The sequence below is a fragment of the Mobula birostris genome, chromosome 13 (assembly GCF_030028105.1).
Source record: "Mobula birostris isolate sMobBir1 chromosome 13, sMobBir1.hap1, whole genome shotgun sequence".
Lineage (NCBI taxonomy): Eukaryota > Metazoa > Chordata > Chondrichthyes > Myliobatiformes > Myliobatidae > Mobula > Mobula birostris.
Window position 1 is genome coordinate 30,270,758 of NC_092382.1, and position 71,468 is coordinate 30,342,225.

A 71,468-nucleotide genomic window follows, 5' to 3' on the forward strand; every position below is an offset into this window, starting at 1 on the left:
GGCAGATGGATTTAAATTAGGTTAGGAGGTGAGGTATTGCACTTGGGAGTTCTAATATTAATTGAAGGCCTGCAGTAAACAGTTGTATCATTTACGAACAGGGGCATCTCGTGGTGCAAATGTATCGCTCTCTGAAATGACAATCCAAGTAAATGAGGAGCCAAACAAGGCATAAGGCGTTTTTCTGGTCAGATGTCGAGTTGTTGACCTTAAACGGCGGACTGCAGTTGCAGATGGACATGGAGGCCCTGACGAGGGAGCAGAGGAGTTTCATCAATATGCTGTCCGAGCGGTTTGCTGTATTTTGTTACCTCTGTCAAGCCCTTCGAGGGCTTATTTTACAGATTGTGTCAAGGTGGTATTTCGCTGGTCTAGTGCCCTCACTTTCGAGGTGAGGGTAGCCAGTCGGTGCTCTGCTTCTGATACGTGTTGTAACTAATTTTCAACAGCATGTCCAATAAGGCCGTATCCTTGCTCGTCTCCTGATCAGAAAACCGATTATTATTTAACACAGTGGAGACTATACCCTGATATTGATATTACTGCACTTTAACTCACGGGAAGGCAACTTACGGGCAATATGTTGGCCGGTTCTCCCAATCCATGACTGCTGTCCGTCCACTCCACTACGTTAAACTCAGTCTTCCCTTCGGTTACGTCATGCTATTTCTGGAACATTGTGGTCAACCCTGCCGACTAGACCAATGCGTGACGAAAATATTTTAAAATTCGTCCCTTGTGCATTTTTGTTTCAGCAGCAAAGGTACCGCAAAGCAGGCACGGTACACGTAGTACAGGTTAAAAGATATTGCTTCAGCGGATTCATATTATGAATAAGCTAAAAAATAACGATACATATAAAAAAGAGACAAAACAATATTCCCAACCAATCACTGTGCAAACACGAAAAATCTGCAGATGCTGGAATATCAAGCAACACACATCAAAGTTGCTGGTGAACGCAGCAGGCCAGGCAGCATCTCTAGGAAGAGGTACAGTCGAAACATATGTGTCGCAATCACTGTGCAACTCTATACAACACAGTGCTGCATAGAAACGCAGATGCCAACGGTATTTTTTCCTCTCTCTCCATGTCCTTGTCTCTATCTTCAAATCTTATGTTGTAACCCAGCATAAGAGACCTTGCCCAACTACAGAAGAAAAAAAAATGCCCGATTTATACCTTTCAAGATCTCAGTACTTTTCCAGACAAATATCATCTTCTATTCTCTAGGCTGTAGACTTCTAATTACCCGAAGTTCTTACACATTCCGATAGACCAGTTCCGTTGCAGCTCTCAAAAAATTCCCTTGACAAAACCGTTTTGTCTTACAACTTTCCATTTTCTGTTACGTATTTTCTGTGACCTGATCCAGGTGTGTAAGGTGATGAGAGACATTGATCATATTGATAACCAGAATCTTTTTCTCTGGGCTGAAATGGCTAATACGAGGGGAGGGCATAGTTTTAAGATCCCATCCCCCCCCTCATCCCATCCCCCCTCCCCCCTTATCGCATCCCCCTCTCATCCCATCCCCCCCCTTCATCCCATCCCCCTCCCTCCCCTCTCTCATCCCTCCACCTCTCTCTCCCCCCTCTCAGGTTTTATCCCTCTCTGTCCCTCCTCCCTTCATTCACACTCTCTCATTCCTCTCCATTTTCACCTTTCTCCCCCTCTCCCTTCCAATTTCTCTCTCTCTCTCTCTCTCTCTCTCCCTTGTTCCCATCCGCTCTTCCTTTCGTTTTCCTGCCTTCCTCTCGCCGCTCTCCTCCTTTCCAGTCTCTCTCTCTCTCTCCGTCCATCCCCCCCCCGTCCGTTATCTCTCTCTGTCCCATCACTGTCCCTCCCCACCCCCTTCTCTCTGTCGTTCTCAGTCTATCTCTCTCTCTCTCTCTCTCTCTCTCTCTCTCTCTCTCTCTCTCTCTCTCTGCGACAGACCATCGCCTGCCTGGTCGCGAATGTGATCTGCGCTCTCGCCTGCACTCCCGCCGTCATCCTGTACTCGCTGACCGTCCGGGTCTTCCCCTGCATCGGGTACTGCTACACCGGGTGCCGGATGGTGAGTGTTCCGCACCCCGACACCCCCGCACACCCAACACACTGGCGAACCAGCCCTCAACACCCCCTCAACCCCCGGAGATCTCCACTCGGCCTTCCCCTCTCCCGCGACGCTTTCCTCCCTCCCGGTAGCGCTCCCTCCCTCCACGCCAAGCTCCCTCAGAACCCCCCCTCCCCTCGGTTGTAGCGTCCCCTCCCCCGGCAGCTCCTTCCACAGACGGGCCACCCTCTGGGTGAAACAGTTTCCCCTCGGAGTCCCCTATTAAATCTCTAAAACCTGCGCCCTCTGGTTCTCGATTCCCCGACCCTGGGGAAATGTCTGTGTTCGTTCACCCTGTCTGTGCCCCTGGTGGTTTTACACACCCCTGTCAGGTCACCCCGACACTCCCGGGAATAAATTCCCAACCCGCCCGACCTCTCTCCGTAACTCAGTCCCTCCAGTCCCGGCGACATCCCCGTAAATCCCCAGGATCTCCGGTCTCCTGTTCCCGGTGTCCGATCCGACGATGGCGGGGATGCCGAACGCCGCCTTCACCGCCCCGTCTCCCCGTCACCCCACTTTCAAGGAACCGTCACCCGAAACCTGGTGTGTTCCATCACCACTGTCACCCCCTCTCCGTCACCCAAAACCTGTCACCCCTGTCACCCCCTCTCCGTCTCCCCACTTTCAGGGAACCGTCACCCGAAACCTGATGTGTTCCGTGAAGAGAAAGCTACATTCCCGAGACAGGAGTTACCAGAGATTTCTCTCCACTCCCCCCAACACTTGTAAACACATCTCCCTCTCCCACACTCCCCCTCTCTCCCCACCCAACGCGCTCCTTCCCTCTCCCCCGACTTTACCCCCATACCCAAACAACTCTTCCCCTCCTCCTTCTTACCGGCCATCTCTCCCTCTTCACTCCCCCCCTCACTATCTCTTCCCCTCTCACCCCTCCCTCGGAACTACCCCTCTTCTCTCTCACACTCTCAACTCTCCCACACTCTATCTCTCCTCTCTGCTCAACTTTGTCTTTCACCCCCCTTTCCCCCTTTCCGTCTCTCACCCCCTCTCTCCCCTCTGCCTCGTTCACCCCTCTCTGTCCCTCATCCCCTCTCCGTCTCTCCCCCCTCTGTTCTCCACCTTTCTCTCCCTCCCTGTCCGACCTCTCTCATCTCCAGCCTCTCACATTTCCCTCCCACCTCTCTCTACCCTCTGACTTCCACCACTCTCTCCCCCCCGTCTGACTCTCCCTTTATCAACTATTCTCTGCCGCCTCTCCTCTTTCTCCCCATCTCTCTCCCACCCACCCCCTCTCTTCCTCACCCATCGCCCCCCAGTCTCTTCCTCCCCGTCTGGGTCTCCCACCTCCGCCTACCCCAAACTCCCGCTCCCGACCCTACCCTCTCTCCCCCCTCTTCTGTCTCTCTCTTCCCCGGCCCGAGCCCTTCTCTCTCCCTCTCTCACCCCATGTCTCCCTCTCTCCGTCTGGCAGAGGTCTGTGAGCGGGGTGACGGTGATTTTGCTGGTGAACTGCCTGGTCTCCCTGGTGATGTCCGTCCTCACGGCCATCGTCAACTGCAGGAACCTCGAGTGCTGCGCCGTGCGGCCTCCGGTGGTGAGTGGGATCTTCCTGTGCACCTGGGGGGGGTGGGCGGCGGGGGATGGGACGTGGGTGGGAGAGATGGGGGGAGATGGAAAGAGGGTGGGGAGAGATGGGAGGGAGCAAGAGAGAGAGATGGGGGCAGAAAGGGAATGAAAGGGGTGGGGAGAGGAGGATAGGGAGGGGGAGAGAGAGGTGGGAGGAAGAGATGGAGGGACAGAGGGGGTGGAGAGAGGGACGGAGGGAGAGAGAGGCTGTGGGAGTGGGTAGTGGATCCTGTCTCCTCTCCTCACCTTCTCTTTCTCCCGTCCCCTCCTCAATCTGATCCCTCCCTCTCCCCCACCCACAGAGAATGGTGGTGATCCACGCTAACCAGCTCGCACCGCCGGACCTCGCCTCCATCTTCTCCAGCGAACCGGCGCCCACCCCGGCCTCTGACGGGCCCCAGTGACGACACGTTCCCCGCTCCACGGGACAGCCCAAAGGATTCGGGCCGAGCGGCCTGAAAGGAAAATCAAGGCCGGATTTTGGAGACGGAGTTGGGGGTGGGGGTTGGTGGGTAACATTCCCGTGGTCACATTCCTCCCCGTGGGAACCCCCCAGTTCAAGCTCCCTTGTTACGAGTCGCCCTGTCCCACCCGCGGCATCCGGTCACTCCTGACACACTCCGCTCTCTGTCCCCTCTATCACCGCCCCTCTCACCCTGGCTGGTGGCCATTTTGTGATGGTTATCATTGAAACCGCTCTCCCAGCATCGTAGAAATAGTCACACCCTTTTCCTCACCTCCCACTCACTTCCCTCCCTGTTTATTCAATCTCAACTCCTCATCGCCCTCTCTTTCAGTTACCCTGTGAGTCTCTCCACTACTCACTCCATCACTCCTGACACCCTCCCCTCTCCGTCCCCTTGTCCTTTCTCCTGCCATCCAACACATTCTGGGTGGTGAACGTTGTCCGATGGGAAATTTCGCTCCCTCACCCGATCCCTTCCCTCTCTCGTTGAGTGAGTCTCTCCCCTCTCCCTCCGTTCAGACACTCAACTCTCCGTCCCATCAGCCCAGATCGCGTCTCGACCTCTCGCTCCCCATTTCCCCTGTCCGCGCTCTCCTTCTTGCCGTCCGTCTTATTTGCGAAGGATCGAAATCACCCACCCTTCCCCCACACGCCCCATCCTGTTCCTGCCCACCCTCTCCTTTCAGACCCCTCTTTCCTGGTCCTGCAACTTCCCCTCCCTTCCCGTCCCATCAGATCCCCTCCCACCTCGTCCCATTACTTTCCCTCCTTCCTGGTCAGATCACTCCCGCTCCCTTCCTGTCGTTTCACTCCTCCTCACCCCGACTCTATCTTATCCACGTCACCACCAGTTTGTGACAGGAACTTTCGCCTCCCCTTTTCGTCCCCTATTGAGTCAATGACTTCGCCACGGTCACCGTCTCATCAGTCCACTCCTCGTCCCGTCACTCCTCTTCCTCCCAAACCCCTCACCCCTCCTCCCCAAAACCCACATGTATATGTGTATGTGTGAATATCTGAGATATATACATTAGTTTATTCAATGACAAAATTATTAGAATTAAAACATACATGAAATACCCAAGACTATATAAAACACAAATTAAAATACTGTTATTACAATCAATAACACACTCAATCCCGGGATTGTATCCACGGGCACCGCATGTTCCTTCGCCATAGATTCTGTGTGCGACTGTGACCATTGTAAGTCAGTGTCTCACTCCATCCCTGGCGGCCACATTAACCAAGGAACACACACAAAAATTCTGGTGAACACAGCAGGCCAGGCAGCATCTCTAGGAAGAGGTACAGTCGACGTTTCGGGTCGAGACCCTTCGTCAGGACTAATTTAAAGAAGAGATAGTCAGAGATTGGAAAGTGGGAGGGGGAGGGGGAGGGATGGGGCCAAGAGCTGGACAGTTAATTGGCAAACGGTATACAGAGTTGGAGAAGGGGGGGGGGTCATGGGACAGGAGGCCTAGGGAAAAAGAAAGGGGAGGTGAACCCACTATAGTGAGAGGGACAGAGGGAGAAAAAAGGGAGAGAAAAAATGGGGAAAAATAATAATGATAATAAATAATAAATAAGGGATGGGGTACAAAGCAGAGGTGGGGCATTAACTGAAGTTAGAGAAGTCAATGTTCATGCCATCAGGTTGGAGGCTACCCAGACGGAATATAAGGTGTTGTTCCTCCAATCTGAGTGTGGCTTCATCTTTACAGTAGAGGAGGCCGTGGAAAGACATGTCAGAATGGGAATGGGACGTGGAATTAAAATGTGTGGCCACTGGGAGATCCTGCTTTCTCTGGTGGACAGGGCTTAGTTGTTCAGCAAAGCGGTCTCCCAGTCTGCGTCGGGTCTCGCCAATATATAGAAGGCCACATCGGGAGCACCGGACGCAGTATATCACCCCAGCCGACTCACAGGTGAAGTCTCGCCTCACCTGGAAGGACTGTCTGGGGCCCTGAATGGTGGTGAGGGAGGAAGTGTAAGGGCATGTGTAGCACTTGTTCCGCTTACAAGGATTAGTGCTGGGTGGGAGATAGGTGGGAAGGGATGTGGGGGGGACGAATGGACAAGGGAGTCACTGGGATTGTGTGATGGAACGGCGTGGAGGGAGCTTCACGCTGTGTCTGACCCCGGGAGTGTGTGATGGGATGGTGTGGTGGGAGATTCACGCTGTGTCTGACCCCGGGAGTGTGTGATGGGACGGTGTGGTGGGAGATTCACTCTGTGTCTGACCTCGAGAGTGTGTGATGGGACGGTGTGGTGGGAGATTCACTCTGTGTTTGACCCCGGGAGTGTGTGATGGGATGGTGTGGTGGGAGATTCACTCTGTGTCTGACCCCGGGAGTGTGTGATGGGACGGTGTGGTGGGAGATTCACTCTGTGTTTGACCCCGGGAGTGTGTGATGGGATGGTATAGAGGGAGTTTCATGCTGTGTTTGACCCCGGGAGTGTGTGATGGGACTTTATTTATCATTTCCCTTTTTTGTCCCCTTGCCCATCCTCTGGGTTCCCCCTCCTCACCCTTTTCCTTCTCCCTGGACCTCCTGTCCCATGATCCTCTCATGCCCTTTTGCCAATCACCTGTCCAGCTCTTGGCTCCATCCCTCCCCCTCCTGTCTTCTCCTATCATTTTGGATCTCCCCCTCCAACTTTCAAATCTCTTACTCACTCTTCCCTCAGTTAGTCCTGACGAAGGGTCTCGACTGTACCTCTTCCTAGAGATGCTGCCTGGCCTGCTGCGTTCACCAGCAACTTTGATGCGTGTTGTTTATTATCAAAGTTCTTATTTGTCACCATATACTACCCCGAGATTCATTTTATTGCAGTCATTTACAGGACAATAAATCAATATAGCAGAATTTATGAAAAACTATACAAAAACAAAGACTAACCAACAAGCAACGTGCAAAGGAAGGGAAATTTGTGCAAATAAAATATTAAATAATACTGACACGAGTTGTAAATTATTTGAAAGTGAGTCCGTAGGTTCTGGAATCAGTTCAGAGATGATGTGAGTGAAGTTATCCACGCCGGTGTCTCAGAAAAAACCCGCCATCATCGGGCCCTTCCTGTCTGTGTAATTCCCCGGCATGAAACGTAAAAGTTGCCCGTGGACGCAGCAGGCCAGCCAGCATTACGTACTCCCGGGATAATCCCACCCCGGGACACCGGTGTCCCAGACTGAGCCCCGGCCCCCGGGCTCTTCCTGTCTGTGTCATTCCCCGGGGTCTCGAACCCGCACATCCGGCAGAAGCAGCGCCGCTGGACAGGAGGCGGAAATACGTCACCACGGGAGACCAGCGAACGACGCACAGCGCGAGCCTGAAGCTAGTTCCGTTAAAAACGGTTGGGAATTAAACCTGGCGCGTGGCCATTAAAGGTAAGGGGAAGGTGGGGGGCGGGGCGGGAGTTAAAGGGGAGGGCGTGGAATCGGCCAAACTGTCGGCATCCCGCGGGCGGGGATGTTCACACATTCAGATGTTCACACGGTCACTGTCAGTCCGGGTCTGGGTTCCTGCAGAGATCTCAGTTCCTTCCTCCCGGTCTCACTGAACCGATTGTTCCCCAGCCTGAAATAGATGGGAGAATAAAGACGAAATAAACAGATCACACAACAGTGTCAGTAACAGGGAACAACACTCACAGACAAATATCACCAGAAAACCCGCGGATCCGCTGATATTTTATCACATTGAACATTAACACAAACACTCACCGGATCCGCTCCAGACTCGGGAGGGTCAGTATGAGGCGGCGGAGAGCGGGGACAGATCGGTCTGTCAGCGAGTTTGAGACCAGGTTCAGCACCGTCAGTGATGTGTTTGTACTGAGAGCGGAGACGAGATCCTCGACACCAGAATCTGTGAGACCGACATCCCTCAGCCTGGAGATGAGAGAGAGTGAGGGTGAAGTACACAGAGAGACTGGAGACGGTACAAATCCCCAGTGTTTATCAGTAACACAATTACTGATCACATTAATGTTCAGTGTCAGACACCCAGTGACTGTAAACACAATCTCCCACAGTCTGGTACTTACCGCAGTTTCTGTATTTTACACTCCGGGTTCCTCAGAGCCGCAGACACCAGTTTCACTCCTGAATCTCCCAGTTTATTATAACTCAGGTCCAGCACCGTCAGTGATGGGTTTGTACTGAGAGCGGAGACAAGATCCTCGGCAACAGAATCTGTGAGACCGACATTGAACAGCCTGGAGATGAGAGAGAGTGAGGGTGAAGAACACAGAGAGACAGGAGCCGGTACAAATCCCCAGTGTTTATCAGTAACACAATTACTGATCACATTAATGTTCAGTGTCAGACACCCAGTGACTGTAAACACAATCTCCCACAGTTTGGTACTTACACCAGTTTCTGTATTTTACACTCCGGGTTCCTCAGAGCCGCAGACACCAGTTTCACTCCTGAATCTCCCAGTTTATTACCACTCAGTCTAAACACAAACAGACAAATTGATCAACAAAGTGATTCAAACTGTGGGTCTGAGGGAATTTCTCTCACTCGGATATTTCAGGAAACATTAAACCCTTCAGTAAATCACTGATCGGAGTTCCCATCACTGTCAATGTCCCTCATTGCCCAGCTCCAGGGTATTCACCGAATGTCAGTAATTTAGTCTGTCGGTGTGACCCTGTAAACTCCACATATCCTGTCTCATTCCCCGATGGTCAGAAACGTGTTCCTGACCTGAGAGGGTCGGGAGGGGCAGGGATGAAGGAGGAACGGGGATGGGGAAGAGAGATCCCACAGGAGGAAGGGTGATGGCATTTGTCACAATTCTTCACAATCGTATTTATCACACTTTTACCCAAATCCCTTTACATTGAAACAACACAATGGGACAGTTTCACAGTTCAGAGTGAGAGATAAATCAAGTTACCCCAACTCCTGGCACTTGTGCAGCCCGGGTCCCAGCCGCTGGATTCCTTCACACTGAATGTTGCAGTTCCCCAGGTCGAGGTGTTTTATTGTATCACAGAGTCCGATGACATGAGACAGGACCGTGCAGTCAATCGGGGTCAGTGTCATTCCACTGAATGAAAGTGTTTCCACAGATCCCAGTGCGGCCTGAGCCAGTCCACGATTCTGAGACTCAAACAGGTAGTGCAATGTGTTCAGGCGGCTCCTTTTACCAGATTCACTCCATGTGTTTCCACTCTGGCGTTTAACCTCCTCCTTCACCCAGTCAATCACCTGGCAGGTTGTTTGATGAGGAAATGGACCCAGAAACTCCTCCAGGCCCCGAGCTGTCATTGGGTTGGAGAGACCAGCAACAAAACGGAGAAATATCTCAAATCGACCGTCTGTCGTGTTGTGGGCTTCAGTGAGGAATCTCAGAATATCCCCGGGATGTGGATTCAGGAATTGTGCGACTGCAGCTACAAACTCTTGGATGGTGAGGTGTGGGAATGTGTACACCACGCTCCGGACTGAATCCTCTCTCTCCAAAAGCTCCATCAGGAACCCGGACAGGAACTGGGAAGGCTGCAGATTGTAGTTGATCAAATCTCCATCTGTAAACACAATCTTCTTCTCGAACACTCCTCTGAAGGCCATCTGACCAACCCTGAGAAACACATCACGGGGGTTCTCAATCTCACGGCCGTGGTTTTTCAGGATGTTGTAAATATAGTAGGAATACAGATGGGTGATGGTCTTGGGAACTCGCTGCGGGTCCCTGACTCTTTGTGTGAAGAAGGGGCCCAGTGCCAGAGCGAGGATCCAGCAGTAGGAGGGGTTGTAGCTCATGGTGTACAGGATCTCGTTCTCCTTCACGTGTTTGAAAACAGCTGCTGCCACTGTCTGATCTTCAAAATGCCTGATGAAATATTCCTTCCGTTCCTCACCAACAAATCCCAGGATTTCAGCCCGGACACCGATCTCTGCCTTTTCCAGTAAATGTAACGCAGTGGGACGTGTGGTCACCAGCACTGAACATCCTGGGAGCAGCTTGCCCTGGATTAAACCGTACACAATGTCAGACACTTCACACCACCACTCGGGATCTGGGCACTGGTGCTTGGGTTCTGTATCTCTCCGACTGTCAGCAAAATTGATTCTGTGTTTGAATTCATCCAAACCATCGAATATAAACAGCAATCCCTCTGGGTTCTTCCAGACCTCTCTCAGTAAATTCCCAAAGTAAGGATACTGATCCAGAATGAGTTCCTTTAGGTTTATTCTGCAGTTAATGGAATTTAAATCCCGGAATTTGAAACTGAAGACAAACTGGAATTGTTGGTATATTTTCCCTGTGGCCCAGTCATAAACAATCTTTTGTACCATTGTTGTTTTCCCGATTCCCGGGACTCCGACCACTGCTGCCGAACTCCCAGATTTGGATTTTCTCCGGGAAAAGCTGCTCTGGAACAACTGATCTGTCCGGAGTTTCTCCAGCTCTCTGCGGAGATGTTCCTCTCTCCACTCCTCGTGGTCTCTGCCTCTTGCCAGCAGCTCATGTTCCACCAGTCTCCGATCTCGAACAGTAGAAATGACCGTGAGCTCAGCGTATCGATCAACCAGCTGGAAAACCTTCACCTTCTCCCTCATCAGGATCGTGTTCACTCTCAGTGTTTCAGTTTGTGCCCGCAGAGTCTCCTTGTGTTTCTGTTGAACATCTTCCATGGGAACAGACAGTGAACAAACTGTTAGATGCCTCAACTCAGAACTCAGTATTTAAATACACAAGAGTTAGCTCAAAGCTATTGCATTAATTGGGGTCTCACAGTGTGTCAGGAACCTTTTGGGGCCTGTGGGGTCTCACAGTGTGTCAGGTCCCTCTCAGGGGTGTGTGCGGTCTCACAGTGTGTCAGGACCCTGTCAGGGGTGTGTGGGGTCTCACAGTGTGTCAGGACCCTGTCAGGGGTGTGTGGAGTCTCACAGTGTGTCAGGATCCTGTCAGGGGTGTGTGGGGTCTCACAGTGTGTCAGGACCCTGTCAGGGGTGTGTGGGGTCTCACAGTGTGTCAGGACCCTGTCAGGGGTGTGTGGGGTCTCACAGTCTGTCAGGACGCTGTCACGGGTTTCTGGGGTTTTGCAGTGTGTCAGGACCCTGTTACTGGTTTGCGGGGTTTCACAGTGTGTCAGGACCCTTTTCCGGGGGTGGGGGGTCTCAGAGTGTGTCAGGACCCTGCCAGGGTTGTGTGGGGTCTTGGAGTGTGTCAGGCCCCTGTCAGGGGTGTGTGGTCTCACAGTGTGTCAGGACCCCTCTGGGGTGTGTGGGGTCTCACAGTGTTTCTGAACCCTGTCAGGGGTGTGTGGGGTCTCACAGTGTGTCAGGTCCCTGTCAGGGGTGTGTGGGGTTTCACTGTGTGTCAAGGCACTGTGAGTGGTTTGTGCGGTTTCACAGTGTGTCAGGATCTTGTGGTGGTTGTGGGGGGTCTCACAGTGTGTCAGGATGCTGTTGTGGGGGATCTAACAGTGAGTCAGAACCCTCTCAGGTGTGTATGGGATCGCAATGTGTGTCAGGACCCTGTCAGGGCTGTGTGGCGTCTCACAGTGCGTCAGGTCACTGTCAGGGGTGTGTTGGATCTCACAGTGTTTCTGAACCCTGTCACGGGTGTGTGGGGTCTCACAGTGTGTCAGGTCCCTGTCAGGGGTGTGTGGGGTTTCACTGTGTGTCAAGGCACTGTGAGTGGTTTGTGCGGTTTCACAGTGTGTCAGGATCTTGTGGTGGTTGTGGGGGGTCTCACAGTGTGTCAGGATGCTGTTGTGGAGGATCTAACAGTGAGTCAGAACCCTCTCAGGTGTGTATGGGATCGCAATGTGTGTCAGGACCCTGTTAGGGCTGTGTGGCGTCTCACAGTGCGTCAGGGCCCTGTCAGGGGTGTGTGGGGTCTCACAGTCTGTCAGGACGCTGTCACGGGTTTCTGGGGTTTTGCAGTGTGTCAGGACCCTGTTACTGGTTTGCGGGGTTTCACAGTGTGTCAGGACCCTTTTCCGGGGGTGGGGGGTCTCAGAGTGTGTCAGGACCCTGCCAGGGTTGTGTGGGGTCTTGGAGTGTGTCAGGCCCCTGTCAGGGGTGTGTGGTCTCACAGTGTGTCAGGACCCCTCTGGGGTGTGTGGGGTCTCACAGTGTTTCTGAACCCTGTCACGGGTGTGTGGGGTCTCACAGTGTGTCAGGTCCCTGTCAGGGGTGTGTGGGGTTTCACTGTGTGTCAAGGCACTGTGAGTGGTTTGTGCGGTTTCACAGTGTGTCAGGATCTTGTGGTGGTTGTGGGGGGTCTCACAGTGTGTCAGGATGCTGTTGTGGGGGATCTAACAGTGAGTCAGAACCCTCTCAGGTGTGTATGGGATCGCAATGTGTGTCAGGACCCTGTCAGGGCTGTGTGGCGTCTCACAGTGCGTCAGGTCACTGTCAGGGGTGTGTTGGATCTCACAGTGTGTCAGGAGCCCTTTCAGGTGTGTGTGGGGTCTCACAGTGTGTCAGGTCCCTGTCAGGAGTGTGTGGGGTCTCACAGTGTGACAGGACACTGTCTGTCAGTTGTGTGTGGGGTCTCACAGCGTGTTTGAACCATACCAGGGGTGTGTGGGTTCTCACAGTCTGTCAGGACGCTGTCACGGGTTTGTGGGGTTTCACTGTGTGTCAGGACCCAGTGATTTGTTTGGGGGTCTCACAGTGTGTCGGGACCCTTTTCTGGGGGTGGGAGGGAATCTCACAGTGTGTCAGGATCCTTTTGGGGTGTGTGGGGTCTCACAGTGCTTCTGAACCCTGTCAGGGGTGTGTGGGATCTCACCGTGTGTCAGGACCCTCTCAGGGGTGTGTGGGGTCTTACAGTGTGTCAGGACCCTACCTAGGTTGTGTGAGGTCTCACAGTGTGTCTGGACCCTGCCAGGGGTATGTGAGGTCTCACAGTTTGTCTGGACACTGTCGGGGAGGGTGGGGCGGTCTCACAGTGTATCATGACCATCTCAGATGTGTGTGGGATTTCAATGTGTGTCCGGACCCTGTCATGCGTGTGGTGTCTCACAGTGTGTCAGAACCCTGTCATGCGTGTGGCGTCTCACAGTGCATCAGGATCTTGTTAGGGGTGTCTGGGGTCTCACAGTGTGTCATCACCCTCTCGGGGGTGTGTTAGGACTCACAGTGTGCCAGGACCCTGTCAGGGTTATGTGGGGTTTCACAGTGTGTCAGGACACTGTGAGTGGTTTGTGGGGTCTCACAGTGTGTCAGAACCCTCTCAGATGTGTGTGGGATCACAATGTGTGTCAGGACCCTGTCAGGGGTGTGTGAGGTCTCACAGTTTGTCTGGACACTGTCGGGGAGGGTGGGGCGGTCTCACAGTGTATCATGACTGTCTCAGATGTGTGTGGGATCTCAATGTGTGTCCGGACCCTGTCATGCGTGTGGCGTCTCACAGTGCATCAGGATCTTGTTAGGGGTGTCTGGGGTCTCACAGTGTGTCATCACCCTCTCGGGGGTGTGTTAGGACTCACAGTGTGCCAGGACCCTGTCAGGGTTATGTGGGGTTTCACAGTGTGTCAGGACACTGTGAGTGGTTTGTGGGGTCTCACAGTGTATCAGAACCCTCTCAGATGTGTGTGGGATCACAATGTGTGTCAGGACCCTGTCAGGGGTGTGTGAGGTCTCACAGTTTGTCTGGACACTGTCGGGGAGGGTGGGGCGGTCTCACAGTGTATCATGACTGTCTCAGATGTGTGTGGGATCTCAATGTGTGTCCGGACCCTGTCATGCGTGTGGCGTCTCACAGTGCATCAGGATCTTGTTAGGGGTGTCTGGGGTCTCACAGTGTGTCATCACCCTCTCGGGGGTGTGTTAGGACTCACAGTGTGCCAGGACCCTGTCAGGGTTATGTGGGGTTTCACAGTGTGTCAGGACACTGTCAGGGGTGTGTGGTGTCTCACAGTGTGTCTGAACACTGTCAGGGGTGTGTGGGATCTCACCGTGTGTCAGGACCCTCTCAGGGGTGTGTGGGGTCTTACAGTGTGTCATCACCCTCTCGGGGGTGTGTTAGGACTCACAGTGTGTCAGAACCCTGTCAGGGGTGTGTGGTGTCTCACAGTGCATCAGGATCTTGTTAGGGGTGTGTTAGGACTCACAGTGTGTCATCACCCTCTCGGGGGTGTGTTAGGACTCACAGTGTGCCAGGACCCTGTCAGGGTTATGTGGGGTTTCACAGTGTGTCAGGACACTGTGAGTGGTTTGTGGGGTCTCATACTGTGTCAGAACCCTCTCAGATGTGTGTGGGATCGCAATGTGTGTCAGGACCCTGTCAGGGGTGTGTGGCATCTCACAGTCTGTCAGGACGCTATCCAGGGTGTGTGTGGTCTCACAGTCTGTCAGGACCCTGTCAGGTGAGTGTGGAGTCTCACAGTGCGTCAGGTCCTTGTCAGGGGTGTGTGTGGTCTCACAGTGTGTCAGGAACGTGTCAATAGTGTGTGGGGTCTCCAGAGTGTCAGGACCCTGTTAGGGATGTGTGGGGTCTCACAGAGTGTCAGGACCCTGTCTGTCAGTTGTGTGTGTGGTCTTAAAGTGTGTCAGGTCCCTGTCAGTGGTGTGTGGGGTGTCACAGTGTGTCAGGACCTTTTCAGGTGTGTGTGGGGTCTCACAGAGTGTCAGGACCGTGTGAATAGTGTGTGGGATATCAATGTGTGTCAGGACGTTGTCAGGGGTGTGTGGCGTCTCACAATGTGTCAGGTCCCTGTCAGGGGCGTGTGGGGTCTCACTGTGTGTCAGGTCCCTGTGATGGGTGTGTGGGGTCTCACACTGTGTCAGGACCCTGTCGGGTTGTGTGAGGTCTCACAGTGTGTCAGGGCCCTCTCAGGCGTGTGTGGCATCTCACAGCGTTTCCTGAGCCTGTCAGGGGTGTGTGCGGTCTCACAGTGTGACAGGACCCTGTCATGGGGGTGTGGGGTTTTACAGTTTGACTGGACAGTGCCAGGGGTGTGTGGGGTTTCATAGTATGTCAGGACCCTGTCAGGGGTGTGTGGGGTCGCACAGTGTGTCAGGACCCTGTCAGGGGTGTGTGGGGTCGCACAGTGTGTCAGGACCCTGTCAGGGGTGTGTGGGGTCGCACAGTGTGTCAGGTCACTGCCAGGTGTGTGCAGTTTCTCACAGTATGTCAGGTCGCTGTCAGGGGTGTGTGGGGTCTCACAGTATGTCAGGTCGCTGTCAGGGGTGTGTGGGGTCTTACAGTGCGTCAGGACCCTGCCTGGGTTGTGTGGGGTCTCACAGTTTGTCTGGACCCTGCCAGGTGTGCGTGGGGTCTCAGAGTGTGTCTGGACACTGTCAGGGGGCATCTCACAGTGTGTCAGGACCCTCTCAGGTGTGCGTGTGATCTCAATGTGTGTCAGGTCCCTATCAGTTGTGTGTGGCGTCTCACAGTGTGTCAGCTCGCTGTCAGGGGTTTGTGTGTGGTCTGACAGTGTGTCAGTGTGTCAGGACCCTGACAGGGTTGCTTGAGGTCTCACAGTGCGTCAGGACCCTGTCGGGAGTGTGTGGGGACTCACAGTGTGTCAGGACCCTGTCAGGTGTGTGTGGCGTCCACAGTGTGTCAGGACCCCTCTGGGGTGTGTTGGGTCCCACAGTGTTTCTCAACCCTGTCAGGCATGTGTGCTGTCTCACAATGTGTCAGGACCCTTTTGGGGCCTGTGGGGTCTCACAGTGTGTTTGGACCCTCTCAGGGGTGTGTCGGATCTCATAGTCTGTCAGGACCCTATCCTGGGTGTGTGGGGTCTCACAATGTGTCAGGAACCTTTTGGGGTGTGTGGGGTCTCACAGTTTGTCTGGACCCTGCCAGGTGTGCGTGGGGTCTCAGAGTGTGTCTGGACACTGTCAGGGGGCGTCTCACAGTGTGTCAGGACCCTCTCAGGTGTGCGTGTGATCTCAATGTGTGTCAGGTCCCTACCAGTTGTGTGTGGCGTATCACAGTGTGTCAGCTCGCTGTCAGGGGTTTGTGTGTGGTCTGACAGTGTGTCAGGACCCTGACAGGGTTGTTTGAGGTCTCACAGTGTGTCAGGACCCTGTCGGGAGTGTGTGGGGACTCACAGTGTGTCAGGATCTTGTTGGGGGTGTGTGGGGTCTCCCAGTGTGTTAGGATCCTGTTAGGCGTGCTGGAGTCTCACAGTGCGTCATCACCCTCTCGGGTGTGTGTGAGGTATCACAGTTTGTCAGGACCCTGTCAGGGGTGTGTGGGGTCTCACAGTGTGTCAGATAACTGTCATGGGTGGTCTCACAGTGTGTCAGGAGCCTGTCAGATGTGTGTGGGATCTCAATCTGTGTCAGGACCCTCTTACGTGTGTGTGGCGTCTCACAATGTGTCAGGTTGCTGTCAGGGGTGTGTGGGGTCTCGCAGTGTGTCAAGACCCTGTCAGGGTCTTGTGAGAGGGTTCTGAGAGTTTTACGGGAACCTCTCAGGGGTGTGTGCGGTCTCACAGTGTGTCAGGAATTTGTCAGGGGTGTGTGGTGTCTCACAGTTTGCCAGGTCCCTGCCAGGAGTGTGTGGGGTCTCACAGGGTGTCAGGGCCCTGTCAGTGGTGTGTGGGGTCTCACACTGTGACAGGCCCCTGGCAGGGTTGTGTGGGGTTTCACTGTGTGTCTGGATACTGTGCGTGGTTCGTGGGGTTTCACAGTGTGTCAGGATCTGGCTGTGGGTGTGGGTGGTCTCACAGTGGGTCAGGACGCTGTTGCGGGGTGTCTCACAGTGTGTCAGAACCCTCTCAGATGTATGTGGGATCGCAATGTGTGTCTGGACCCTGTCAGGGGTGTGTGGCGTTTCATAGTGCGTCAGGTCCCTGTCAGGGGTGTGTGGGGTCTCAGTGTGTCAGGAACCTGTGAGGGGTGTGTGCGGTCTCAGTGTGTCAGGACCCGTTTGGGCTGTGTCGGGTCTCACAGTGTGTCAGGACCCTATCCAGGGTGTGTGGGGTCTCACAGTATGTCAGGACTATGTCAGGGGTTTGTGGGGTCTCACAGTGTGTCAGGGTCCTGTCAGGGGTGTGTGGGGTCTCACAGTATGTCAGGACCCTGTCAGGGGTGTGTGGGGTCTCACACTGTGTCAGGTCCCTGTCAGGGGTGTGTGGGGTCTCACAGTGTATCAGGGTCCTGTAAGGGGTGTGTGGGGTATCACAGAGTGTCATCAGTGTGAAAGCAAGCATGCAAGTACAGCAGGCAGTGAAGAAAGCTAATCGCATGCTGGCCTTCATAACAAGGGGAATTGAGTATTAGAGCAAAGAAGTCCTTCTGCAGCTGTACAGGGCCCTGGTGAGACCACACCTGGAGTACTGTGTGCAGTTTTGGTCTCCAAATTTGAGGAAGGACATTCTTGCTATTGAGGGAGTGCAGCGTAGGTTCAAAAGGTTAATTCCCGGGATGGCGGGACTGTCATATGTCGAAAGATTGGAGCGACTGGGCCTGTATACTCTGGAATTTAGAAGCCTGAGAGGGGATCTAATTGAAACATCTATAATTATTAAGGGATTGGACATGCTGGAGGCAGGAAACATGTTCCTGCTGATGGGTGAGTCCAGACCAAAGGCCACAGTTTAAGAATAAGGGGTAGGCCATTTAGAACGGAATTCAGGAAAAACTTTTTCACCCAGAGAGTGGTGGATATATGGAATGCTCTGCACCGGAAGGCTGTGGAGGCAAAGTCTCTGGATGTTTTTTAGAAAGAGATGGATAGAGCTCTTAAAGATAGTGGAATCAAAGGTTACGTGATAAGGCAGGAACTGGATTCTGATTGTGGATGATCAGCCATGATCACAGTGAATGGCGGTTCAGGCTCGAAGGGTCGAATGGCCTACTCCTGCACCTAATGTCTCTTGTCTATTTTCTATAGGACCCTGTCCGGGGTATGTGGGGTCTCACAGTTTGTCAGGACCATGTCAGGAGTGTGTGGGGTCTCACAGTGTGTCCGGACCCTGTCAGGGGTGTGTAGGGTCTCGCTGTGTGTCAGCACCCTGTCAGGGGTGTGTAGGGTCTCACAGTGTGTCAGGTCCCCGTCAGAGGTGTGTGGGGTCTGACAATGTGTCAGGGCCCTGTCAAGGGTGCGTGGGGTCTCACAGTGTGTCAGGACCGTGCCAGGGGTGTGTGGGGTCTCACAGTGTGTCCGGACCCTTTCATGTGTGTGTGGTGTCGCGTGGTGTGTCACGATCCTGTGAGGGGTGTGTGTGGTCTCACAGTGTGTCAGGACTGTGTCAGGGTTGTGTGGGGTCTCACAGTTTTCAGGAGCCTGTCAGGGGTGGGAGGGGTCTCACAGTGTGTCAGGAGCTGTGCCGGGGTGTGTGGGGTCTCACTGGTTGTCTGGACACTGATGTGTGTGGGATCACAATGTGTGTCAGGACCCTGTCAGGGTTGTGTGGGGTCTCACAGTTTTCAGGAGCCTGTCAGGGGTGGGAGGGGTCTCACAGTGTGTCAGGAGCTGTGCCGGGGTGTGTGGGGTCTCACTGGTTGTCTGGACACTGATGTGTGTGGGATCACAATGTGTGTCAGGACCCTGTCAGGGTTATGTGGCGTCTCACAGTGCGTCATGTCCCTGTCAGGGGTGTGTGGCGTCTGACAGTGCGTCATGTCCCTTCTGGGGTGTGGGGGGTCTCACAGCGTTTCTGAACCCTGTCAGGGGTGTGTGCGGTCTCACATGTGTCAGGACCTTTTTGGGGCCTGTGGGGTCTCACAATGTGTCAGGACCCTTTTGGGGCCTGTGGGGTCTCACAGTGTGTCAGGACCCTTTTGGGGTGTGTGGTGTCTCACAGTGTGTCAGGTCGCCGTCAGGTGTGTGTGTGGTCTCACCGTGTGTCAGGACGCTGTCAGGGTTGTTTGAGGTCTCACAGTGTGTCAGGACCCTACCAGGGTTGTGTGGGATCGCAATGTGTATCAGGACCCTGTCAGGTGTGTGTGGCGTCCACCGTGGGTCAGGTCGCTGTCAGGGGTGTGTGGGGTCCCACAGTGTCTCTGAACCCTGTCAGGCATGTGTGCCATCTCACAATGTGTCAGAACACATTTGGGGTCTGTGGGGTCTCACAGTGTGTCAGGACCATGTCAGCGGTGTGTAGGGTCTCGCTGTGTGTCAGCACCCTGTCAGGGGTGTGTAGGGTCTCACAGTGTGTCAGGTCCTCGTCAGAGGTGGTGGGGTCTGACAATGCGTCAGGGCCCTGTCAGGGGTGTGTAGGGTCTCACAGTGTGTCAGGTCCTCGTCAGAGGTGGTGGGGTCTGACAATGCGTCAGGGCCCTGTCAGGGGTGTGTGCAGTCTCACAGTGTGTCAGGACCATGTCAGCGGTGTGTAGGGTCTCGCTGTGTGTCAGCACCCTGTCAGGGGTGTGTAGGGTCTCACAGTGTGTCAGGTCCTCGTCAGAGGTGTGTGGGGTCTGACAATGCGTCAGGGCCCTGTCAGGGGTGTGTGGGGTCTCACAGAGTGTCAGGACCCTTTCATATGTGTGTGGTGTCGTGTGGTGGGTCACGATCCTATCGGAGGTGTGTGGGGTCTCACAGTGTGTCAGGACCGTGTCAATAATGTGTGTGGGGTCTCACAGGGTGTCAGGACCCTGTTAGGGGTGTGTGGGGTCTCACAGTGTCTCTGGACCCTGTCAGGCATGTGTGGCATCTCACAATGTGTCAGGACCCTTTTGGGGCCTGTGGGGTCTCACAGTGTGTCAGGACCATGTCAGGAGTGTGTGGGATCCGACAGAGTGTCCGGACCCTGTCATGTGTGTGTAGGGTGTTGCTGTGTGTCAGGACCCTGTCAGGGGTGTGTGGCATCTCACAGTGTGTCAGGACCCCTCAGGTGTGAGTGGGGTCCCACAGTGTTTCTGAACCCTGTCAGGCGTGTGTGCCATCTCACAATGTGAAGGACCCTTTTGGGGCCTGTGGGGTCTCAGAGTGTGTCAGCACCCTGTCAGGGGTGTGTAGGGTCTCACAGTGTGTCAGGTCACCGTCAGAGGTGTCTGGGTTCTGACAGTGTGTCAGGACCCTGTCAGGCGTGTGTGCCATCTCACAATGTGTCAGGACCCTTTTGGGGGGTGTGGGGTCTCACAGTGTGTCAGGACCATGTCAGGAGTGTGCGGGATCCCACAGTGTGTCCGGACCCTGTCAGGGGTGTGTAGGGTCTCGCTGTGTGTCAGCACCCTGTCATGGGTGTGTAGGGTCTCACAGTGTGTCAGGTCCCCGTCAGAGGTGTGTGGGGTCTGACAGTGTGTCAGGGCCCTGTCAGGGGTGTGTGGGGTCTGACAGTGTGTAAGGGCCCTGTCAGGGGTGTGTGGGGTCTCACAGTGTGTCAGGACCGTTCCATGGATGTGTGGGGTCTCACAGTTTGTCAGGACCCTTTCATGTGTGTGTGGTGTCGTGTGGTGTGTCACGATCCTATCAGGGGTGTGTGTGGTCTCATAGTGTGTCAGGACCCTGTCAGTGGTTTGTGGGGTCTCACAGTGTGACAGGTCCCTGTTAGGGGCCTGTGGGGTCTCACAGTGTGTCAGAACCCTGCCTGGGTTGTTTGGGGTCTCACAGTGTGTCAGGAACCTATCCAGAGTGTGTGGGGTCTCACAGTGCGTCAGGACCCTGCCAGGGGTATGTGGGATTGCAATATGTGTCAGGACCCTGTCAGGTGTGTGTGCGGTCTCGTAGTGTGTCAGGACCCTATCCAGGGTGTGTGGGGTCTCACAGTGCGTCAGGACCCTGCTAGGGTTGTGTGGGATCGCAATGTGTGTCAGGACCCTGTCAGGTGTGTGTGGCGTCCACAGTGGGTCAGGTCGCTGTCAGGGGTGTGTTAGGTCTCACGGTGTGTCTGGACCCTCTCAGGTGTGTGTGGGATCTTAATGCATGCCAGGACACCGTGAGTGGTTTGTGGGGTTTCACAGTGTGTCAGGATCTGATCGTGGGTGTGTGGGGTCTCACTGTGTGTCAGAACACTCTCAGATGTGTGTGGGATCGCAATGTGTGTCAGGACGCTGTCAGGAGTGTGTGGCGTCTCACAGTGCGTCATGTCCCTGTCAGGGTTGTGTGGGGTCTTACAGTGTGTCAGGACCCTTTTGGGGCCTGTGGGGTCTCACAGTGTGTCCGGACCCTGTCTGGTGTGTGTGGAGTCTCACAGTGCGTCAGATCCCTGTGGGGTCTCACAGTGTGTCAGGACCGTGTCAATAGTGTGTGGGGTCTCACAGTGTGTCAGGACCCTGTTAGGGGAGTGCGGGGTCTCACAGTGTGTCTGGACCCTGTCAGGTGTGTGTGGCGTCTCACAATGTGTCAGGACCCTTTTGGGACCTGTGGGGTCTCACAGTGTGTTAGGACCCTCTCAGGGTGTGTCGGATCTCACAGTCTCTCAGGACCCTATCCTGGGTGTGTGAGGTCTCACAATGTGTCAGGATCCTTTTGGGGTGTGGGGCGTCTCACAGTGTGTCAGGACTCTTTTGGGGCCTGTGGGGTCTCACAGTGTGTCAGGACCATGTCAGGAGTGTGTGGGATCCCACAGTGTGTCCGGACCCTGTCAGGGGTGTGTAGGGTCTCGCTGTGTGTCAGCACTCTGTCAGGTGTGTGTAGGGTCTCAGTGTGTCAGGACCGTGCCAGGGGTGTGTGAGGTCTCACAGTTTGTCAGGACCCTTTCATGTGTGTGTGGTGTCGTGTGGTGTGTCACGATCCTATCGGGGGTCTGTGTGGTCTCATAGTGTGTCAGGACCCTGTCAGTGGTTTGTGGGGTCTCACAGTGTGACAGGTCCCTGTTAGTGGTGTGTGGGGTCTCACAGTGTGTCAGCACCCTGCCTGGGTTGTTTCGGGTCTCACAGTGTGTCAGGACTGTGTCAGGGTTGTGTGGGGTCTCACAGTGTGTCAGGACTCTCTCAGTGGTGTGTCGGATCTTACAGTCTGTCAGGACCCTATCCAGGGTGTGTGGGGTCTCACAGTGTGTCAGGACCCCTCAGGTGTGAGTGGGGTCCCACAGTATTTCTGAACCCTGTCAGGCGTGTGTGCCGTTTCACAATGTGTCAGGACCCATTTGGGGCCTGTGGGGTCTCACAGTGTGTCAGGACCATGTCAGGAGTGTGTGGGATCCCACAGTGTGTGCGGACCCTGTCAGGGGTATGTAGGGTCTCACTGTGTGTCAGCACCCTGTCAGGGGTGTGTAGGGCCTGACAGTGTGTCAGGGCCCTGTCAGGGGTGTGTGCAGTCTCAGTGTGTCAGGACCGTTCCAGGGATGTGTGGGGTCTCACAGTGTGTCAGGACCCTTTCATGTGTGTGTGGTGTCGTGTGGTGCGTCACGATCCTATCAGGGGTGTGTGTGGTCTCACAGTGTGTCAGGACCCTGTCAGTGGTTTGTGGGGTCTCACAGTGTGACAGGTCCCTGTTAGGGGTGTGTGGGGTCTCACAGTGTGTCAGAACCCTGCCTGGGTTGTTTGGGGTCTCACAGTGCGTCAGGACCCTGCCAGGGATGTGTGGGATCGCAGTGTGTGTCAGGACCCTGTCAGGTGTGTGTGGCATCCGCAGTGGGTCAGGTCGCTGTCAGGGGTGTGTGGGGTCCGACAGTGTTTCTGAACCCTGTCAGGCATATGTGCCGTCTCACAATGTGTCAGGGCCCTTTTGGGGCCTGTGGGGTTTCACAGTGTTTTAGGACCCTCTCAGGGGTGTGTCGGATCTCACAGTCTCTCAGGACCCTATCCTGGGTGTGTGGGGTCTCACAATGTGTCAGGAACATTCTGGGGTGTGTGGGGTCTCACAATGTGTCAGGACCCTTTTGGGGTGTGTGGGGTCTCGCAGTGTGTCTGGACGCTGCCAGGGGTGTATGGGGTCTCACAGTATGTCAGAACCCTTTCAATGTGTGTGGGATCGCAATGTGTGTCAGGTCGCTGTCAGGGGTGTGTTAGGTCTCACGGTGTGTCTGGACCCTCTCAGGTATGTGTGGGATCCTAATGCGTGTCAGGACCCAGTCAGTGGTGTGTGGGGTCTCACAGTGTGTTAGGACCCTGCCAGGGTTGTGTGGGGTTTCACAGTGTGTCAGGACACCGTGAGTGGTTTGCGGGGTTTTACAGTGTGTCAGGATCTGGTCGTGGGTGTGTGGGGTCTCACTGTGTGTCAGAACACTCTCAGATGTGTGTGGGATCGCAATGTGTGTCAGGACGCTGTCAGGAGTGTGTGTGTCGTCTCACAGTGCATCAAGTCCCTGTCAGGGTTGTGTGGGGTCTTACAGTGTGTCAGGACCCTTTTGGGGCCTGTGGGGTCTCACAGTGTGTCCGGACCCTGTCTGGTGTGTGTGGAGTCTCACAGTGCGTCAGGTCACTGTCAGGTCCCTGTGGGGTCTCACAGTGTGTCAGGACCGTGTCAATAGTGTGTGGGGTCTCACAGTGTGTCAGGACCCTGTTAGGGGAGTGCGGGGTCTCACGGTGTGTCTGGACACTGTCAGGTGCGTGTGGCGTCTCACAATGTGTCAGGACCCTTTTGGGACCTGTGGGGTCTCACAGTGTGTTAGGACCCTCTCAGATGTGTGTGGGATCGCAATGTGTGTCAGAACCCTGCCAGGGGTGTGTGGGCTCTCACAGTGAGTAATGACCCTGCCAGGGGCATGTGGGATCGCAGTGTGTGTCAGGACCCTGTCAGGTGTGTGTGGCGTCCACAGTGGGTCAGGACGCTGTCAGTGGTGTGTGGGTTCTCACAGTGTGTTAGGACCCTGCCAGGGTTGTGTGGGGTTTCACAGTGTGTCAGGACACCGTGAGTGGTTTGTGGGGTTTCACAGTGTGTCAGGATCTGGTCGTGGGTGTGTGGGGTCTGACTGTGTGTCAGAACACTCTCAGATGTGTGTGGGATCGCAATGTGTGTCAGGACGCTGTCAGGAGTGTGTGGCGTCTCACAGTGCGTCATGTCCCTGTCAGGGTTGTGTGGGGTCTTACAGTGTGTCAGGACCCTTTTGGGGCCTGTGGGGTCTCACAGTGTGTCAGGACCCTGTTAGGGGAGTGCGGGGTCTCACAGTGTGTCTGGACCCTGTCAGGTGTGTGTGGCGTCTCACAATGTGTCAGGACCCTTTTGGGACCTGTGGGGTCTCACAGTGTGTTAGGACCCTCTCAGGGTGTGTCGGATCTCACAGTCTCTCAGGACCCTATACTGGGTGTGTGAGGTCTCACAATGTGTCAGGAACCTTTTGGGGTGTGTGGTGTCTCACAATGTGTCAGGACCCTTTTGGGGCCTGGGGGGTCTCACAGTGTGTCCGGACCCTGTCAGGGGTGTGTAGGGTCTCGCTGTGTGTCAGGTCACCGTCAGAAGTGTATGGGGTCTGACAGTGTGTCAGGGCCCTGTCAGGGGTGTGTGCAGTCTCACAGTGTGTCAGGACCGTGCCAGGTGTGTGTGAGGTTTCACAGTTTGTCAGGACCCTTTCATGTGTGTGTGGTGTCGTGTGGTGTGTCACGATCCTATCGGGGCTGTGTGTGGTCTCATAGTGTGTCAGGACCCTGTCAGTGGTTTGTGGGGTCTCACAGTGTGACAGGTCCCTGTTAGTGGTGTGTGGGGTCTCACAGTGTGTCAGCACCCTGCCTGGGTTGTTTGGGGTCTCACAGTGTGTCAGGACTGTGTCAGGGTTGTGTGGTGTCTCACAGTGTGTCAGGACTCTCTCAGTGGTGTGTCGGATCTTACAGTCTGTCAGGACCCTATCCAGGGTGTGTGGGGTCTCACAGTGTGTCTGGACCCCTCAGGTGTGAGTGGGGTCGCACAGTGTTTCTGAACCCTGTCAGGCGTGTGTGCCGTTTCACAATGTGTCAGGACCCATTTGGGGCCTGTGGGGTCTCACAGTGTGTCAGGACCATGTCAGGAGTGTGTGGGATCCCACAGTGTGTGCGGACCCTGTCAGGGGTATGTAGGGTCTCGCTGTGTGTCAGCACCCTGTCAGGGGTGTGTAGGGTCTCACAGTGCGTCAGGACCCTGCCAGGGATGTGTGGGATCGCAGTGTGTGTCAGGACCCTGTCAGGTGTGTGTGGCGTCCACAGTGGGTCAGGTCGCTGTCAGGGGTGTGTGGGGTCCGACAGTGTTTCTGAACCCTGTCAGGCATGTGTGCCGTCTCACAATGTGTCAGGACCCTTTTGGGGCCTGTGGGGTTTCACAGTGTTTTAGGACCCTCTCAGGGGTGTGTCGGATCTCAAAGTCTCTCAGGACCCTATCCTGGGTGTGTGCGGTCTCACAATGTGTCATGAACATTCTGGGGTGTGTGGGGTCTCACAATGTGTCAGGACCCTTTTGGGGTGTGTGGGGTCTCGCAGTGTGTCTGGACGCTGCCAGGGGTGTATGGGGTCTCACAGTATGTCAGAACCCTTTCAATGTGTGTGGGATCGCAATGTGTGTCAGGTCGCTGTCAGGGGTGTGTTAGGTCTCACGGTGTGTCTGGACCCTCTCAGGTATGTGTGGGATCTTAATGCGTGTCAGGACCCAGTCAGTGGTGTGTGGGGTCTCACAGTGTGTTAGGACCCTGCCAGGGTTGTGTGGGGTTTCACAGTGTGCAAGGACACCGAGTGGTTTGTGGGGTTTCACAGTGTGTCAGGATCTGGTCGTGGGTGTGTGGGGTCTCACTGTGTGTCAGAACACTCTCAGATGTGTGTGGGATCGCAATGCGTGTCAGGACGCTGTCAGGAGTGTGTGGCGTCTCACAGTGCGTCAAGTCCCTGTCAGGGGTGTGTGGGGTCTTACAGTGTGTCAGGATCCTTTTGGGTCCTGTGCGGTCTCACAGTGCGTCAGGACTCTCTCAGGGGTGTGTCGGATCTCACAGTCTGTCAGGACACTATGTAGGGTGTGTGGGGTCTCACAGTTGTCCGGACCCTGTCTGGTGTGTGTGGAGTCTCACAGTGCGTCAGGTTCCTGTCAGGTCCCTGTGGGGTCTCACAGTGTGTCAGGACCGTGTCAATAGTGTGTGGGGTCTCACAGAGTGTCACGACCCTGTTAGGGGAGTGCAGGGTCTCACAGTGTGTCTGGACCCTGTCAGGTATGTGTGGGATCTCACAATGTGTCAGGACCCTTTTGGGGCCTGTGGGGTCCCACAGTGTGTTAGGACCCTCTCAGGGGTGTGTCGGATCTCACAGTCTCTCAGGACCCTATCCTGGGTGTGTGGGGTCTCACAATGTGTCAGGATCCTTTTGGGGTGTGTGGCGTCTCACAGTGTGTCAGGACCCTTTTGGGGCCTGTGGGGTCTCACAGTATGTCAGGACCATGTCAGGAGTGTGTGGGATCCCACAGTGTGTCCGGACCCTGTCAGGGGTGTGTAGGGTCTCGCTGTGTGTCAGCACCCTGTCAGGGGTGTGTGGGGTCTCACAGTGTGTCAGGTCACCGTCAGAGGTGTGAGTGGTCTGACAGTGTGTCAGGGCCCAGTCAGGGGTGTGTGCAGTCTCACAGTGTGTCAGGACCGTTCCAGGGGTGTGTGGGGTCTCACAGTGTGTTAGGACCCTGCCAGGGTTGTGTGGGGTTTCACAGTGTGTCAGGACACGGTGAGTGGTTTGTGGGGTTTCACACTGTGTCAGGATCTGGTCGTGGGTGTGTGGGGTCTCACTGTGTGTCAGAACACTCTCAGATGTGTGTGGGATCGCAATGTGTGTCAGGATGCTGTCAGGAGTGTGTGGCGTCTCACAGTGCGTCAAGTCCCTGCCAGGAGTGTGTGGGGTCTTACAGTGTGTCAGGATCCTTTTGGGGCCTGTGGGGTCTCACAGTGCGTCAGGACCCTGCCAGGGATGTGTGGGATCGCAGTGTGTGTCAGGACCCTGTCAGGTGTGTGTGGCGTCCACAGTGGGTCAGGTCGCTGTCAGGTGTGTGTGGGGTCCGACAGTGTTTCTGAACCCTGTCAGGCGTGTGTGCCGTCTCACAATGTGTCAGGACCCTTTTGGGGCCTGTGGGGTTTCAAGTGTTTTAGGACCCTCTCAGGGGTGTGTCGGATCTCACAGTCTCTCAGGACCCTATCCTGGGTGTGTGGGGTCTCACAATGTGTCAGGAACATTCTGGGGTGTGTGGGGTCTCACAATGTGTCAGGACCCTTTTGGGGTGTGTGGGGTCTCGCAGTGTGTCTGGACGCTGCCAGGGGTGTATGGGGTCTCACAGTATGTCAGAACCCTTTCAATGTGTGTGGGATCGCAATGTGTGTCAGGTCGCTGTCAGGGGTGTGTTAGGTCTCACGGTGTGTCTGGACCCTCTCAGGTATGTGTGGGATCTTAATGCGTGTCAGGACCCAGTCAGTGGTGTGTGGGGTCTCACAGTGTGTTAGGACCCTGCCAGGGTTGTGTGGGGTTTCACAGTGTGTCAGGACACCGTGAGTGGTTTGCGGGGTTTTACAGTGTGTCAGGATCTGGTCGTGGGTGTGTGGGGTCTCACTGTGTGTCAGAACACTCTCAGATGTGTGTGGGATCGCAATGTGTGTCAGGACGCAGTCAGGAGTGTGTGGCGTCTCACAGTGCGTCAAGTCCCTGTCAGGGGTGTGTGGGGTCTTACAGCGTGTCAGGATCCTTTTGGGTCCTGTGCGGTCTCACAGTGTGTCAGGACTCTCTCAGGGGTGTGTCGGATCTCACAGTCTGTCAGGACACTATCTAGGGTGTGTGGGGTCTCACAGTTATCCGGACCCTGTCTGGTGTGTGTGGAGTCTCACAGTGCGTCAGGTCCCTGTCAGGTCCCTGTGGGGTCTCACAGTGTGTCAGGACCGTGTCAATAGTGTGTGGGGTATCACAGAGTGTCACGACCCTGTTAGGGGAGTGCGGGGTCTCACAGTGTGTCTGGACCCTGTCAGGTATGTGTGGCATCTCACAATGTGTCAGGACCCTTTTGGGGCCTGTGGGGTCCCACAGTGTGTTAGGACCCTCTCAGGGGTGTGTCGGATCTCACAGTCTCTCAGGACCCTATCCTGGGTGTGTGGGGTCTCACAATGTGTCAGGATCCTTTTGGGGTGTGTGGCGTCTCACAGTGTGTCAGAACCCTTTTGGGGCCTGTGGGGTCTCACAGTGTGTCAGGACCATGTCAGGAGTGTGTGGGATCCCACAGTGTGTCCGGACCCTGGCAGGGTTGTGTAGGGTCTCGCTGTGTGTCAGCACCGTGTCAGGGGTGTGTGGGGTCTCACAGTGTGTCAGGTCACCGTCAGAGGTGTGAGTGGCCTGACAGTGTGTCAGGGCCCAGTCAGGGGTGTGTGCAGTCTCACAGTGTGTCAGGACCGTTCCAGGGGTGTGTGGGGTCTCACAGTGTGTCAGGACCCTTTCATGTGTGTGTGGTGTCGTGTGGTGTGTCACGATCCTATCAGGGGTGTGTGTGGTCTCATAGTGTGTCAGGACCCTGTCAGTGGTTTGTGGGGTCTCACAGTGTGACAGGTCCCTGTTAGTGGTGTGTGGGGTCTCACAGTGAGTCAGCACCCTGCCTGGGTTGTTTGGGGTCTCACAGTGTGTCAGGACCCTGTCATGGTTGTTTGAGGTCTCACAGTGTGTCAGGATCCTGTCGGGGGTGTGTGGGGTCTTACAGTGTGTCAGAACCCTCTCAGATGTGTGTGGGATCACAATGTGTGTCTGGACCCTGTCAGTGGTGTGTGCGGTCTCGTAGTGTGTCAGGACCCTATCCAGGGTGTGTGGGGTCTCACAGTGTGTCAGGACCCTTTTGGGGCCTGTGGGGTCTCACAGTGTGTCAGGACCATGTCAGGAGTGTGTGGGATCCCACAGTGTGTCCGGACCCTGTCAGGGGTATGTAGGGTCTCGCTGTGTGTCAGCAACCTGTCAGGGGTGTGTAGGGTCCGACAGTGTGTCAGGGCCCTGTCAGGGGTGTGTGCAGTCTCAGTGTGTCAGGACCGTTCCAGGGATGTGTGGGGTCTCACAGTGTGTCAGGACCCTTTCATGTGTGTGTGGTGTCGTGTGGTGCGTCACGATCCTATCAGGGGTGTGTGTGGTCTCACAGTGTGTGAGGACCCTGTCAGTGGTTTGTGGGGTCTCACAGTGTGACAGGTCCCTGTTAGGGGTGTGTGGGGTCTCACAGTGTGTCAGAACCCTGCCTGGGTTGTTTGGGGTCTCACAGTGTGTCTGGACCCTGCCAGGTGTGTGTGGGGTCTCACAGTGTGTCAGGACCCTTTTGGGGCCTGTGGGGTCTCACAGTGCGTCAGGACCCTGCCAGGGGTGTGTGGGATCGCAAAGTGCATCAGGACCCTGCCAGGGGTGTGTGGGATCGCAATGTGTGTCAGGACCCTGTCAGGTGTGTGTGTGTGGCGTCCACCGTGGGTCAGGGCGCTGTCAGGAGTGTGTGGGGTCCCACAGTGCTTCAGAACCCTGTAAGGCGTGTATGCCGTCTCACAATCTGTCAGGACCCTTTTGGGGCCTGTGGGGTCTCACAGTGTGTTAGGACCCTCTCAGGGGTGTGTCGGATCTCACAGTCTCTCAGGACCCTATCCTGGGTGTGTGGGTTATCACAATGTGTCAGGAACCTTTTGGGGTGTGTGGTGTCTTACAATGTGTCAGGACCCTGTTGGGATGTGTGGGGTCTCGCAGTGTGTCAGGACCCTGTCAGGGGTGTATGGGGTCTCACAGTGTGTCCGGACCCTGTCAGGGGTGTGTAGGGTCTCGCTGTGTGTCAGCACTCTGTCAGGTGTGTGTAGGGTCTCATAGTGTGTCAGATCACCGTCAGAGGTGTGTGGGGTCTGACAGTGTGTCAGGGCCCAGTCAGGGGTGTGTGCAGTCTCACAGTGTGTCAGGACCGTTCCAGGGGTGTGTGGGGTCTCACAGTGTGTCAGGACCCTGTCAGTGGTTTGTGGGGTCTCACAGTGTGACAGGTCCCTTTTAGTGGTGTGTGGGGTCTCACAGTGTGTCAGGACCCTGTCATGGTTGTTTGAGGTCTCACAGTGTGTCAGGATCCTGTCGGGGGTGTGTGGGGTCTCACAGTGTGTCAGAACCCTCGCAGATGTGTGTGAGATCGCAATGTGTGTCTGGACCCTGTCAGGGGTGTGTGTGGTCTCGTAGTGTGTCAGGACCCTATCCAGGGTGTGTGGGGTCTCACAGTGCGTCAGGAACCTGCTAGGGTTGTGTGGGATCGCAATTTGTATCAGGACCCTGCCAGGTGTGTGTGGGATCGCAATGTGTGTCAGGACCCTGTCAGGTGTGCGTGGCGTCCACAGTGTGTCAGGACCCTGTCAGGGGTGTGTCGAGTCTCACAGTGTGTCATGTCCTCTCAGGTGTGTGTGGGGTCTCACAGTGTGTCATGAATTTGTCAGGGGTGTGTGGTGTCTCACAGTTTGTCAGGTCCCTCCCAGTGGTGTGTGGGGTCTCACAGAGTGTCAGGACCCTGCCAGGGTTGTGTGGGGTCTCACAGTGTGTCACGCCCCGGTCCGGGATGTGTGGGGTCTCACAGTGTGTCAGTGTCCTGTCAGGTGTGTGTGGAGTTTCACAGTGTGTCAGTGTCCTGTCAGGTGTGTGTGGGGCGTCACAGCTTGTCCTGACCCTGTCAGGGGTGTGTGGGGTCTCACAGCGCGTCAGGACTCTGTCACGGGTGCGTGGGGTCTCACAGTTTGTCAGGAACCTGTCAGGTGTGTTTGGGGTCTCACAGTGTGTCACGACACTGTCAGGGGTATGTCAGGTCTCACCGTGTGTCAAGATCCTTTCAAGGGTGTGGGGATCTCACAGAGTGCTTGGACCCTGTCAGGGGTGTGTGGGGTCTCACAGTGTGTTAGGACCCTGTCAGGGGTATGTGGGGTCTCACAGTGTGTCAGGTCCCTGTCAGGGGTGTGTGGGGTCTCACAGTGTGTCAGGACCCTGTCAGGGGTGTGTGGGGTCTCACAGTGCGTCAGGATCCTGTCAGGGGTGTGTGGGGTCTCACAGTGTGTCAGGACCCTGTCAGGGGTGTGCGGGGTCTCACAGTGTGTCAGGTCCCTGTCAGGGGTGTGTGGGGTCTCACAGTGTGTCAGGGTCCTGTAAGGGGTGTGTGGGGTCTCAGAGAGTGTCATCAGTGTGAAAGTAATCATGCAAGTACAGCAGGCAGTGAAGAAAGCTAATGGCATTCTGGCCTTCATAACAAGGGGAATTGAGTACAAGAGCAAAAAGGTCCTTCTGCAGTTGTACAGGGCCCTGGTGAGACCACACCTGGAGTACTGTGTGCAATTTTTGTCTCCAAATTTGAGGAAGGACATTCTTGCTATTGAGGGAGTTCAGCGTAGGTTCACAAGGTTAATTCCCGGGATGGCGGGACTGTCATATGTCGAAAGATTGGAGCGACTGGGCTTGTATGCTCTGGAATTTAGAAGCCTGAGAGGGGATCTTATTGAAACATATAAGATTATTAAGGGATTGAACATGCTGGAGGCAGGAAGCATGTTCCCGCTGATGGGTGAGTCCAGAACCAAAGGCCACAGTTTAAGAATAAGGGGTAGGCCATTTAGAACGGAGTTGAGGAAAAACTTTTTCACTCAGAGAGTGGTGGATATATTGAATGCTCTGCCCCAGAAGGCAGTGGAGGCCAAGTCTCTGGATGTTTTTTAGAAAGAGATGGATAGAGCTCTTAAAGATAGTGGAATCAAAGGTTATGGGGATAAGGCAGGAACTGGATACTGATTGAAGATGATCAGTCATGATCACAGTGAATGGCGGTTCAGGCTCGAAGGGTCGAATGGCCTACACCTGCACCTATTGTCTTTTGTCTATTTTCTATAGGACCCTGTCCGGGGTATGTTGCGTCTCACAGTGTGTCAGGACCATGTCAGGAGTGTGTGGGATCTCGCTGTGTGTCAGCACCCTGTCAGAGGGGTGAAGGGTCTTACAGTGTGTCAGCACCCTGTCAGGGGTGTGTGGGGTCTCACAGTGTGTCAGGAGCTGGCCAGGGGTGTGTGGGGTCTCACAGTGTGTCAGGAGCCGGCCAGGTGTGTGTGCGGTCTCACAGTGTGCCAGGTCTCCCTCAGGGATGTGTGGTGTCTCACAGTGTGTCAGGACCCTCTCAGTGGTGTTTGAGGTACCACAATGTGTCAGGACCCTGTCAGGTGTGTGTGGGATCTCGCTGTGTGTCAGCACCCTGTCAGAGGGGTGTAGGGTCTCACAGTGCGTCAGGACCCTGTCAGGGGTGTGTTGGGTCTTACAGTGTGTCAGCACCCTGTCAGGGGTGTGTGGGGTCTCATACAGTGTGTCAGGAGCCGGCCAGGGGTGTGTGGGGTCTCACAGTGTGCCAGTTCCCTGGCAGGGGTGTGTGGGGTCTCACAGTGTGTCAGGAGCCAGCCAGGGGTGTTTGAGGTATCACAATGTGTCTGGACCCTTTTGGGAGTGTGTGGGGTCTCACAGTGTGTCCGGACCCTGCCAGTGGTGTGTCGGGTCTCACAGTGTGTCAGGACCCTCTCAGGTTTGTGTCCGGTCTCACAGCGTGTCAGGAGCCGGCCAGGGGTGTGTGGGGTCTGACTGCGTGACAGGATGTTGTCAGGGGTGCGTAGGTCTCAGAGTGTCTCAGGACACGATCAGGGGTCTGTGCAGTCTCACAGTGTGTCAAGATCTTGGCGATCTGGAAGGAATCTAGAGCAGCTGGATGACCTTCGACTCATAAGGGAGAATGAGGCAGTCATAGATGAGAGCTACAGGGAGGTAGTCACACCTAGGCTGTCGGAAGCAGGTCGTTGGGTGACGGTCAGAGGGGGGAAAGTGAAGGTGAGCAGACAGGCAGTGCAGAGCACCCCTGTGGCCATTTCCCTCAATAATATGTTCACCATTCTGGATACTGTTTGCGGGGACAACCGACCGGGTGTGAGCCACGGTGGCAGGGCCTCTGGCACTGAGTCTGACCCTGTGGTGCAGAAGGGTGGGACGGAGAAGAGGAGAGCTGTCGTCATTGGAGACTCTATAGTCAGGGGAGCAGACAGGAGATTTTGTGGACGTGAGAAGGACAGCCGCATGGTTTGTTGTTTCCCGGGTGCCAGATCCGGGATGTCTCTGACCGGGTGCACGACATCCTGGTATGAGAGGGAAAGCAACCAGAAGTCGTGGTACATGTTGGCACCAACGACATAGGCAGGAAGAGGGATGAGGTCCTGAAGTGTGAGTTTCGGGAACTAGGCAGAAGGCTGAAGAACAGGACCTCAAGGGTGGCGTTCTCAGGATTGCTGCCAGTGCTACGTGACAGTGATGGTAAGAATTGGAGGAGATGGCAGTTGAATGCGTGGCTGAGGAGTTGGTGCAGGGAGCAGGGGGTTTGGATCATTGGGATCTCTTCTGGGGTATTCTTCACTTATGTGAAGAACAAAAGGATGACAGGAGTGAAGGTAGGTCCATTTAGATAAAGGTGGGAAGAAGTGCCTGGAAGCTGTGGAAGTGAGTGAGGTGCTCAATGAATACTTCTCTGCAGTTTTCACCAATGAGAGAGAACTTGATGATGGTGAGGACAATATGAGTTAGGTTGATGTTCTGGAGCATGTTGATATTAAGGGAGAGGAGGAGTTGGAGTTGTTAAAATACATTAGGATGGATAAGTCCCTTGGGCTAGACAGAATATTCCGCAGGCTTCTCCATTAGGTGGGGGAAGAGATTGCTGAGCCTCTGGCTAGGATCTTTATGTCCTCGTTGTCCACGGGAATGGTACCAGAGGACTGGAGGGAGGCGAATGTTGTCCCTTTGTTCAAAAAAGGTAGTAGGGATAGTCCGGGTAATTATAGACCAATGAGCCTTACGTCTGTGGTGGGAAAGCTGTTGGAAAAGATTCTTAGAGATAGTATTTATGGGCATTTAGAGAATCATGGTCTAATCAGGGACAGTCAGCATGGCTTTGTGAAGGGCAGATCGTGTCTAACAAGCCTGATAGAGTTCTTTGAGGAGGTGACCAGGCACATAGATGAGGGTAGTGCAGTGGATGTGATCTACATGGATTTTAGTAAGGCATTTGACAAGGTTCCACACAGTAGGCTTATTCAGAAAGTCTGAAGGCATGGGATCCAGGGAAGTTTGGCCAGGTGGATTCAGAATTGGATTGCCTGCAGAAGGCAGAGGGTGGTGGTGGAGGGAGTGCATTCAGATTGGAGGGTTGTGATTAGTGGTGTCCCACAAGGATCTGCTCTGGGACCTCTAATTTTCATGATTTTTATTAACGACCTGGAGGTGGGGGTAGAAGGGTGGGTTGGCAAGTTTACAGATGACACAAAGGTTGGTGGTGTTGTAGATAGTGTAGAGGACTGTCGAAGATTGCAGAGAGATATTGATAGGATGCATAAATGGGCTGAGAAGTGGCAGATGGAGTTCAACCCGGAGAAGTGTGAGGTGGTACACTTTGGAAGGACAAACTCCAAGACAGAATACAAAGTAAATGGCAGGATACTTGGTAGTGTGGAGGAGCAGAGGGATCTGGGGTACATGTTCACAGATCCCTGAAAGTTGCCTCACAGGTAGATAGGCTTATGGGTTGTTGGCTTTCATAAGTCGAGGGATAATGTCTAAGAGTCGCAATGTAATGATGCAGCTCTATAAAACTCTGGTTAGGCCACACTTGGAGTACTGTGTCCAGTTCTGGTCGCTTCACTATAGGAAGGATGTGGAAGCATTGGAAAGGGTACAGAGGAGATTTACCAGGATGCTGCCTGGTTTAGAGATTATGGATTATGATTAGAGATTAAGGCAGCTAGGGCTTTACTCTTTGGAGAGGAGGAGGATGAGAAGAGACATGATAGAGGTGTATAAGATATTAAGAGGAATAGATACAGTGGACAGCCAGTGCCTCTAAACATCTGGAGAAGAGTGATGCATATGTGAGAGTGCTGTTCTCGGACTACAGTTCAGTATTCAACACCATCATTCCCTCCAGGCTTGACAAGATGCTCAGAGACCTCGGCCTTGACCCTGCCTTGTGCAGCTGGATCGTGGCGTTCCTGTCAGATTGCCAGCAGACGGTAAGAGTGGGCTCCCTCACCTCTGCCCCTCCGACACTCGATGTAGGTGCCCCTCAGGGCTGTGTCCTAAGCTCCCTCCTTTACTCTCTGTATACACATGACTGTGTCGCCACCCACAGCTCCAATCTGCTAATTAAATTTGCTGACGATACTATATGGATTGGCCAAATCTCAAATAATAACGAGGTAGCCTACATAGAAGTCATCACCCTGACACAGTGGTGTCAGGAGAACAACTTCTCCCTCAATGTCGCAAAAGCAAAGGAGCTGGTCGCAATGTCACAAGAACAAGAGGAATGGAGACAGGCTAACCTCTATTGACATCAATGGATCTGGGGCTGAGAGGGTGAACAGCTTTAATTTCCTTGGCATTCACGTCACTGAGGATCTCACATGGTCTGTGCACACCGGCTGCGTGGTGAGAAAGGCACAACAGCACCTCTTTCACCTCAGATGGTAGAGGAAGTTTGGGATGGGCCCCCAAATGCTGACGATTTTCTACAGGGCCACAGTTGAGAGCATCCTGACTGGCTGCATCATTACATGGGATGGGAACTGTACTTCTCTCAATCGCAGGGCTCTGCAGAGAGTGGTGCGGACAGCCCAGTGCATCTGTAGACGTGAACTTCCCACTATTCAGGGCTTTTCAGAGACGGGGTAAAAAGGACCCAAAGGATCATTCTGAACCCAAGTCTCACCAACCACAACCTGTTCCAGCTGCTACTATCCGGGAAACGGTACCACAGCATAAAAGCCAGGACCAACAGGCTCCGGGACAGCTTCTTCCACCAGGACATCAGACTGATTAATTCACGCTGATACAAATCTATTTCTACAATTGTACACATATATACACGCTCACCGCACACACTTTACTGTAATTGTGCTGCTGGTGCAGAAAAACAGTTTACACGACATGTGTCTGTGATATTAACCCTGATTCTGAGAATTTTTATCTGGCTGTTGTCTCATTTTTTTAGATCTGTTATTCATCATACTCATACTGTCCTCATTCATATCAATCTAAGTGTGCTCCAGTACACATGGCGTTTTCTAGAAACTGTCATTTAAGTTCTTATTTTTCTTTGCATATTTTCCAGATCTGTTTCAGACCAGGATATTATACCAAAATTATACGTCAATATGGGCATAGTGAGTGTTTAGTACCTTTGTTATATTTTTACTGTTCAGCTCTGTTTGGCAGATTTTCTTGATCCTTGATGTAAATTCAGATTTTCTTCAGCCTTGAAGTAAATTTTGTTGGAAAGTTTTCCTTTATCACACGATTATCTATTTTCTTTGCTTATTGATATCCTAACTATATGTTTCATATTCTGTTGCATTGTATCCTGATGTTCTGTTTGATATTCTACTGGCTCTATTGCACCTTTCTTTATGTTTCATGTTCTGTACTTTTCTAGTCTAAAGTTCATGCTTATATCTTTGGAAATTAGTTCCATTATTTGAATTATTTGTTTCAGCTTTGCTGATGCAAGAGCAAGTAATTTCAAATCATCAATGTATAGCTGTGCAAACATATAATTCGTATTTTTACCTGATTTGATACCTGATTTTTGTCCGTTTCAGTAAATTATGAGCAGGTTTAAAGCCAAACAGAACCATACTGGCCTTAGTGAGTCGCTCTGGAAAATCCCTCAATTTTGATAATGGTGGTTGTCCCTTTGTGGTTGTTAATAGGACGATTATTTTATGCCAATGATTCATCAGATGTTGTAGAAATTTCACAAGTATTGGATGAATTTTATATCTATTTGGAACTTCTCTTAACCATGTGAGGGAGAGAATCAAATGTTTTTTGATAGACAATATTACACTGAAAGATTTCTGCTTTCCACAGGTTTTGAAATAGAATTGCATAATCTGTTATCTGTTGTTCATAACCGAACGGTATTTTTTCTGCTGCCCTGTGAGTATATTGTGGTTATCTAAGTGAGTTGTTATTAGTTACCGGATGCACGATGCTACAATTATATAATTGTCTTAATATTATTAAGAGCCAATAATAACATAGTAGGTGACCATTCAGTAGTCTTATAAATGCAGTATTGAAGCTGTCCCTGAGGCTGGTGGTACACACCTTCAGTCTTTATATCTTCCGCCCCATGGCAGTATGAAAGAGAGAATGTTTGAGGTGGTTTGGGGTTCAGCACAGCCAAGAAGGGCCAAAAGACCTGTTTCTGTGCTGTAGTTTTTTTTATGGTTTCTATGGTTTCTAGACAACATCCATGTGTAACTTCATCCATCACCTTTGTCACATCCTGCAGGAACTCAATCAAGTTGTCAAGACGCAAATCCCATCCAAAGCTTTTAATGATTATGGACCTGTATTCCCAGATCACTTTGCTCTACCACACTCCTCAGTGCCCTACTGGTAACTGTATAAGACCGACCCCGCTTGGTCTTTCCAAAGTGCAACACGTCATGCTTGTCTGCAATCTGCCCAATTTATTCTTAAATGTTAAAAAAGAACCCGCATTTACCACCTCATCTGGCAGCTCATTCCACACTCCCACCACTCTGTGTGAAGAAGCCCCCACTAATGTTCCCTTTAAACTTTTCCCCCCTCACCCTTAACCCATCTCCTTTGGTTTTGTTCTCTCCTTGCCTTGGTGGAAAAAGCCTGCTTGCACTCACTCTGTCTATACCCATCATAATTTTATATACCTCTATCAAATCTCCCCTCATTTTTCTATGCTCCAGGGAATAAAGTCCTAACCTATTCAACCTTTCTTTGTAACTGAGTTTCTCAAGGCCCGGCAACATCCTTGTAAACCTTCTCTGCACTCTTTCGACCTTATTAATATCCTTCCTGTAATTTGTTGACCAAAACTGGACACAATGCTCGAGATTCGGCCTCACCAATGCCTTGTACAACCTCATCATAAAATTCCAGCTCTTATATTCAATACTTTGATTAATAAAGGCCAATATACCAAAAGCTCTCTTTGCGACCCTATCTACCAGTGACGCCACTTTTAGAGAATTTTGTATCTGTATTCCCAGATACCTGTTCTACTGCACTCCTCAGTGCCTTACCATTTACCCTGTATGTTCTATCTTGGTTTGTCCTTCCAAAGTGCAATACCTCACACTTGTCTGTATTAAACTCCATCTGCCATTTTTCAGCCCATTTTTCCAGCTGGTCCAAGTCCCTCTGCAAGCTTTGAAAACCTTCCTCACTGTCCACTACACCTCCAATATTTGTATCGCCAGCAAATTTGCTGATCCAATTTACGACATTATCATCCAGATCATTGATAGAGATGACAAATAACAATGGACCCAGCACTGATCCCTGTGGCACACCACTAGTCACAGGTCTACTTGTATATTGGTAGAGTCTTTGACCAGGTCCCACATGGGAGGCTCATACAGAAAATTAATATGCTTGGGAACTGTGGTGAATTATCCTCGCTGGCAGGGACCCACACTGGGAGAAACATCTTAGCTGGCGGGCGGTGAATCTGTGAAATTATTGTCATAGACTGCTGAGGAAGACACGTCATTGGATATAGTTAAAATGCAGGTCGATATGTTCCTGATTAGGAAGAGCGTCAACATTTACAGAAGGCGGGATAATGGGGTTGAGAGGATTTGCGTAGCAAAATCACTGAGCCGATTGGCTTAATTCTGCTCCTAAGTCTTATGGTTTTAGGGAGCATCTGGAGTATTGTATTCACTTCTGATTGTCCAGCTTTTAGAAGGATTGGAGAGGGTACAGAACAGGTTTATCAGGGTGTTGCCTGGATTCGGTGGCATGTGCTACAAGTAGAGGTTTGATAAACTTGGTTTGTTTACTCTGGAGTTAGAATAGAGATCTGACAGAGGTACACAAGTTTGAGAGATAAGATTTGGGTCGACAGCTTGTATTTTGTTTGTTATTTTTTTACATAAGACTGGTGTCTAATATCAGAGGGCATTTGGTTAAGATGAGATGTGGGAAATTTACAGCAATTGTGGGTGTTTTTTTTTTCATAGAGTTCTGGTACCTGGAATTTACTACCTGAGTCATGTTGAAGGCAACTATGTTAGATATACATGAATGTACAGCAAATGCAAGCATATGGTCAATAATATAAGAAAGGATACCAAAGTATTTTTTTTAAAACTTTCCCAGATATTAAAGAGTAAAAAAAAGGGAGAGGGTCGATATCGGACCGCTGAAAAATGTTGTTGTAGTTGTAGTAACAGGTGAAAAGGAAATGGCAGACAAACTCTGTGGAAGTCACTAGCGGAATTACAAAAAGTAATGAACACCAGTGAACAGAATTGTGTGTTGTGCGATTACAAAGGAAAAGGGGCTTGGAAGATGAAAGGTCTGAAGATAGAAAACTCACCTGGACTGATCCAGAGATCAGCGAATGGCTAATGGCGAATTTTGATTCCCAGGTTTTGCCAAGTCACAGACTAACATTTGAGATGTGGTTTGAACTGAGCATTTCATCACTCACCTATCAGTTGAGTGGGTAATTCAGATAACCCTTGGGCGATGTTCATGTATTCCTGTGGATCAGGACCTGTTTAAATATAAAAAGAATCCATGGAAACAGAGCTAAAATAATTAAAATAACTAAAATGTTTATTTCAATGTGCCTTTGTGTTCAGTGCATGTTTTTAACGTACCGAGCTCCTGTATTTCCCTCAGTATTCTGTCCAACTTCGGTAACTCAGCCCTCCATGCCAGAAAGGATTCCCACATCGCCCTCCGGGCCCGGGAGCCTTTACCCATCACCAAACTGAGGAAGAGTCTGGAACTCTCGGTCCGGTTTCCCTTCTCTGTCAGTTCAGTGACTTTCTAGAAAAGGAAAGTAATAAATTTACCGCGGAGCAGACAGACAGACATGGAGAATGTGCAGGAAAATATCTGTTCATGGCCCCAGTAGCTTCAAAATTGATGCAGTCACTGGGCTGCTGCCTGATCCTCTCTGGGTTCAGTCGTTAACACAGAAACAGTAACTGAGGGAAATTCTAAATCAATATTGTGAAAGAATAAGGATTTACTGACACCCTGCAGTATATTCAACGTGATTAATTTACTTATCCATCAATGTGTAACATTACATCAAAAAGATGTGACAACAAGAACGGAAGGGAGGGGAGAGCGAGAGAACAAAAAAATGGATGGTGGGCATCACTGAATCGTGGCTGAAAGAAGATCATATTTGGGTGCTCACATCCAAGGATAAATATTTAATCGAAAGGAGAGGCAGGTGGGTGAAAGGGTTGGGTTGACTCTGTTGTCATAAAAAAATAAAAGTTCTTCTAAAGAAGTGATAGCAGATTGGACGGTGTAGCTGTTAAGATACTGCGTAGGGAAAAATGACCCTGATGGAACAGTAACCAGGATGTGGGCTACAAATTTCAGTGGGAGAGAGGAGAGGCATGTAAAGAGGTCAATGTTAAAATAGTCATGGGAAATTTCAATATGCAGGTAGTTTTGGAAAATCAGGTCAGTGCTGAATCCCAAGTGAGGGAATTTATAGAATGCCTATGAGATGGCTTTTGAGAGAAGCCTGTGGTTGAGCCCACTATAGGAAAGGCAAATCTGGATTCGATGTGTGTTGTGTATTGCACCAGATTTGATTGGGGAGCTTAAGGTAAATAAACCCTTCAGAGGCAGTGATCAGAAAATAGCAGAACTCACACTGCAGTTTGAGAGGGAGAAGGTAACGTTAGATGTATCAGTTTACACTGGAATAAATGAATTACAGAGGCATGAGAGAGGAGCTGGGCAAAATTAATTGGAAGAGGACACTAGCAGAGGCAACAGCAAAGCAGGAATAGATGAAGATTCTGAAAGCGATTCAGAGGGCGCAGGTAGAGGTAGATAATCCCAAATATGAAGGATTATTCCAGAGGGAGGATGATCAACCGTGGCTGACGAGGAAGTCAATGCAGCAGAAAAGCAAAGGAGAGGGTATAGAATATAGCAAAATATAGTGGAAAGCTGGAGGACTGGGAAGCTTTTACTAACCAGCAAAAAGCAACTAAAAAGCTGTAAGTAGAGAGAATATGAAATATGAAGGGGTGCTGGCTAATAATGTAAAGTGCTTACCAAAAGGTTCTTGTGATATATATGTCCTTTCAGGACAACCTATTGATTTTTGGTGTCATGCGATATCAGCTTTGTGCGTGGTAGTTCCTGTCTAACCAATCTGAATGTTGGACCAGGAAGTTACCGGGAAAGTTGATGAATGGAAGGAAGTGGGTGTTGTCTGAATGGACTTTAGCAAGGCACCGCAGAGGAGGGTGGGCAAGAAAGTTCAGTTGCTCAGCACTCAAGGTAAACTGGTAATTTGGATTAGACAATGGCTTTTTGGAAGAAGGCAGAGAGTGGTTAGAGACTGTTGAATCTCTGACTGGGAATTTGTAATATGTGCTGTGCCACAGGGATCGGTGCTGGATCCGATGTTTGTCATCTATATCAATGATCTGGGTGAAAATGTGGTTAACTGGATCAGCGAATTTGCAGATGACACCAAGAGTGGAGAGTGAGGAAGACTACCAAACCTTGCAGTGGTGTCTAAACCAGCTGAGAAATGGGCTGAAAATGGCGGATGCAATTTACTACAGACAAGTGCGACATGTTGCACTTTGGAAGGACCAAGCAGGGTCAGTCTTATACAGTGACCGGTAGGGCACTGAGGAGTGCGGTAGAGCGAAGTGATCTGAGAGAATAGGTCCATAATCATTAAAAGTGGCAGCAAAGGTTGATAGATTGGACAGAAAGTATTTGTCACACTAGCCTTCATAAATGAAAATATTGAGTACAGGACGTGAAATATGGTGTTGAACGTGTATAAAACGTTGGTCAGGCCTAGTTTTCAGTACTGTGTGCAGATCCGATCACCTACTTCGAGGACAGAGGTAAAGCAGGTTGTAAAGTATGCTGCTGGGACTGGAGGACCTGAGGTATAAGGAAAGATTGAACAGGCTAGGACTTTATGCCTTGGAACGCAGAAGATTGAAGGGTGGTTTGATAGAGGTACACAAAAATATAAGGTGCATAGATAGGGTAAATGAGGGGAAACTTCACTCAGCAGGTGGTGAGATTGTGGAACGAGCTAGCAGTGCGAGTGGTACAAGCGGTGAAGAGAAGTCTGGATAGATACATGAATGGTAAGGGTATAGAGCGCCATGGTCCAGTGCAGGTCAGTGGGAATAGGCAGCTTCAGTAGTCTGGCATGGAACAGATGGGCCAAAGGGCCTGTTTCTGTACTGTACTTTTCTATGAATATGACAAGTCAGCTATTCTGTTAGGGAACTCAGATGGAGACCAGACCAGCTGTGGTGAGCAGGATTCCCTCCCTCAAGTACCGCAGTGAAGCCAGTTGCCCCAGTTTACAATCTGACAATATTCATCCTGGATCAATGAGCTGAGGTGAATTTGACTGACGGTCCCGATAAGACGTGAAATTAGTTTTAGACTGAATGTCTGTTCAACAGTCCAGATATGCAGCCACTGCTCGTATATCACACTGATAAATACAGCAGGTGTGAGAGGAAAAGGTGACGCTGAACCTGTAGCTCCCAGTGCTCCCCACCTTAACAGCTGAAACCAGATCTGCTGGAGACAGTCAGAGATCAAAGTCTCCATTGCCATGTGGAACTCCTAGAACGTGCAGGAGATGAATATTGATCACTATTCCCTCTGATACCAGCAGTTCAGTGACAATATACTAAATACACTCACCTCATTTTCTTCTGTACTGAAATGTCCCTCCTTTGTCAACATCCAACCGAGTCTTTCAACCTTTTCTTCAATCGCCTGTTTGAGTCTGTCCCTGTAGAACTTTGTCAGCTGGTACAGTCGATATTCACCCCCCTCTGCCAGGAGGTCAGAGATTGTAAACTCTGGCTCTGCAAATATAAAAAGTGAATGTAGTCACAAACTCAAATATCACCTGTCTCCACCGCTCTCACCCAACCCAACAAACCAGTCATGTCAACAACCTCAGTGTTCACCTGCCTTCATCTGGAAACATGGATTTTATCCTAATCTCCAACACTGGCCTTAAAACTGACCCATCAATGCGCTGGGCATGACATTACCAGAAGGATCACATTTACTAGAAACCTGTCTCTCTCACCATCGCACCCACTCACCTATTTTAGTTTAAGATGGGCAATAAATGTTGGGACTGTCAATGATAGTTGCTTCCCAGAGATACTCTTTCCATCCTGGCGAATACATTTCCGTTAGATCATATCGCGGAAATACTTTCTTATCTGGACAGCTGCATTTCCTCCGATACACATACTGGAAATCATCAGAGCAGGTGGTACATTTCCTGTAGTGGGGTTAATGGGTGCCCCACTACACCACATGCACCACACCTACACATTTCCCCCTTCTGACCAACCCTCCAACAAGGAATCACATTTACCCACTTCCTGCCTCATTCTGCGAACACATTACCCTCATATTTCACTCACCTGCTCCTTGTTGGACACTTGACAATTCCGTGTTTAATGAGCTTCCGAGATGACAGACAGTCGCCTCACTTGTACCGGTTCCAGGGTCCTGCTCAGTGTCTCTGACGTCACTGTCTCTGGGCTGAATTTGCTCCACTTCCTCTGCGGCCGGACCGCATTCCATTGGGACATTGCTCTCAATCTGACCCTGCTTTGGTACCTTGCTTCCCGTGTCCCGATCATCTTCCCTCGATGAGTTGCCTAGTAAAAACCTCTGGAGTACTTTCTGTACCCAATTTAATTTCCCACCTGAAGTAAATGAGGAATAGCAGGTTTAGAGTGATTTATACTCGAACAAGGATTCACAATGCGTGTCTGCAATGGAGCCGAGACTCTGGCTGACCAGTTTTGGAGTGGGACTGTGCTGGTGAATGTGAACCACACTTCCTGCTAGGTGACCATCCCGATAAGCCGGTGTCTGGACACATCCACTCCCAGAAAAAGAAATGGATAGACACAGTGATACTGATATCTGACTACGCATTAGTTGAACACACTGATAACCAGCGGTTATTAATGGAACAGCATCAGGTGATACCGGGAATTACCACTGGGATTATCTTTCATAAACATAAATCTCCCTGGGTCACAAACTGCCCAGTCACCTGTGTCACTCACAAACAATCCACTGGATTACTCATGGTCCGATCCCCTAGATCACACGTTCTCCGTTTGCTTTGTCACACATTGCCTTGTCCCCTGGGTCACAGACTGACCATTGCCTCGCTGCCTGGTCCCCTGGGTCCCATCCCGTCACCTGGAGGATGATCGTCACGTTACAACTATAGAAGTCATTGGCAAAGGGAGCGCCTTGGCGTGCAGTTCTCGTAGCTAAACTCAAAGTCTCACCGAGAGAGCTTTGCGTTCATTTGCCGTTGCTAATCTATAGGATGGATGAGATTCAGCTGGAAAGAGTGTCGAGGAGATTGACAAGTACGTTACTGGATGGAGCTATTTGGTTTTTGTGTGATATGTTTCGGCTGGGACAGTTTGCCCTGGATCATGGGAGCTTGAAGGGTGACCTTACACACGTACATAAAGTAATCAGGGGTGCAGATAGGGTAGATAGTCATAATATTTTTCCCAGGTTAGGGGAGTCTGAGACTCGAGGGCAGAAATTTAAAAGGGACTGAAGGGGCATTTTTTCACGTGGCGGGTGATGAGTATAAATTGCACGCAGTCAGAGGAGGCTGTAAACACAAATAAAAGGATTCATTTCCAGGCTGTAATCTCTGTTTTATTCCACCTGGAATCACAGAGTTGAGCACAATCACAATGCCCACCGGAGACAGAGACAGTTGGTCACTGGTTATACCGGGTCTCCCATCAGAGATACTGGGAATTTAAATTCAGGTAGCAGATCATCTCAAGAGGGAAATATTGAGAACTCACTTTCACCATTTGGCCACAGACCAGACATGGACTGGGGTATTAAAACAGAGTCAGAATCAGGTTTAATATCACCGGCACGTGACGTGAAATTTGTTAACTTAGCAGCAGCAGCTCAATACAATACATAATCTAGCAGGGAAAAATAATAATGAATAAAAAAAATAAACAAGTAAACCAATTACAAATATTAAATAGATTTTTTAAAAACTTGCAAAAACTGTAAGACTGTATATTAAAAAAAACTAAGGTAGTGTCCAGAGATTCAATGTCCATTTAGGAATCGGATGGTAGAGGGGAAGAAGCTGTTCCTGAATCGCTGAGTGTGTGCCTTCAGGCTTCTGTACCTGCTTTCTGATGGTAACAGTGAGAAAATGGCATGCCCTGGGTGCTGGAGGTCCTTCATAATGGACGCTGCCTTTCTAAGACACTCTCCCTGAAGTTGTCCTGGGTACCTTGTAGGCTCGTACCCAAGATGGAGCTGACCAGATTTACGACTTCCTGCAGCTTCTTTTGGTCCTGTGCAGTAGCCCCTCCATACCAGACAGTGATACACCAAACCAGACCACAAGTTTATCTAAAATGAAGTGTCTGCTGATCCTCAGCCATTTCCAAGGCTGGCAATGTTCTCGGCTCGGTTACAGAAAACAGAGTTTGGAAAATTTCCCTCATCTACTTTGCCGAAATCACAGCATTGGACTTCTCTGAAATCCTGGAAATGCTCTTATCACCTGTTTCTAAATTTTATAAATAAAAGTTGGAGATGTCTTTCACCCCTAAACAGGCCGATGTGCAACAAACCCTGAACCTGGACGTTTACGTAACGAACAACACCGCCGTCACATTCCTGTTTGTGTTTCACTCTCAACCTGCTGATTCAGGGTCTCCAGCTCCTTTCACTCAGTTGGAGCTTTGTCTGGTGAACAAAGTCATTCGACCATTACTGGTGTCAGGTCCCTGCACTGGGACTGTTGGACTGATCGATTACACAAAGCTGCTTTACCAGTGGGATCAATGACACTTTTCTCTGCCCTGTTAGCACCTGTGTAAGTTTCTTCATCTGAACTATTAACCATATAACAATTACAGCATGGAAACAGGCCATCTCGGCCCTTCTAGTCCATGCCGAACTCTTACTCTCATCTAGTCCCACCAACCTGCACTCAGCCCATAACCCTCCATTCCTTTCCTGTCCATATATCTATCCAATTTATTTTAAACGACAACACTAAACCTGCCTCAACCACTTCTGCTGGAAGCTCGTTCCACACAGCTACCACTCTCTGAATAAAGAAGTTCCCCCTCATGTTACCCCTAAACTTTTGCTCTTTCACTCTCAACTCATGTCCTCTTGTTTGAATCTCCCCCACTCTCAATGGAAAAAGCCTATCCACATCAACTCTATAAATCCCCCTCATAATTGTAAACACCTCCATCAAGTCCCCCCTCAACCTTCTACGCTCCAAAGACTAAAGACCTAACTTGTTCAACCTTTCTCTGTAACTTAGGAGATGAAACCCAGGCGACATTTTAGTAAATCTCCTCTATACTCTCTGAACTTTTATTGACATCTTTCCTATAATTCGGTGACCAGAACTGTGCACAATACTCCAAAATTGGCCTTACCTATGCCTTATACAATTTCAACATTACATCCCAACTCCTATACTCAATGCTGTGATTAATAAAGGCCAGCATACCAAAAGCTTTCTTCACCACCCTATCCACATGAGATTCCACCTTCAGGGAACTATGCACCATTATTCCTAGATCCCTCTGTTCTACTGCATTCTTCAATGCCCTACCATTTACCATGTATGTCCTATTTTGATTAGTCCCACCAAAATGTAGCACCTCACATTTATCAGCATTAAACTCCATCTGCCATCTTTCAGCCCACTCTTCTAAGTGGTCTAAATCTCTCTGCAAGCTTTGAAAACCTTCTTCATGATCCACAACTCCACCTATCTTAGTATCATCTGCATACTTACTAATCCAATTTACCACCCCATCATCCAGATCATTAATATATATGACAAACAACACTTGATCCACTACAGATCCCTGAGACACACCGCTACATACCGTCCTCCAATCTGACACACAGTTATCCACCACTACTCTCTGGCGTCTCCCATCTAGCCACTGCTGAATCCATTTTACTATTTCGATATTAATGCCTAACGATTGAACCTTCGATGTGCAGCTACAGGGCAGAAGTTTAATTATAAAGATCCCAGTGAACATACCTGTAGCCATTCTGATTCTGACTGACGATTGTCGATTGTTGTCGTCTTGTTTACACTTTGGTCGCGGTTCAGGACAGCTCCAGCTGCTGGTGATGCCCTGAATTACACACAACAAGCAGACAGTGAGTCAGAGAGAGTACGATTCTTTGCAAAATGTGACAGTATCACCACCCTGTGTATCAGAGCAGCAGTTTGCTTAGGGAACAAACATTCCCTGTTAACATCAACTCCCACACCATGTCTGTATGTCTGTCCAGTGATATCTGGCGAATCTTACTGATAGAGTCACAGAGCAACAGAGCACAGACACAGACCCTTCAGCCCAATGAGACAATGCTGACCACAGTGCCCACAGAGATGGTCCCAATTTCCTGTGTCAGGCCCATTTCACTCCTGGCCTCTTCACTCCATCTACACATCCCAACTGCTATCGTCACAATCACTGTCTATCTCATTGGTAACTCTGAAGCAAAGCATTCATTAAGCACCTCGCCTATCACCGCATCCTCCAGGCACATTTCCACCCTTGCTCCTGTGTAGTCCTACGCTCAGTCTATTCATCCTCCTCTTCTTTTCCCACATGCAGAACACCTTTGGCTTTCCTTCGTCCTGCTTCTCAAGGACTTCTCAAGTTCCTTCGACCTCTAAGTCACTTCTTAACCTCCTTCCAGGCTACGTTATAATTCTCTGGAGCCTTGCTTGGATGTTGCTTCCTAAACCTAAATAATGCTTCCTTTTCCCTCTTGCTTAAATGTTCTCATCTCTTGTGATCACAGTTTGTTTATATAAACATTGTTTCACTGTGGGTGGAACAAATCTACCCCGAACTGCATATAAGTGTTCTTGAAACAACCTTCACATTTCCATTGTGTGTTTCCCGTTGAAAATGTTTTCCCAATTTACACTCCAAAGTTGTTCCAAATACCATTGTAACTATCCGTCCACTAATTAAATACTGTCTCGTAGGGTCTGCTACTATCCTTGTCCATGACCATGATAAAAGTTGGGGTGTTGTGGTTACTATCTCAAAAGGGCCACCCATTGTGACATCAGTCACCTGACCAGCATCATTGCCTCATACGAGATATAGTACGGCAACTCCTCCAGTGAGCCCATCCACATACTGTGTCAAGAATCCTTCCTGGACACACAACACATTCTGCCTCATTGACACATTTTGGAACAAGGAGGTGGAATCAGCATCAGGAAAGTTGAGATCAACAGTGATAACAACCTTGTTGCTTTTGCACCTTTCCCAACGCTGCCAAGTTATCTGCTCTCATTATCCCTGTGGCTTTGGGGGAGGCCTATAGAATACTCCCAGAATGATAGCCCCCTTCCCGTTTCTGACTTTCACCCACATTGATGTCCTCTGTGTATGTCGCTGTGATACCATCCCTAATTAGTACAGAGAATTCCCCCCCATTCACCACCCCCCGCCCATATGTATTATGAAACAACTAAAACCTGGAGCATCAAACACCAATCCTGCCCTTGTAACAGTCAGGTCTGTGTAATGGTGATAACATGCCATCCATTGCTCGGATTTCCAGAAACTGCAGATTTTCTCTTCTTTTTGATAAGTCATCATTCAGTCATGGTATAAGATACAAGTCATAATACATAGTAGAATTAGGTAATACAGTCATTCTAGTCTGCTCCATAATCAATCATGAAGCATTATTTTTCCAACACTGTATTGTTGCTTCCCTGCTATAATACTCAACCCATTTAGCAATCCAGAACATAAATATACCTAACGACAGCCTCCACCACCCTCTGTGGCATCAAATTCCACAGATGAACCAACATTTGGCTGAAGTAATTGCTCTCACCTCAGTTTTAAAGTGAAGCTTCTTTATTCTGAGCCAGCACTCTCAGATCCCAGACTCTCCGTCTAATCAAGACACCCTCTCCATTCCCACTGCATCCAGACTTGCTGTTATTCAGTTGGTGTAAATAATCACCCCCGCCCTAACTTCCACCCCCCCCCACACCAAACCCCAACCACCATCCCTCTGAACCCCACTAAACACAGGCCCAGGTCCATCAAATGCTCCACATGCATAATGCTTATTCTTCAGATTATTCTTGTGAACCTTGTTATCAACAGCTGTACTGAATACATTTCCGGGGAAAACAGGACAATTGGTACCAGGATAATGTACTAGGAAAAGCTGTGCCTTCTTTACTCTTCTGTCAACTCTCACAAAATGTTCCAGGGTGAATGTAATACAGATAAACTGGAATCACTAGAAATGCTCAGCAGGTAAGGAACAGCTGTGAGGAGAGGAAAAAAGTTAGCAATTCGGTTTCCTAACCTTTCATCAGAATGGATTCAAACATCATCCAGTTTTTAGTGGAAAATCTTGGGTTGTTCTCCATGGAGTGGTAGGGACTGAGGGAAGATCGGATGGAGGTTTATAAGATTATGAAAGACATAGATAGAGTAGACGGGGAGTATTGTTTCACTGTTTAGAAATGTCTAATACCAGAGGACATGCAATGAAGGTGTGAGGGAGTAGTTGCAAAGGAAATGTTAGGGTAAGTTGTTCTACTCAGAGAGGTGTGGATGCCTGGAATGCATTGTCTGTTATGGTGGTGGAAGCCAACACATTGGAGGCTATTAAGAGATGTTTAGGTAGGCACATGGGTGTGAGGAAGATTGAGAGGATATGGACGTTGTGTACGTAGGCGTCATTATTTTTTTTTGGGGGGGGTTGATTTATTTTTTATCTGGTTTGGCACACCATTGTGGCCGATGTGCCTGTTCCTGTGATGTACTGTTCCACGTTCTGTTCTATCTTCAGCATCTTGAGTTTCCCTTTGACTCCCACTGGCAGATAGACAGTTGACAGTGAGGGGGAATTTCCAAAAGTGAATTGAATTCTGAAACCCCGGTCTATTTCTACTGGGGCAAACACGAAACAGCGTATTAATCACAGCCTCTCCCTGCGAGGGATGGAATGGGAACTCATTCTCTGCTTTGCTTCAGAACTCCAGAACCTCAGAACCAAACATCTGAGCACAGAACAGAAATATTCGCTCAGCATCTCATAAACCCGGACAACCTGATCCCCTGATTCATTTTATCTGGGTGAAAACGTGTGGTATTCCAGGATCCAACCTCAGAGGGTCACAGCCCACACCCAGAGCCTCACACATCTTTTCCACATATCACATTGGGTGTTTCCACATCTCACACTGACAGACTCACGCTACCAATATCCAGCCCCTGGAGACGTCTGCTTCACTGCGGAAGGAGGAACATCCAGCCACATCTGCAAAAGCACCAACGTAGACCGAAGCCCAAACACTACCAGTTCCATATTCCTGGAGCCCCCATCCCAAGATTGTATCTCAAGCACCAACTCTCCCAGGGCTCTTTGCTGCCGGTAATATGCGGCAGTGTCTCAGCTAATCCCAGTTCAATCTTCTTGCTGCGTGGGATCTCGCCCAGTACAGCTGGCTGCCATGTTTCCTGCAGTGTAGCAGGAACAAAATGTAAAATTATAAAGTAGAAAATGCTGGGAACTCAGTTCATCAGACTACATCTCTGAAAGGACAAATGGTGGAAGACCCAGTTTCAGAACTGAGACTGTCCAAGGTGCTGCCGATCTGCTGAGCGTTTCCAGTATTTTCTCCTCCTTACTTTGAATTTCCTGCAACTGTAGTATTCTCTCCCTCCTCGTTTTAATGCACAGATAGTAACTGATTGTAAAATATCAACAACACCCTAAACAGTAAATGCCACCCCACCCCAAACCATTTGTTAGTTCTCAGTTCATTCTGACCCTGGTGCAATACATTCCATACAGTCAATGCTCACAGCATCCTTTCCTCCCACAGTCACTGTTACATTTGCTCCTGAGGCCACTGTCTCTACGTTGAGAAGCGGTGACCACAGAGCGATAGAAAGTGCAGCACTTGCTGCAGCTCTGACGGGCTGTTACCCTGGAAACAGAGGAAGTGGCTCACCGAAAATAACCGAAAAAGGAAATAACAAACTCAACATCAGATGCTGTGAGTTTCATTTTGACAAAGATTAACACTGCAGCCATTTTGTAACGGTGAAACTAAAATTGAAATGGCTGCTTTTACCCTGCCACCTGCTGTGTTCAATTAAACCTCTGGTAGCTCCAGCTATCAAAAACCCAATCCTGGAAAACTTGTAAAACAAATCTTCGCAATGAAGACAAAATTTAGAAGAGAGTTTGCTGAAATATATCATTGTGGCATTGGGACACAGGCTGGACAGAGATTGAACAAAATGGTTGATAGATATCATTGATGTGGTGGGATACAGACTGGACAGAGATTGAACAGTGGGTTGATATATATCATTGAGTTGGTGGGATTCAGACTGGATAGAGGTTGAACCAGATGGGCAGGGAATGAGCAGATGGAACCCGGTGGGAGAAGGAATCAAGTGCACTCTCCGATGGTCGTCCAGTAATACACAGACACTGAAATAATAGTACACACTACTAGATAACAGATTCCAATATAACAAAGCCAGAGCAAACAATAGCCCTGGAGGAACGTTATTTTCTTTTTACTGTGTACTGTCCCAGTAGCTTATGGTCGAAATGACAATAAACTTGACTTGACTAAGAAGTTCGGTATATGTCGTTTTCCACCCTACACGCTTCATCAGTGCTCCGGAGAAAGTATCCCATCCCGATACCGCACAGCTTAATACAACTACTGTCTACTGCTATTTCTTTAACTGAATGAAGTAGCGGAGAACTGTGGACACAGCTGAGCACACCATAGAAACCAACCTCCCCTCCATGGACTCAGTCTACACTTCCCGCTGCCTCAGTAAAGCAGCCAACATAATGAAAGATCCCCACAACCTGAACATTCTCACTTCTCACCCTTCCACAGGGGCGAAGATAAAATAAAACAGAAACATACCACCAGGCTCAGGGATGGTGTCCGTTCTGCTGTGATAAGCGAACTGAATGTTCCCAGCGTGTTGAGTGGACTCCTGACCTCACAGTCTAAATCGATCTGACCTTGCACCACATATCTACCTGCACTGCACTTCCTCTGTCACCAGAATGAGTTGTTATACTCTGGTATTGTTATCTTAATGTACTGCTGTAATGTATTGATCTGTGTGGATGATACCGAAGACACGATTTTCACTCTACCTCTGTACATGTAAAACAAAATAAAGATTCACCATTTTAATCGTGTGGAAATATTAGACGGCCTGGGTTGCTCCTTTGGAATTTCTGGAGGGAGTGTACACAATTCCGAGAAACTCAGATAAATGAAACAACACTTAATTCCCGCATTAATAGGCTCATATATCGGGAAACACTGGCTGCATTTCGGCAAGTCGTTGCAATGGAAAGAAGATGGAAATAAACTTCCCAGTACCCCGAGAGGACGTTAGAGATCTGGATCTCACTGTCCTACGTTAGAGATCTGGATCTCACTGTCCTGTCTGAACGGGGGATAAATGAAACTACTCATACACGTGGATCAGTGTCCCGAGGGTGTGATTACTCTGTTGAACCCTCGCGTCTGCAAGAACACACCAGGCCGAACGGCCGATTCCAGTGTGCTGGACATATGTAAAACAATTAAAGACCCCAGGCACCGATCCAGGTGAAGTTTGGATCCGAGACCGGGCCGGGTGATGGAGGTAAAGGTCCCCAGCTACATCTTAATGGATTTGTTCAGTCTCGGCTTCACCACCTCATCCCGCTCCTGGGACCAGAACAACCGGGGCTGAGCGGCGGCTCATCTCAGGCGGTTCGGTGTGACGGTCCCATAAGCCGGACCGACCCCGGCAGGTTGTGTCCAGGAAGTGGGACGAGGCCGCCAGTTCGAGGAAGTTAACGGGACGCTCTGCCCAACATCAGCACCCCCCCCACCCCACCCCACCCCACCGGGATCGACATCAGTACTCACCGATGGGAAATTGTCGGTCGCGTTCACACCTAGTGACCGGCCTCAACACTGACCGATGAGAACTTGATTAATTTGTCCCGCAGACAGCGATCGGTTCACCGGCTCCCAGCCAACGATCCGCTTCAACAGAGAACGGTAAGAACAGCACCGCCCATCCGGGGACTGTGAGAGCGGGGGCGGAGCCTCGGCAGCGGGGGGCTGAGGCGGAGGCGGGACCTCGATAATAAAACCCCGCAGATGCTGCAGATCTGCGCTTGAAATGGGAGCGAGAAACGGGATCACGTGACGGGTGGAGGGTCTCCCATCTGAACCGGTGACTCTGTTCCTCGCCCCTCACACGCAGCCCGACCCACCGCTGCGTTTTACACGTTATTTCATTTTTTACACCAGCTACATTTTAAAATTTTCCCTCTTTGTCTTCCCCATCCCCATCGCTCCACCTCCCGGTTCTCCGAGTTACGGTTTCGATTCCCATCCCGGTCCGATACACAATTCCCACCCGAACAGGAGTTGTGCAGGTTTCATGGAAATCACTTCTATGCTTGTAAGCACTAATTTCTATTCACATTCCTCCGGAGCCTCGCTGGACAGGAACACTGAAATATCAAGTGAGAAACAGTAGGAGGTGGCCATTCAGCCCCTCAAACCATCAACAAGATGTCGGTTGTTCTCCCATCTCAGCCAAGAGTTTTTGTCCGATCCACAGTTCCTCGATCCCTTCGGTCTCCACACATCTGCCGGCCTCTGTTTTATGCGAAGACGATCACTGAGACTTCATCGTCCTCCAATACTCATTCTGCTGAATCTCTAAAACAAACACTCTCTAACTTCTTCGATAACCCTCCATGGATTTAAATTCCATTTCTGCAGCCCCATGTTGGCCCAAACACTTACTTCGCACCCCTGTCACTAGTTCCACCTTCCCACCTCCCTCCTCAGCTGGATCTACCTCTCACTCCTCAGGTCTTGCCCCATCTCCACCCCTCACCTCTTTTCTCTGACTATTTCCCGTCCACTGTCAGTCCAGAGGGAGGGTCTCAGCCCAAAATATTGAAAATTGATTTCCCTCCACAGATGCTGCCCGACCCATTGAGTTCCTCTGGCGGTTTGTTCTTTGGTCTACAGAACCCATGTTAGTATGGGGAGCATATTCCAGATATAATCTCAACAAAGCCCAAATAATTATTACGGTAATCACTCTGGACAACAACGGCTTTGCTTCCTCAACCTTCAGGTGTATCTTCTGAATTTTGGGCTACTGATCATGAAAACCAACATGAAGTTTCCCTACCACGCTCCATTTTTTTGAAATCACTTATGCTTATTATTTCAATTCATAATTTAAGTCAATTAAAATGTTGCCTACAATGTAAGTTGGCAAGTTTCCTATCTTGTCCAGGCATGCTTAGGCGTCGCGGCTGCTGCACGGAAGGACAGGCTTTTATAAATATTATAGGGTTCAGGATTGTAAGGATGGAATTTTCTATCACCAGGCACAAACATTTCTATGAAGGATTTTGATATTTGAGACAGATGTTTCCCGGAATAACTGATGCCAAGATTAAGGAAAGCACTTTTGTTGGTCCACAAGTCAAACAGGTCATCAATGACAGGCAACTTGAAGAATTTCTAGTGGGACCGGAGAAAATCACATGGAAGGCATTCAAGAAAGTTGTTGAATTTTGTTCTCGGCATCTACAGAGCACCAACCTACATGCAGCTGGTTGAAATCATGCTTCAAACATATAAAACCATGAAATACAACATGTCAGTAAAGATACATTTTCTGCATTCCCGTTTAGACTTCTTCCCTGTAAATCTCGCTGCTGTTAGTGATGAGCAGGTGAAAGGTTTCACCAGGAGATGGCGGTCATGGAGAGAAGACACCGGGGCAACTGGAATTCATCAATGCTGGCGAATTATTGTTGCACACTAAAGCGAGCAGGCTCAGACACTGAGTACAAATGAAAATCATTAACAAAATAATTTAAACTTAGTTGAGCTATTCCAAAGCATCAGCAAAATCATGCAATTAAACACATTATATTCAATAAAAGTTCATTTGTTGTTTCTCCAAATTCCTATGTGATACAAGTAGTCTGAACTTATATTTGTGTTCATCTCCAAGCAGTCTATCATCAACAAAAAAATTCCGAGGGAGCAACACTTTTGAAAAAAAATGTTGTCCATACCTCACTTAAACACGAGAGAACCTGCAAATTCTGGAAATTCAAAGCTACACACACAAAATACTGCAGGAACTCAGCACATCAGGCAGTGTCTGTGGAAAAGTGTAAACAGTCAACATTTTTGGCAAAAAGTCTCCTTCATTACTGAGGAGGGATGGACAAGATACCTGAATAAAACTTTAGGGAGGAGAAAGAGGCGAGCTGGACGGTGCCAGTGAAGTCAAGTGTAGAACAAGTTAACGGCTGGAGAAGAGAGAATCGGACAGTGTCAATAGGAGAAAGGGAAGGAGGGGACTCAGGGGAAAGCAATAGGCTGGTGAGCAGAAATGAAAGTTCAGAGAAGGGCATAGAGGAGTGTGAGGCGTTGGACGTGTTTACTGGAAGGAGAATTCAATACTCATGTAATCGGGTTGGAGACTGCCCAGATGGAATATATGGTGTTGCCCCTTCACTCTGGGGGTGTTCTCATCCCAGCACGAAAGGAGACCATAAATCGAGACGTCAGAATGGAATCATAATTAAAATGTTTGGCCACTGCGAAGTCCCCCTTCTTGCAGATGATACAGAGACGCTCAACAAAACGGTCTCCCAATTTACGGTGGGTCTCACCAATGTAAATCAGGCTCCATCGGGAGCACGGGACACAATAGACGACCCCAACAGATTCGCAGGTGAGGTGTTGCCTCGTCTGGAAGGACTGTTTTGGGCTATGCATGAAGGCGAGGGAGAAGGTGTACGGGTAGGTGTAGAACCAAGGCCATTTGTAGGGATAAGTGACTGGAGGGAAATTAGTGAGGAGGGATGATTGAACAAGGGAATTGAGGAGGGATGATCCCTGTTGAAAGAGGAGGGTGGGGTGGGAGCGAGGAAGGTAAAGATATGTTTAGTTGTAAGACCTCACTGTATATTGTGGAAGTTGCAGAGGCTGGATGGGAGGTAGATAAGGACAAGAGGAACTGTATTATTATCTTCTTCCTGTCATTGATCCCAGTGTGAATCAACCTCGCTAGCTCCCCGTGAATCCCATGTGACCGAAACTTCCAGATCAGCTGCCGTGCGGGATCTTGTTTGAGGCTTTACCAAAGTCCATTTAGACAAAATCACGGCTCAACTTCATCTATCTACATATTTACCTCCTCTAACATCTCCAGAATACTTGACAGATATGATGTCCCGCTGGATGGTGTAGTCGGTGATTTCCCCAAAACCAATGTCCAACCACCCGAGGCTGCAGCTTCACTGCAGACTGAGGAAATTCCAATCCCAGCTGTAGAATTGCCAACCTGGATTGAAATCCATACACTGCCAGTTCCATGTTCTGAGAGAATCCATCCTGATAGTATGACCCAGTCACAGACGCTTCGATGCCGGCGATTTGCCGTGGTGCTGCTGCCACTTTTGATTTACAAACTGAGCTGGAACTGGAACCTGAAGACCCTCTGCCGGGGTCGGGGCTCAGGCTGGTGAACCAGGCTGTAGCTTGAGAGAGGATACCGCTACACTTCAGCATATCTCCAGAAGCTAAACTGAGCACATTTGATCACCATCTTATTGCCGTGAGGGATCCTGCCCAACACGATTGGCTGCCATGTTTCCCTCAGGGTAGCAGAAACAAAATGTAAAATTATAAAACAGAAAATGCTGGGGTCTCAGTACATCCAGCTACATTCCTCAAAGGAGAAATGGTGTGGATTGACCCTTTCAGAACTGGGACTGTCTAAGATGCTGCCGATCTGCTGAGCGTTTCCAGCATTCTCTCTTGTATTACTTTACATTTCCGGTAACAGCATTTTTTGTTCATTTTCAATGCACAGATAGTAGCTGTTTGCAAAATATTTGGGACAGACTAAAATGTTTAAACCATTTGTGTAAATGCCACTCTGACCCCTCCAATTTGCTAGTTCTGAGTTCATTCTGACCCTGGTGTAATATATCCTATACAGTCAATGCTCACAGCATCCTATCCTCCCACTGTCATTCTGTTACATTTGCTCCTGGGGCCACTGTCTCTACGCTGAGAGGCGGTGACCACAGAGCGGCAAAATGTGCAACACTTGCTGCAGCTCTGACAGGCCGTTGCCCTGGAAACGGAGGAAGTGGCTCACCAAAAATAACTGAGAAACGAAATAACAAACTTAATATAAGATGTTATGAGTTTCATAGTGTCAAGGATCAACACTAGGCCACTTTTTAACGGAGAAACTAAAATTGTAATGCCTGCTTTTACCCTGCCTCGTGCTGTATTCAATTAGACCTCTGGTAGTTCTTATTAACAAAGGAAAAAAAAACAACAACAAAAACACAGAAAAAAATAAAAAAATAATAAAACAACAACGAATCCTGGAAAATTAAATGAAGTAAAAGGTGAAAGAGAGCACTTTACAACGATGACATAGGTCAGAAGAAAGTTTGCTGATACTGATCAGTGAGGTATCCTAAAATGACACAGCTAGAACAAACAATAAGAAATTTGGCATATACCGTTTGCCCCTGACCAAACTTTATCAATGAGTCACGGAAAGTATCCGATCTGGATACTTCCCGCCTTCGTACGGCTGCTGCTCTGCCCATGAGAAGTTGAAACATCAGAGAACTGTGGACACAGCTGAGCACAACATAGAAACAGGCCGCCCCCACCCCCCATGAACTGTCTCTATATTCCCCGTTGCCTCAGCAAAACAGGAAACATAATCAAAGTTCTCCACAAACCTGGACATTCTCACCTCTCCCCACCCATCCGGTGGAAGATTAAAAGAAAACAGAAACATACCACTGGGCTGAAGGATGGCCTCCATTTTGCTGTGATATCAAATTGAATGTTCCCAGTATGATAGGACACAGCTTAATAAGATGGACTGTCGACCTCACTATCTAACTCCATGTGACCTTGGACCATATGTCTACCTGCACCGCACTTTCTCTGTAACCATAATGATTTGTTACATTCAGTTATTATTTTACCTTCCATCACCTCAATGTTCTGTTGTAATGTATTGATTACTATGGATGGTTCACAAGACAGGTTTTCACTATACCTCGGTACATGACAATAATAAACGATTCCCCACTTTAATTGTGTGGAAACATCAGAGAGAACGAGTTTTTCCTCTGGAACATCTGTAGAGAGTTTTCACTAAAGTGTACACACTATTGAGGAACCCACATAGAAATATAGAAACATAGAAAATAAGTGCAGGAGTAGGCCATTCGGCCCTTCGAGCCTGCACCGCCATTCAGTACGATCATGGCTGATCATCCAACTCAGAAACCTTCCCTCCATACCCCCTGATCCCTTTAGCCACAAGGGCCATATCTAACTCCCCCTTAAATATAGCCAATGAACTGGCCTCAACTGTTTCCTGTGGCAGAGAATTCCACAGATTCACCACTCTCTGTTTGAAGAAGTTTTTCCTAATCTCGGTCCTAAAAGGCTTCCCCTTTATCCTCAAACTGTGTCCCCTCGTTCTAGACTTCCCCAACATCGGGAACAATCTTCCTGCATCTCGCCTGTCTAATCCCTGTAGGATTTTATACCTTTCAATAAGATACCCCCTCAATCTTCTAACTTCCAACGACTATAAGACTAGGCGAACCAGTCTTTCATCATATGAAAGTCCTGCCATACCAGGAATCAATCTGGTGAACCTTCTTTGTACTCCCTCTATGACAAGGAAACCTTTCCTCAGATTAAGGGAACCAAAACTGCACGCAATACTCCAGGTGTGGTCTCACCAAGGCCTTGTACAACTGCAGTAGTACCTCCCTGCTCCTGTACTCAAATCCTCTCGCTATAAAGGCCAGCATACCATTCGCCTTTTTCACCGCCTGCTGTACTTGCATGCCCACTTTCAATGACTGGTGTATAATGACACCCAGGTCTCGTTGCACCTCCCCTTTTCCTAATCAGCCCCCATTCAGATAATATATATATACACACACACACACATAAATGGAATACGCTTAATTCTCACATTAATATGGTCATATACCCGGAAATATCGGCAGGTCGTAACAGGGGAATGGAATCAAGAACAAAATGCCCAGACAGAAAGAGATGCCGTCACAGATCTGGATGTCACTGCTGGTCTCAACGGGGAAAAGATAAAACTGCTCATACACGTGGGGAAATGCCTCGAACGTGGAGTTACTGCCATTAATCTTCTCTGTCTGCAAAAGCACGACAGGCCGAATGGCCGCTTCCCGTGTACTGGAACTATGTAAAACAATTGTCGACCCCAGGCATCGCCGCAGGTGAAGTTTGGATCCGCTACCGGGCCGGGTGATGGACATAAAGATCCCCGGGTACAACTCCACAGATGGGAGTAGTTCCAGCATCCCGCCTCATCCCGCTCCCAGGACTAGAGCAACAGGGGCTGAGCGGAGGCTCATCTCCGGCGGCTCGGTGTGAAGGTCCCACAACCAGGATCGACCCCGGCAAGTTTTGGCCAGCAACCCGGACCGAAACCGCCTGTCCGTGTGAGTTAACGGGACTCTCTGCCCATCGTCAGATTTCCCGCTCGGGACCGGCCTCAATACTCACCGATGGGAGCTTCCCCCGCAGACAGTCAATCTTCCCCCGGCTCCCCGCCGACGATCCGCATCAACGCTGAACGGAAAGGAAACCACCGACTATCGAGACTGAGCATGCGCAGTATGAGCTCCGCGTCTCCAGCGCTGTGGTGGGCGGAGAGCGGTGGTGGGGGAGCGGACACAAACCTGCAGATGCTGCAGCTCCGCGGTAAACGGGATTGGCGAGTCTCTCATGTCAATATTAGAATCAGGTTCAATATCACCGGTATGTGTCATAAAAATGTGTTGTCTTTACGGCAGCAATACTAAGTAATATATAATAACAGAGAAAAACTGTGTACCACAATAAGGACATGTGTGTGTGTGTGTGTGTGTGTGTGTGTGTGTGTGTGTGTGTATGTGTGTGTGTGGGAGTGTAAAATTTTTTGAGCAGCACAGATGAATGCAAGAGGTCCAAATCTCCCGTAAATAGGGTCATACATCGGGAAACAATGGCTGCACTTCAGCAGGTCATAACTGTGAAATGGGCTGAAAAACAAATGCCCATCCACAGTGGGAGGAGGTGACTGATCTGGACGCCACCGCCTTGTCTGAACGGACGAAAGATGAAAGATGAAAGATGGGTATAGTCCCGGCATCACCGCCTCATTCCTCCCCCGCCCGTCAGAACTAGACAACAGGGACTGAGCAGAGGCTCATTTCAGATGGTTCGCTGTGAAGGTCCCACAACCCGGACCGACGCCGGCAGATTCTGCTCCAGGAAGCGGGGCGAGGCCGCCAATTCGGAGAAGTTAACGGGACTGACTGCCCAACATCAGGCCTCCCCGCTTGGGACCGGCCTCGATACGCACCGATGTGAACTTGATGTCTTCACCCCGCAGTCAGCGATCCCTCCCTCGGCTCAGTAAAGCAGAGCGGAGGGTGGGACTTGGGAAACAAACCGGTGTTACGAACCAGCAGCAATAGATTACAAATGGAGTCTGGTTTAGATGTTAAAACCACTATCTTTATTAGTAACTACTTATAATATCTTAACTTAAGAAGGATAAAGAAAAGTTAACAGTGTTATGTAGGTATATATATGTGTGTGGCTTCCGAGGTAACAAACTTGGAAACAAAGCTAGAGTCTTACGAGGGTGAAATATGCAAGTTCAGTTGTCCACGATGTGAATGATGTGAGAGAGAGAGATATCTGTAATCCCAGACAACCGTAGAGAGAAGGCGATCACGTCGAATTTCACAGATAAACGAAAGAGCCGTCGTCGAAGATCTTATCCATTGAATCGATCCAAAGTCCACTCAAATATCTCATAAAAGTGACCTGTCACAGGAATGTCGTCTTCAAGTGGTTACCACATCATATACCCAGGCAAGGGTTAACTTCGAGTGGTCCCACAGATCATTCCTGAATCCACTCCGGTGGATAATACGAAGTGTGAGACACACACATCTGGAGCAAACCTGCCCCGGCAGTTCTTAGTTCCAACTCTTACTCAGACTGCGAGAGTAGCTGTGCTCTCTCTCTCTCTCTTTCTCTCTCTCTCTCTCTCTCTCTATCTATCTCTCTGTCTGTCTATTTTAATCTGCACAAACTGCGAAAGCTTGTGATTGACGTCATAGTCCCGCCTCACTCAGGCGCTCTTAAAGTAACAGTCCACAGTGCGAAACCGCAGGCCCGTAACAACCGCAACTGCTGCACATCTGCGGTAATGTGTGATCACGTGACCGGTGGGAGGGTCTCCCCTGACAATGTCAGAATCTGGTTTAATATCACCGGCAATGTTCTGGAACGTGTTATCTTTCCGGCAGCAGTACAATGTAATTCATCATAGACGAAAAAGGTAAATTAATACATGTATATATGTGTGTGTGTGTGTGTGTGTGTGTGTGTGTGTGTGTATTAAATTAAATAAGAGTGCAAAATTTAAATTAAAGGGTAATTAACCGATTCTCCCCTTTAGTTGTGTGGAAATATAAGGCAGCCTGGATTGCTCATTTTGAACTTCCGGGGGAGGTTTAATTGTACTGTACACATTTTTGAGAAGCACAAATAAATGGAAAAGTTGTTAAATCTCGGAAAGGTGCGGTCATAGAAACATAGAAAACATACAGCACAATACAGGCCCTTCGGCCCACAAAGCTGTGCTGAACATGTCCCTACATTCGAACTACCTGGGTTTTACACATAGCCCTCTATTTTTCTACTGCTGCATATAGTCATCCAGGAGACCATTCAAAGACCCTATCGTTGCCGGCTCCACCATCGCCACCGGCAGCCCATTCCACGCACTCACCACTCTTTGTGTAAAAGTCTTACCCCTGACATCTCCTCTGTACCTGCTTCCAAGCACCTTAAAACTGTGCCCTCTCGTGCTAGCCATTTCAGTCCTGGGAAAAAGCCTCTGAATATCCACACGGTCAATGCCTCTCATTATCTTGTACACCTCTAATAAAGATGATTGAGGTCGAATCGTTCGGACAGAGGTGGTGCTCGGTACTCGGTGTCGGAGGGCTGATCGGAGCTCAAAGTTTTCTGAAGACTCAGAGTTGACTGTGGTCGGGCATGGCAGGGGGAGTTTTTGTTCCTTCTCCCGTCTGCGTGAGATGCGGACTGTTCCTCATCAAGTTATGGTCTTGTTGCACTGTTGTAACTACACGTTATAATGATGTGGTTTTGTTCGTTTTTTCCGTCTTGGTCTGTCCAGTGTTTTGTGATATCACACCAGAGGAAATATTGTATCAGTTCTTAATGCATGCATTACTAAATGACAATAAAAGAGGACTGCGAGTCTTCATAATATAATTCTATAAATTATCCAGCTGCTGCTGGGTGATCAGATTAAATCGGTTTTTCCCCTCAGCCCTATTTCTCGGAGCACCGTAACTGCAGATTTCAAGTATAGTTGTAAAGTGTACCGAAATTTCGATCCTCCTTGTGGAACACCGCTGCCCGCTGCCTTCCGGTCAGAATTCACTCTAATCATCTGCCTTCTGTGAGTAACCCAATTGTGAACCAATCAGCCAGGCTTCCCTGGTTCACCCGCCTCCTGACTTTCTGAATGAGTCCACAATGGGGAACTGATCAAACGCCTGACCAAAATTAATGCGCCCAGATCGACAGTTCTGATTCTTCTGTTTGTTTTAATTTCACTTTTTCAAATAATTCTGTCTGGCTCAGAAAGGACAACATGCCATGTTGTCTCTCCGTAGCCAAACTACGTTTCTCCAAATTCTCATTAATTTCCTCTTCAATAATCCTCTCCAGTAGTTTACCCACTACTGATGTAAGACTCCCTGGTCTATAATTTCAAGAAGTATAGCTGTTATCTTTCGTCAACAAATGAATAACTTTTTCCAACCTGAAATCGTCTAGTTTTACCTCTGTGGCCAGCGAAGACACAAATATCCTGTCCAAAAGCTCAGCAGTAACTTCGCTCGCCTTCCAAAATTGCCTGGACTATATCCTTTCCTATATCGGGGAAATTATCCATCATAATGTTTTCCAAGTTTCCAGCGCATCCTCTTTTTCAGCGTCGGCATGTTCGAGCATATCTGCTTTTTTTCGCTGTGTTCACATTCATCAATGTATTCGGTGAGGAGATTCACTGCCTCCTTGGACTCCAGACACAAGTTTTCCTCTGATCTGCCCCCACTCTCTCCAGTCTCCTCCTGCTCTTCACAGTGCAACTCGTCAAGGCCTTCTCAACCCCCCTTCTACCTCTTCTAAGTCCACTGTTAAATTCTTTCTTGTCTGCACTGTGACTCGCCATAGCCCTATGTGATCCTTTCTTCCTAAATCTTAAGTATCTTTCTTTCTTCCTCTTGAATCGTTCCAATCTTCTTGTCTCCCAGGGTTACTTTACGCTATCATCCTTTCCCTGCCATAAAGAGACAAGCCTATACTGAACCTCATGTCATTGTTCCTTCAGCAATCACCACATATCTGTTGCGCATTTCCCGGAGTACACCATTTCCCAATTTACCTTCCCAAGTTCCTGTCAGGTAGCCCCATAATTCGCAGAGCCCCAATTAAATACATTCCATGCTCCTGGTCCTATCCCCGTGCAAGGTAAATGTCGGGGAGTTCTGCCCTATCGCTCTGAAATGCTGACCCGCGGAGAGATCTGTCACCTGATCCGTTTCCTTTTCTATTATTAGATCCGGTCTGGACTGTTCGCTAGTCCGAGTGTCTTCTTATAGTGACGTGAATCCTTCCTGGACACAACTGAGAAATTCTGCCATACCGAAACCTTTTACCCTGGGGAGGTGCCAAAGAATATTGTGTAAGTTTCATTTACCCGTGTCAATAGCATGACACGTGTCGAGTTCCCCTCCCAATCTGTTCCTCACTGTTCCCCTTGCAGTTCTTTTTGTTAATCTGGTGGGCGGCTGTAGAGAATACTCCAAATGGGGAGATGGCGCCCTTCATGTTTCTGTGTTCGTCTCACAGTCTATTAACAAACGAACGCTGCACGTTGTCCTCCCTTTCTGCATCTGCCTTACTATCCCTGATCTGCCTTCGCACTCCGTTTACACTCTGTTACCCGACCCAGCCCATTTTTCAACATTCAAAACAGGGAAATTTCTGCAGCCATCCCTGCCCTTGTGACAGTCGAGTGTCTGTGATAGTTTGCAACATACCTCAACCATTGTAACAATCACGCCAGCAGCATTGAACGTTTGTATTGCTACCTACCTGAACTGTATGAAGTCAGCAATCTTCCGTCAATTCTACCATTTCAGGATGAGCAGGCGTATGATTAATTGAGTCTATGACATATTTGCCAACCCTGTTCATTGGAAAACGGCTTTATTTGAAATCTCCGCTGAATTGCCATTGGAGGCGCGCGTTATCTACACAGATGGCCATTTAATGTAAACACATACTTCATTCCATTCCTCAGCTCTTCTCTGAATTTCCTCTGTGTCAGTGTATAGATACAAGTATTGGTGCACACGCTGAGAATTAACAACATTAACCCAAATTGCTGTAGGATGTATACCGGGGAACTCAAATATCTGTCCTGGTAAAAATAGTTTTGCAGTTGCCATTTCAGGGAATGGGCTACATAGGGCATCCAAAATAATATGAAATTAGCTGATACAGAAAACAGCGAAATCATCGACTTTCTGCGTTTTTCCACCTCGGCATCTTTCTGATTGTCGCTGCTGTGCCGAAGCCTTCTGCGGACTCTAATTGCAGCAACGATATGTCTTACGGTTAACCCGTTAAACACCAGGATTAAGCCGATTGGTAGCAATGGTTTTAAAATACTGTCCAGTAATGCGTATCCTCTCCACACGGGTGAAGTGGCGTATTCATATGTGCCGGTGCACCGCCACGGCGTGTTGTCAATGATGACGTAAGGTTCAAGGGCAAAGTAAACCGGGGCACGTCTCCCGCAGCTCACTATAACCACGGTCACGATAACCACCGTTGCTGTTCTCTCGGTGCAGTATCGCTCCCGCAGCTTTCGGCAACATATTGCGATGAAGCGATCGAAGGTAAAACTGACCGTAAACCAAACAGAACAGTCCGTCATTATGACCCGAAATACAAGTGTCAGAGCGCATACAGGAGTGATGAGCAGGGATCTGGAATAAATGTAGATATTGTTGGTCTGTTCTACTAAAGCAACAACGATAACTACCATCAGATCCGCTGTTGCCATTCCAACCAGGTAACGGGTGATGCATTTGGAGAGTCCGCATTTTCCCCGAGAAAGGATCACAATCGCTGTTAAGTTAACTGCAAGAAATTTGGAAACAAAATAGAAATATGGTCAGCTCCCTGAATGCCCCCATTCTACCGATGCGACGCAGGGTATGGTCTGTTTGGAAGTGAAAAGCGGGATTCCAGCGTGTGCGGTCTCCGTCGCTGCACTCCGGCTGGAGGACAATGACGGATGTGAGTGTCGGTGGATTGGCGACCTTCCGACGGTTTAAAGCGAGGCATCCGAGTTCCACGACTCACGTACCGGTGAGCAGTCGATCGCTCCTGTAAACAACATCTTTTCCATTATTAGAGGTGAAATAGCTGAAGGAATTGTTTGTAGCGGTGACAAAGTGGAGTCAAGGAGATATGAAGAATGAGTTCTCATTTACTGACTTACAGAAGAACAGACCTGCATGTCGAAAATACACTAGACAATCATTTATATAAGCTGCCATGTTGTTATAAGGTCGAAGTGTCTGCACTGATAGAGACTCGGACCTAGAAAATCAGAGACCAGCATCACTTCAGAAGGCCTAGCGAGGTGAAATTATGAAACAGTGACAATATCGACACCAGCTTAATTGACAAAGGAAGAAGGCATTGCGATCGAAGCATAGAAAATGAAAATAATACAATCAGATGCCCGAATCGTCCATTCCGGAAACACGTTTCAGCCGATGGTAGCATCTGTGCGGATACCGCAGCAAAGTAACGACGGCCCCATACATAAAATAACCAGCTCCAGCATCTTACCGGGGACACCAACCGCTACAAGTGTGGGATAGTAAATGGCCGCGATGTAGTAAATCGCCGGATATCCCATATTCCGTCAGGAGCAGCGTTCAGTTGTACGGAACGTTTCAGCTGCTCAGATAGACTGGGGATCGGATTAGCAGACTTTTATTGAGTTGAGAGCAAGTCTACTGAGGCAATTAGCGTGGCTATCACGTCAGGGACATTAGTGACAACCAACTGCACAAACACTTACGTTAAGTTATTTTGACTCACTCTGTCCCCGTGTCATGAATTTGACTCCTCAAGGGATATTGCAATCTATTTACTTCAAAACAAAACATGATGTGCTTTTTTCCATGTTATTTTCCATGATACCTGGCTTCAGCTATTTTAATAGTATATATATATTTAATATCTGTGTTGCTTTTAAAGTAGGCATTCATCTTGAAGTGGATTTATTTTGTAACATTTGAAGGAACACATTCGCTTCTGAAATTGAGGGATGGAGTTTGTTCTGACAGGTGGAATGGAGAACACTTCTTTGTTAAAGGGGAACATTCGCTCATTCTTTTCTTTCGCTCGTTCCCGTCATTCCGGGCGGTTTGAGTGATGGAAACCACAGTGACAATTGACAAGTGTTACAATAAAATACACTGCACTTATATTCCTCAAAACACTTTAATGTATCCACAGCGATATTCCAGAGACCTGTGGTCAAAGAGGGCACGTATCTTCGGGAAATTAGTGAGGGCTGTGGGCAGTTTGAAGAACAATGTTTTCCAGCGCACGCATGGGCCGTTCGGCAGGAACCTGACCTCTGCCAGTGAATGACTTGACCACCCCATACCCGTGACCTGCGATGCAGTCTAATTAACTTTAAAGATATTTCATTCAAACCTGCCTCAATTCCACCACTATGTCTCCATCCATTCTCTGAACAAATAGCAAATAAAATCTGTGAACTATCCGCAGCTGTTCTATTATTAGGCACGAAATTGTATTTTTTCTCTTCTGATTTACTGTCAGGTATATTGCCTTTCGAGCGTCACTATAAGTATGTGCAGAACAGCGGATGGCTTCAAGCTCACCTGTCAATCACACGTCTTCCTGCTCTTGCAGTGCATCGCTCCGTGACTATTGTGGTCTCGTACCGATGAGCGCCCTCGCCTTATTGGAGAGAGTCTCATCACTCTGTTTCCATTGGGGAACTCGTACTTATGTGCGGCCCTCGGTTGACTCGAGAAAGTATCACCTCTACCTTCAAATCCATCCTTCCAATGTGAATCACTTCGTACCGTTTCGGATTGAACTTCACCTGTAACTTCAGAGCGCTGCTCTGCGTCCTGTCACTGTCCTGTTGTAACCTTCTATACCATCCATAATTCCACCAACTTCCACATGATCGGAAACACAGTAACCAATCTTCCATTTCCTCAACCAAATCATTAATAAAACACAAAAATGCCAGGGGTCTCAGAACAGAACTCTGTAGGAGACCACTGGCTGCCGACACCCATGAAGAAAACGCCCCATAACCAACGGTGTAGTGCATTCTGTGGGCGTCGGTTCTGATCCACCAGCTAACTTCAAACTTTTTGAAAGGCCTACCAATTTTAACCGTATCAAATGCCCTATTAAAATCCATTCATACCAATACAAATTCTCTTCCTTTATGAACGCGCTTTGTCACAATCTCACAGAACTCAGCCAGGCTCCGGAGACGTGCCCTGCGCCTCACAAAGCCATGTCGACTCTCCCTAATCACGTTTCTGCAAATCCTGTTTCTAAGATTCTCCTCCAATAGTTTGCCCAGCACTGAAGTAGGACTCATTGGGTTATAATTCACATGGTTATACCTACAGCCTTTCCTGAACAAGACAATAATATTTTCCACGCTCCAATCCGCTGACACTACATCTGTGGTTGGTGATAACGCAAAGCTCAGCACCAGTGGAGCAGCAATCTCTTCCCCCGCTTCCCACAGTAACCTGGGGTTTCTCGCCACCACACCAAGAGGACTTACCAATCCTAATATTTTTCAAAGGTTTCTGCACATCCTCTTTTTTAACCGCGACATGTTGCCGCACATAAGCCCTTTTAACGCTTCCTCGCAAACGTCAGGATCTCTCACTGGTGAAAGTTGAAGTAAACTCCTCATTAAGGACCTGACCTGCCTCCACCAACTCCAGCCGCAAGTTTCATCTCTATCCCTGACCGGTCCGACCCTCAATCTAGTCATCCCTTTCCTCACATACATCTAGGATATCGTGGGGTTTTCCTTAATCCTCATGGAGGCTTTCTGTAGAGGGATCTTGTTCTCCTAATTCCATTCTCCATTTCGTCCCTGGCTGCCGTGTCCGATCCTAGCTTTCTAAACCTGGTCAGCATCTTTCTTCCTCTTGACCAGTTGATCCACATCTCTCTCAAACATGGTTCCTTCACCTATCCAGAGCCCTATGCAGGTGTTGCGTAAAATACCTTCTCATTCGCGGTGTATATTTTCCAGAGCGCACAAGTTCCCTGATTGATCTCTGAGATTCCGGCAAAATGGCATCATAATGCCATTTCGCCAATTAATTACTTTTGGCCTGTGGGGAGAGAGCAGGAAAATGTGATTAGTTAGGGGACTGAGAAAGGTTCGAGGGGAGAGATCGCGGTAATGGGATTCGTTTGGAGACTGACACGGGGGTTTTGTGGAGATAGCGGGGCAGCTTGATTAATTTGGTGACTGATGCAGGGCTGTGGGAAGAAAGCGGCAGCGAGATTAGTTCAGGAACTGGTACAGGGATATGGGGAATAAACTGGGATTTAACGAGGCAGTGGAATTAATTTGGGGTGACATGAGGCTGTGGAGACATAACGAGTTTGTGGCATTATTTTCTGACTGGCACGGGTCTCTGGGATTACTGAAAGCCCCCGTTTACGAAATTTGGGTGCCAGTACAGAGTGAAGCACACAAAAATGTGAATTTTACTGTATTTTTCACAAGTCTTGTGTTTGTGCTGTTACATAAATAATTGAAATGACAAATGGAGCTCCCCCACCCCATCCCTCCATCCAGTAGCTGCCCCTACCGGTCCAACCCCGCATTCCCATGCTCTCACTCCACCCTTCCTTTGACCTCCAGACTACGGAATCCCCGAGCCCAGGAACACCGCCAAACCCACGAGTGCCGGGACTTCTGATCACACACCTATAGGGCCGGCTCTCCCCCATGGATCACGGAGGTGAGGTAAACTCTAACCTTCCCTCAGCTTCTCACAGCCTCTTCGGCCTCAGGACCTATCGACCCGAAACGACTCGCAAGCGAAGCCCCTCTGTGCAGAGAGCCAGGGCGCTCCCTTGCCTTCAGCGCCCTTACCTCCTGGGACAGAGGCAGGAGGTCGGGGACGTTTTGTGTCGGGATGAGGGTCGGCACAGGCGAATCACCGTACTGAGTAGGAAGTAGAAGGGAGCGGGAGGGTAGAGGGGGTTCCCGGGTACTTGAAGGTACATGAAGGGCCAGAGTCTCTCTCAGGGAGGGGACGTTTCCTCTTGGACCCTACTCACCTCCAGTCCAGCCCGGCTCTAGGCTGCACTGAGCTCCGGCTGCGACTCTAAATCCGACTGCAGACTGGAACGAGGTCTGCCTGTATCCCGTCCGCGTCCTCCGCGGGACACTCCATCTCTCACCGGCGGGCAGGCACCGTCCCGTTCGGGAAGGACAAGAGGCGTCACAGAGGGCAGGGAAGGCGATTTCTGCGGAGGATCGGACAGAAAGATAGAGTGAGGCTAGGTCGGAGGAGGGGATGAAGGTGGGGGTGTTCGGGAGAGGAAGGGAGGGTGGTCGCGAAAATGGGTTAGAGATGGAGATCGCGAAAAGGGGTGGAGAGTGTGATCAATATGACAAGGAGGGAGGGGTCAGACCTAGACGGAAAAGGCTGGATGGATGTTTCAGAGGGATTTTACAATGGAAGCTGTGCAATCCTAAAATGGCGAGCCGGTATGAAAGCCCTCTAACTACTCACGGTACATAAACGTTTTCTCTGATTCACAATGCCCCATCCTCCCTCATACCAGTCTGTCTCTCAGCCCCTAGTCTGTCATAATGGGGCGCTGGTAGCGGACCCAAATGCAAGACACAGACACTGAAGTATTTGGAACAGGACCGGACAAAACTAAGGGACGGGACAGGTCACAGACTAGGACTAGAGTTAAGAAAGGAAGGGAAGTGGAAAAGAAAGGACGCTGGACATGACACAGGCCCGGGACAAGACAAGGATATAGGACCTGGCTAGGACTTGACTAGGAACAGGGAAACCGGACAAAGGACCATGAACTAGGATCCTGGGCTTGGACTCCGAGCCAGAGACTGGACACCGACCCGAAACCTGGGTCTTGACTCAGACTCGGACACCGAAACTAGACGAGACATGACGAGGCTTGGGTTCTTCGAGGTTAGGGTACTACGAGGCTTGGGTATGGACTCCGAGCCAGAGGCTGGGTAAGGACCCTGAACATGGTAAGGACATGACATGGTCTTGGGAGAGCAGGAACATGGAAGGCAGAGCCTCGGTCTTGGGAGAGCGGGAACGTGGAACACAGAACCTTAGTCTTGGGAGAACAGGAACACGGATACATGGACTTGAGAGACAGGAATATGGAACACCGAGCCGGGACCCCTCCTTAGGAACAGGACGTAGAGCCCGGTCTCATACACAGAACACAGAGCCGGGATCCCTCCTTGGGTACAGGCCATTGGGCCGGGACTCACACACAGACCACAGAATATGACGAGACTGTCAATAACACAAGGTAGCGGCAGACGGCCGGACCTACCTAGCGAAGGCGTGGATAAAAAGCAGTACAACACAACGATAGACGGTTCCTATCCTGCTCCGGCGATAGAACTATACAGTGGTGCAGACGAGACAAGGCTTCAGACGAGGAAACAGAAGTCAGGGGAAGGGAAAGGATACAGACAGGCCGTATGGACAGGAAAACCCAGCAGCCAGAGGCTGAATCCTGAAAGTATTTATGAAGCCAGCCCAAACGAGAATCAGCTAACTTAACAGAAATTGGGGAAAACCGGAAAAACTGGAATAAGAAACATGGACCGGACCGTGAACCGGAATGCGAATTACACGGACCGGAGCATGACGCAGTCCCTCTATCACCTCCTGCAGTCTCTTGCTCTGCTGGCTTTCTCTAACACTTAGTCTTTCGCCTCTCCTCCACCAGGCTTTCTCCTAGTCTGTCTCACCTCACAGTCACTCATCTGCGTCTCTCTCCAGACCTGAGGTCTCTCTCCAACCGTCT

The 71,468-nt window shown here is 49.9% G+C and overlaps 1 protein-coding gene across 1 annotated transcript; it reads right to left on the reverse strand.

Moving 5' to 3' along the window:
* Positions 1-6,827: 6,827 nt before the first annotated feature.
* On the reverse strand, positions 6,828-53,121 carry LOC140208696 (NACHT, LRR and PYD domains-containing protein 3-like). The gene is made up of 11 exons (XM_072277567.1): positions 53,001-53,121; positions 47,073-47,169; positions 43,396-43,683; positions 42,653-42,819; positions 39,583-39,754; positions 39,411-39,476; positions 9,066-10,803; positions 8,532-8,618; positions 8,206-8,376; positions 7,883-8,050; positions 6,828-7,736 (listed from the first exon to the last, which is right to left on the reverse strand). The coding sequence occupies exons 2-11, from the start codon at positions 47,080-47,082 to the stop codon at positions 7,649-7,651; spliced, it is 2,955 nt and encodes a 984-aa protein (XP_072133668.1). The 5' UTR covers positions 47,083-47,169; positions 53,001-53,121; the 3' UTR covers positions 6,828-7,648.
* Positions 53,122-71,468: the final 18,347 nt, after the last annotated feature.

What these genes read in the sequence shown, in the direction of transcription:
- LOC140208696 (XM_072277567.1), bottom strand. An exon ending in AAGTGTCCAACAAGGAGCAG is followed by an intron (nt 42,820 to 43,395) that starts GTGAGTGAAATA and finishes TTATATTTGCAG; the next exon opens with AGCCAGAGTTTACAATCTCT. An exon ending in CACAAGTGCCAGGAGTTGGG is followed by an intron (nt 8,619 to 9,065) that starts GTAACTTGATTT and finishes GTTTGTGTTTAG; the next exon opens with ACTGAGTGGTAATAAACTGG.